Source organism: Mesitornis unicolor, unplaced genomic scaffold (genome assembly GCF_000695765.1).
Source record: "Mesitornis unicolor isolate BGI_N332 unplaced genomic scaffold, ASM69576v1 scaffold12023, whole genome shotgun sequence".
Taxonomy (NCBI): domain Eukaryota; kingdom Metazoa; phylum Chordata; class Aves; order Mesitornithiformes; family Mesitornithidae; genus Mesitornis; species Mesitornis unicolor.
This window is the reverse complement of record NW_010172629.1, coordinates 18,970-80,000: the sequence shown is the minus strand read 5'-3', so window position 1 is coordinate 80,000 and position 61,031 is coordinate 18,970. Positions and strand designations below refer to the sequence as shown.

The following is a 61,031-nucleotide window of genomic DNA, read 5'->3' as shown; positions in this document are numbered from 1 at the left end:
TATTTATATTTATATTTATATTTATATTTAGCAAGTAATTTATGTTACAATTTGTTTTTAAAGTGAAGTTCAAAATTCAAATTTTGTTGCATTTAATAAACATTCACTCTCTTTAACTAGTGTCCTGCTGTAGTTGTCTGCAGTATGCTAGCGCTCAACCTGCTCTGTGCTGTGATTCCCATGTAGGAACAGAATAAATATTCATAACTTCTCCTCCTCCCTATAATGTGCCATAGGGAAATATCAACTATGATGCACTGTGGTCCCACACGATGTCATGAGAACCTGTCTCAGAGGGTCCAAATCTAAAATGGAATTGACCACAAGGTCTTAGGGGTTACTTAATGAAGTGATTAATGTAATTACAAATGCATAAAGACATAAAGATTTTTCAATATTTAGCCCCAAAACAACTTTGACCGATTTAGTTTTCCTTCTGCAATTAGGATGAAATAATCTGAGTAAATATTATTTTAAGACATAAAAGAAATGGGAAGTGCTAACCTTATAACTATGTCAAAGGATTGTAGGATGAGATTTATAAAATCCTTCCTGTATTAATAATTAGAAAACATACTCAGTAGAAAGTTAAATTATTCATTATAATCTATATCTTGTAGACTTCGTAGTATTTGCAGATCTTCTAACAAAATTTTTTAAAGTGCAGAAGACATTGTTGTGTTAGTTGTCCAGGAAAGGTATTTTTACTACCTTGTATTTTATGAGTTTCATATGTCTCATATAAAGCTACTTCTTGTTTTTTTTCTGTAAAGGATGAAACAGAAAGCTGTGGCATATGAAATCTTCTATTCATAGTAACCAATTTTACTAATGCTGGAGGGTTCTTTAATAATTCCCTTCTATTTTAAGTATCCCCAGTTGGAGAATCCAATAGAAAGAAATTGGTTTCTCCAGAGGTGGCAGGCAGGTTGAGATGACTACTGCCTCTCCAATATGAGTTCCAACCTGCTGATGGTGACAGGCTCTGTTTCAATGGAAAAACTCTTGTTGATGAAGTGAAAACTCAGTCTAGCCACAAATAATGATGTTGTTTGGACTTCGTATCTTTTGTCTGCTGAGGGCACTAAGTGCCAAAGTGGATGCTTTGCTAGGGACTGTGCTGAGGGATGCAGACAGACTTCTATTGACTTGTCATTTACAGCATTTAATGGATTTGAACTATTTTCCAGCTTTTAAAATGCTGTTTAGGAAATCCCAGTAGCTCTGCATTGTCATTTGACAGACAATTTCAATTTAAATTTTAATTTATCCTCTAAAATAAGTTTTTCTCCATTTAGTAACAGTATCTTATAAATATGAAAGATGACTTTCCCTAGATCTCAATATTTATTTTCACACTCCTATTAAATGGACAGGGTAAATGTTATTGATCTCTCTGACTTTCCTCACCATGCAGTCAGTCATCCTCCCTCTCTACCCTCTAGCTAGTCGTCAGCTAAAGAACAGTCCACCATTTGCAATGTATTTCAGCTGGATTATAAACAGCCTCCACCTAAATACCATGCACACACTGTGCAAAGAAGGCAGACATCTGGAGAAAGGAGCTGCAGGGGAGCCGCTGAGCTCACCCTCCTGTGTTCATCACACATCTTTTCAATCACACTGTGCCCTCAAGAGTTATTCCTACAAGAATCTCAGGAGAAAAGCAGAGCTCAGGATTCAGTTAAGAACTTGTCCTAGTTGTTTTTCAGCAGAAACATTGATTCTTGATTTCACAATATTATTAATATCCATTTCTCTTCGGGGTTTTTTCTGTTTGTTTGTTTATAAAAATGGAACGGGCGAAGTCCTGGATGTTACTGTGAATTGCCGGGCTGTGGCTCAGGGAAGTTTGATTTCCTTATGCTCCTGTTCTCCTTGGAGGGCTAAACTTCTTCCTAGTGTGTTTCACAGCATGAAGCTGCAATAATGTGCTGCATCCTCTCAACAAGAGGAACGACTGAGACTATGGTTTATCACAGATGTTACTGTTTGGCCCATACGTTCTAGTCTAGCCTAAGGAGTAGAATGAAAGTACGAGGAAAATTGTTTACAACTTCCCTGGGGCTCTGCAGGGGCACTTCCGAAAACAAGTATCAAGCAATGGAGAAAAAAAATTATTTTACCACCATTTATACTACAATAACCATATCATCTGGTTTCCAACCTTTTTGACCCATTTCCCTGTGCAGAGAAGCCAGTGAGATATTTGAGGACGAAAGCAATATTCTGCAGAACTACTGTGGTAAACATTGCCTTCTTCCCAATCCTGACACCTTCCTGATGGAGAGTGCCTGGACTCTGTTTCAGAAGACCAGTGTGGTCAAAGTCAAATTATCTTGTTATTTACAGGTTCTTGCTGTACAACCAGAAGGTAAACAATTCTAACATGTGTAAATGATAGCTTCTCTATGGAAGAAGTGTTGATGAAGTATGAACTGAGTATATATTGTCCTTGTTTTCCATCTGAAAATAATGCTTACCTGAGATCTTCTTCTAAGTCCACACAGAAGATTGTAGCCAAATCCTAAATTCTACCTAATTAGTTCAGAGTCCTCCCTACAGCAGATGTGATTAAGTGCTGCCTTTTGAAATTGTATTTCTGGCTAGAAGCAGGAACACCATGTTGTCTGATCCCCTTCTCCCAGCTTGTTGCCACAGTTCAGATTCTGCTCCATATCCTGTCTTTGAGTGTTTCCAGATTCACAGCACAACTGTCGAGCTTTGCTTTGAAAGAAGAACAGGGGTGTGCAGTGATAGCTAGGAAGCACTAACTAGTATTCACTTAATATGTTTTGGGTTTATTCAGAGAACTAATTTTGCAGTCATTTCCAGCGTGGCTAAGCATACATCCGAAGCAGCACTGAATTAACACAAAGCAATCTGCAACAACAAATCTGCAACAACAAGCTGAAAGTCATGTTTAAAAAGAAAACCTGGATGCACCTGGAATTTGAAGCTGACAGCCCCTTAATTACTGCACTTGTGTCAGACATAAGAACACAATGGAAGCCTTTCTTTTCATGCCTGTTTCTAACAATTAATTTTCTAGAAATGCGCTCATCTCCGACTGGCTTGCCAGACAGAGCCGAAGCCCTACTACATGAGCAAGCTATGGTGGTGTGGGATTACACTCCTGGGGCTCGGAGAGGTGGGCAATTTTGCAGCCTATGGACTTGCCCCCATTGCCATTATCGCTCCACTGGGATCTGTATCTGTCATAGGTGAGATGGTTTGCTTTCATTCTTGCTTGGGTACATACTTTAATTGAATGCTTGCTTGTGACTAGAGGAACAGAGTACCACAGAAACTGCAGCAGGAACACAAGTGGAAAAAGTTAATGTTGTGGTTTGAAAATAATTCATATAATCACATGAGCTGACAGTTTAACACAAATCCTCTACTTAACACAGAGAACTCTTCTAATATCTCTTTTTCTACAGTTTTGTCTTTCGTGTCACTCTACTCTGCTAGTTCCTGCCAGTTGGTCATCCAGGGCTGTACCAGTGTGTATCCGTGCCGGATCTGCGAGCCCCTGAAGCAGGGGGCTGGTGTCCTGCGGACTGCACAGAGCTGTGGTCTGATCCTGGGTACCTACAGCACGTTTTCTATGTCATCATAACACCAAGCAGTTTCTGCTGCCTATTCCCTGCCCATCACCATGCTTCATGTAGATGTGGGCAAACTTGCTTGACTCTCTGCAGTGTGTGACAAAAAGGGCCTAGGAATTTCCTGAAATGTTTAGTTTCCTCATGGACATTGTCAAAGTTGTTAATTTGTTCCTTTGTATGCAGATTAATTGGACTTTGGCAGAAATCCTATCCTTAGGACTCATTTGATACGAGCTTACTCCTTAGTTCACGTGGGTTTTTTTGTAATTAAGATATTTAGAAGACTAGCTAAGGTAGAGATGTCTGTTTCTTTGGTAAAGAAACTTACATTATAAAATATGTTATCATGTTGTGCTAACGCAAAGCAGAGTGGACAGACTGGTATTGTACAAAGGCTGTGAAAACAGGAGTCCAGGGTGCAGCTGTATCTTAATTGAGTTGCTTCATATCACAGCTGAAACATCCTGGGCTGAGATATGACTGCAATTCTGCATACGCTGGAGCTCATTCACTTGCTATTGACAAGTGGTAACATTTCATGGCCTGTCTCTCGCTACCAGCTTCATGCTTGGAAGTGACATTGCAATGAATGATTCTGCATGGGAAGGTAGAAAAGATGAATTGTCTTCCTGGGGAACTGCCTGGCTGTACTGGAAGGAGGCAGCCAACCATATGTGGGTGCAATTTAGCAAAGAGATACTGGGGGAAGGAAACTGCTGGGAATTTACTGTAACCTTCAATGTTAAACTATTGCAGAATTTTGGAGAATGAGATATAAAGCCACTGTACTTCACCATCATAGGAAAGAAGTTCTCAAAGAAAGGAATGAGATATTACCTGAGATGGAAATGTAAATTAACATGACATATCCTAGTGTGATTTTGGTGGCAGTAGTTATATTCTTAACAATTGTAGACATTTCCAGATGTCTCTGAGTGTAAAGGGACACTGAGCAATCTAATTTGTGGTCCAAACTGAATAAAATGCAAATACAGAAAACCAGAAAGAAGAAACAAAAGGCAGTGGGAAGGGAAAAAAAATCCATTGGTTATTAAGCTGCTACAAAGAAGGGGTTACATTTAGGATCCATTTTTATCTCGGCAGATTCCTTCTTCTTTGCCTTTGCAATATGCAAAGAAATGTTGTATCTATGTCCTACGTTCTCCATTTCCCTTTACTTATAACAAATACCAAGCAATCATTTTCCTAACTGTTGTATCTTATCAAAATTCTCATACAGGTTAGGTTATTTTAAACTGACCCAAAATGCTTATCCTGGAAGACCCCAGAAAGCACTTTAATATCTTATATTCCATTCCCATATATCAGCTGACATTATCCATTTCATAGCCCAAACAATAGAGATATCTGAAATTTTATTTAGTCTAGCAAACATTCCCTTAAGGAAGGGAAACTAAAAATGATGTAGGCAGCCAACTACAACAATAAATTCCCAGTAACACTTCCTACCACTAGATACTTTCCTGTCTTCAGAAATTAGAGCCGGAGAGAGAGCGCATCCTTTTAATTTTAGAACAGTTCATCATTTAAGGCAATGACAGACTGACCAACATGCACATCATCTGCTAACAACTGGGCAAAAGATAGTTTAGGCAGCAGGTCTTCCAATTTAAAAGATGAGTTATTTTTATTGTTGTGACCTCTTTCAAGTGGTGGAGGGTGGATATTGCACATTCTGGTTGGCAGTTGTTTTGAGGTATTGTTGGATGTGTGTCTTTCGTAAGTCAACAAACAAACAAAGTCCAAATGTGTATCCAAACCCCAAGTCCACCCTTCTGACAGGCATTTTTTTCCGAATTTGGAGTCAATACATCCAACATGGTAGGACCTGACTCTCACTGACATTAGGCACTCAGTACTTATGGTGCACTGAGGGGATACGTGCTTTGTGATATGCCCAGACATATAGGGGCCTCTCTGGAGATCCCCATCACCCTTGGTCTGCACAGAAAGTTTCCTTTGCTTGGGAACCGGGGTTTTGGAGGAGGCTAAGGCAGACTACAGTCTCTGCCTAGAATGGATTTGGGCTGTACTCATATCTCCAAACCTCTGAGACGGGAAGCATTCTGGGTCTTAAAATAGATGGAGCCAACATCTATTATGCTCTGCTACCACATTTAACTGTATCCAAATGAATTTTACACTTAACCCGGTATCAATTAAATAGTAAAAAGTTTGTGCCTTATTCTATTGAGCTGGCTGGTTCTGATGGCTGTTTTAGAAAAAATCCAGCACCACAGACCATGAATTGGCATTACACCAGTAGATTTTTTTTTCATAGAATTAAGCTACAAAGACTAATTTTCTTCTTTCTTCAGTGGAAGTATTTCTGTGTGTGGTTGCAATGATGCAAGCTCTACATCTGTTCAGGGTTTTTAATAGTTTGAGAAGACAGCAGTTGTTTTCTTCAAGAGGAGAAATTGGTAAATTTTTAATTTAAAATGGAGGAGTAATACATGTTTGATGTGATCATTAAAAAGCTTTTTATACTTAAAAATTAAAAATAATGTTTTACATGTAGCATGTGTAATTTTAGGCTGCTGTGGTTTTTAGCTCATTGTCTTGCTTTTGCCTACAGAATTAACTTGGGGGGATGGAGGTGGGTGAGGAGAGGTCAGTGGTATCAGAGATCATTTCTTCTGCAGTTTTCATCATTCTGTAGAGAGTTGTTTTACACTTAACTCACTTAGACTGACATTGCTGAGATCCCTTTACATTTTTATATGCTCCTTCTAAATAGCTGTGGGGCAAGAAATTGCTTTAGACTTTGAAAATTGATATCCCTGGAAGTACTTTAGGAAAAAGATTCTCAGATATTCTCATCGAAATGGATTTCTCCCACTCACTGTAATGAGACATCTTTGCAGCCCAAGAACTTGGGATTTTGAGAACTCTGTTACTAATGGGAACTGGGAAATATTCACCAGACTATTCTTTAAAATACTTTATTCGTACTTGTTTAGAAGATGCAACAAAAGGATTTTCAGGGTTCTTCCTTCTCCCTGCAGTGTGTATGTCCTGTAATCCAGTTTCCAGAATTATGGTCACCTTAATGGTTTGGTTTTTTTAACAATCTCTGACATTTGGCTTATTTGGTTATTAGGATATTGTCATTAAGGATGGGCAAAATTTTTTCTTATACTATTCCAGTACTACTATTTAATCACATTAGAAATGCTCCAAGTTCAGGGTTCAGAATAGTTAATACAAGGTCATACATCAACTAACTAAATTCTGTAATATCTTCCTTTGTATTTAGTGCACCATTAATACCTATCGTATAAACTAAAAATAGGTTTGAGTAGTTAATTAGCTGTGATTAATATCTTCCCAGATGTCTTGCACAGAGCTAGCTTTCTGTGTAACTCTGACTATGCATAAAGGTATTCTTTAATTTTCTCCAAATTAGTGTTAATCCTCCTTAACACAGAGCTCTTGCCTTGAAGAAGACCCAGGTCCCACCAGGTGTAAATACTCGATCCTCCTCATACCCGAATCCTCTCCCCTTTCTACCCCAAAATGACCCACATTAAGTCAGTAGAATGTTTTTCCTAAGACTCCTGCTCTCCCCATAAGCAAGCCAGTACATCTGAGATGCAGGCAGGGTAAGAGGAAGGAAGTTTTAAGATAATAGTCTCAGGGCAGGTTGATTCTCAGGCATGAGTTGTCGATATGCAGACTCCACTATGGAGATGGTGCTACAGGTACTCAAAGACAGCTGTGATTTATCTATCAGTGCCTGCAGAGTGCCCATGGACCAGCCTGTCTTGTGCTTTGTGCATGGGCATTAGAGGCAGTCTGTGCTTTCTGTCCTTCTGTTCCTTTCAATAGCCCTTTGCATGAGAAGGAGATACTTTAGCCTGTTTCAAGGCTGTGAGCACTGCTTCTTTCTCCAAACCAACTCCTTTCCTTCTGAATATGCTTCATAAAAGTGTTTGAGCACTGGATCTTATTATTTATTTCAGACCATCCTTCTTCAGCTAAACCACATTTCTCTCATGACTGGCAACCTCATTATTTCAGCGTTTTTTCTTGTCCACTCTTAATGTGCAGCCTCCAGACTTCCTGTGGAAATGTTGGTACTTGCCCAGAAAGAGCTGCTCCTAATTCTCTCTCTGCCCCCTTAGCCTCCTGTCCATTTGGACTGCAGTAATCAAATGTACTCACCTGCTCATCTTCTCTCCAGATCTTTCTGACTGCATGGCAGGCTACAGCAGCTCGGGTTTGGGATGAATCAAAGCATTTCCAACTGTTTTAAATTACTTTACGTGACTGATGTGATCTTAGCTTTGCTACCAATCAGCTAAAATTAACAGAACGAACATTTGAGGCAAACATTCAGTTTTTTGTCTTTATTGGAAAGCTATTGGACAACAAAAAAGCAGCAAAAGCAGCCTATGCATTTATGAGGTCAGTACTAATCTATTTGAAATGGCACATAAAGCTAATCTAAGACTTGGAAAGAGGAAAAGGAAGGATATATTAATATTTAGAGTTAGGAACACATATGAAAGAAATTATTTAGAGTATGGTCCAACAATAAAAATAAAGGTAAAAAGCTGAGATTCATAAATGGCCTCAGGGCCAGGAAAAAAATTAATAATTAAATGTACTTATTTGTGAAATAGTTTTGGGTAGGAAAAATAAGTTGTGGACACTCTTCCATTTGAGTCTTTCATGTCTGGATTGGATAAAATGTGGAAAATACACTCCGCAGATCAGTATGAATTGGATTGGCCAAAAAGTAATTGCGATTTTTTAATAGATGTACATACATGTCTTGAAATGTAACTAACTTCATTTTAAACTGCAAATTCATTATGTAACTTGATAGCTGACAGTTTAAGCTTGTTTTAGAAAAAGAAAGTGCATGACTTCTTTAACAATTATTTTTTTGGCATTGATTTAAAAATGGAAAATCAGAAGGAACACTTTTGTCATACATTGCTGTATTACTTTCGAAAAGGAAAAAACACTGTGCAAGCTCATCAAAAATTATGTAATTTATATGCCGAAGATGCCTTAAAACTACAGCAGTGTCAGAATTGCTTTGCTAAATTTTGGTCTGGATTTTGATGTTAAAGATGCACCATGCTCAGGAAGGCAAATCAAAGTTGATGACAACAAAATAAAGGCATTGATCAAATGCATGCGGTGTTTTTTTGCCAGACCCGGCACCACCAGACTGCTATTTTTTTCATTCTTTACAAAATGCCTTGAATGGTAAAACCTTCACTGCTGATGAGGATATCAAATTGTTCTTGGAGTTGTTTTATTGCTGAAAACGATAAGACCTTTTTTGAGTGCAGCATCATGAAGTTGCCTGAAAGATGGCAAAAAGTATTGAAAAAAATGGTCAATTTATTGTTTAATACATTTTTTGTTTGTTTCCAATGAAAAATGCCTTTCATTTACTCAGAAAAACATGCAATTATTTTGTGGCCAACCCAATATTTTCTGTCTTTAACTTCCCTTGTTTTGTATTATCTCTTTCTTAAAGAAACAAACAAGAAACAATCCTAACTGCAGCTTTCATGTCTAGGAGGCAGAGGAGTTGTTTTGTGAGCTGGGTTCTCACTATTCAGTGTCTGCTAGTGACAGAACCCACATACCACTCTACTCTATTTCTGTTTGTGCTGGAGAAAACCTACATATGGAGATAATTGCACACTATCACTCTCCTAGGAGAATGAGTGTCTGACTAAGCTGTGTGTAGCACCATTACAGCCCTCCCTTAAGGCACTTAATTGCATATCATGCAGAAAATAGACATTTTCTACCATTTTTTTCTATTTTAATTGAAAATCACGTGCTTCAGTGAATATATATTCATTCAATAATGAATACAAACCAGCCTGTTTTATGCTGATGTATGAGAAGACAAGATTGTTTCAACATAACACTTAAGCTCCTGAACAAACACTTTTTCCTCATTTTCTATCCAATAGTTTTTATTTATCCTGATTTTGATGTAATGCCAAGTCATATTTTTCATTTGTAATACTAATTCTGTAGTTCCAGATTGAAGTTTCATGAGCTTTCAGAAAGGCTCTGTCATATAGATACAGATATTTTAGAGCACCTATTTACTTCTCAGTATATATATGTTAATATAAGCATGATGTAATCAAGGCATGAAGTGAACTCAAGGATTTCGTTAGGATATGTTGGTTCTGTAGTGCTCAATCCTTGACAGACAATCTCCTGGATTTTCTGCCCTTCTCTAGCAGGCTCTCTGCCACTGCTCTCCATGGGAGTAGGATCTGTGCCTATTTTTTAAAGTCTTACAAGTTAGTTAAAAAGCTAAAAATGTTCTGATTCACCCCCAAGTATACAAGTCTTCTCAGACAACCAGGGGTGCAGTCTTTGCTTCAATGACTTACAGGCTGACAATTTGGACTTGGAGTTGTGTATGTGCCCTGTTGCTAAAACCAGTGGTTCAAAACCAATGAGGCTTCAGAACAATGATAAATAGCTTGTTTTGCTGCCAAGCTGTTGCCAGTTTACACTTTAACACAATTTTTTGTCTGCATTTCTGTATTGTTGTATTCTATTGCTGACCAATTAAAACAAAATCAGAGACTACTCCTTCCTGCTGGCACAGATATCAATCTCTATAACTGCCTATAGCTCTAAAAAAACCCCGACAAACAAATGAACAGTTGCAAAGACATTAATAATTCATCCATAGAGTTGAATATAATGTTCAGTGATTTATTTCCCATATCAGTATAATGATGTAGGAGGAGGAGGCACAGAGCTTCTGTCACAGAGGGGGAACAAGAGGACCCTGGCGTGGGAAAGGGAAAATTTGGGCTGGGTGATAAGAAGTTATACTCATGCTGCGGTGATGGGGGGAAATCATGGTGGAAGGGAAGCTGGTTATGAGGAAAGTGTGAAGGTGTAACATCACTGGTGTTGAGGAAGAGAAGTGGGAAGACAGGAGACACCTCGCCTGCAGTGTGAGAGATGGTGGGGAACAAGTGAAGTACAGTGGTTTTGACAGGACTACTTTTAGAAGCTGAATCTGGGACGCAGTAAGAGCTTTAACTCATGTATCTGGTGGGCTTAGCTGTGGCCTCTGGATGCCCACTTACTCTTCTGTCAACAGTTCACAGGGTCCTAGGATAACTCAGATTGGAAGGGACCTCAGGAGGTCCCTAACAAAACCTCCTGCTCACAGCAAGATCAGCTTGGAGGCCACCAGGCAGGGAAGAGATGGTGGGGGGAATGTGTTGGCCATCTAGCATATTGACTTAAACTGCATTTTCTGGAAGAGTTAATGTCTTAGGTGGCTAAATGCTCCTGAGGCTGCAAGTCGGAGTGATCTCTCCCAAAGGAGCTGAGGAAGAAGAGCATAGTAGCTGTGAGGGTTGCACGTTTCTCACTGGGCTCCTGGGGTGCAATTTGGTGCCTGCCATTTGTCTTGCCAGCCAGGGACAGCTGCAAAGCCAGCAGAAGGCAAAGTAAGTAAAGGCCAGCCTGTGCTCCTGGGGCTCACAGGATCCCTCCATACCCCTCCTCCTCTGGCACATCATTTCTAGAAAGCCACTGTCTGTGTTGAGACAATCTGCCCTGGGTTTCTTTGATTTAACCTGGTTCAAACCCACCCCACAAATTGATGAACATAAAAGACTAGAAGTCAAACTTATGGAGCTTAAACCCCAGAAAATTAACAAAATAAAAATAAAATTAAAATTGTGTTAGGCGATGTTTAATAACAAGGTGCTCTTTTGGCTGTGCTATCACAACTTGTTTAGAATTCACCCCTGAAGGTAATAGCCAGAGTTTACTGGGCTGCTGATCAGTCCTGTGTGTCCTCTAGCATCTCATCAGTTCTGTTTCTTCGCTTAGATTTACCCCATTAACTTTTCTTCTTTAGTTGAATGCATAGAAAGTGTTGGTGGCTTATCCACAGGGACAGTTGTCTTCTGTGTTCAAAGCCTCTCCTGGGTCTCACTCTCCTCACCTTTGTGTTGCACCTCTCCTCCTACTTCAGTTTTTTCCTTCAATCCCAGGTGGCTTAATATACGTTCTTAAAACCTCTCCTATTTTTAGATTCCTCTACATATAACACATCATAAAGAGCATTAATTATACATACATACATTCTGCTAAACTCATGATTTCTTGTGCATTACCAGCTATCTCTTGAGAAAGAGCTGGCCACGTTAGAATGCACTATTAATGTGGCTGACAGGCTGAGTGACAAGTTTCTTCATCTGGATGCATTCCAGTGTCCTCTGAGCCCCCTGCCAGCATCAGAGACTGCGCTCCCCCAAGTTGCCATTCATCATCTCCAGAGAATGAGGCCGTGGAATGTTGGGCATAACTCATCTCACTCCAAATTAGATGCCAACACTGGATTCAAACCCTAAATTGCTTTTACTAGATCTCCAGTAAATGCAGAGAGCCCAAACAAAGGGGGTGCTCAAAAAAGAAAAAGCAGTTGCTGAGGCATCAGTTCATTAAGCACCAAGTCTGTGCTGTGACAGTGACTGCCTAGGTGGGTGGGTGAGGTGGGCTTTGGGAGAGCTATGACAGCAGGGAGACAGAGCAGTAATTAATTCCTGCACTATCTTGGGTTGCTGCTGCTGCTTTCCTGGGTTTTGTCCTCTTTCTTTTCTAAACTTAGGTAGCTCTGTTATTACCAGTGTTGCCTGGATACCAGTGTCTTTTCTCCAGCAAAGTTGTCACTGAAATATAGAATAAAGAAAACATGTCAGGCAGCTTACTTTCAGTGAACAGTTTCAGTTGAAGATTATTTTCTTGCACTTACTAGTTTTCATAGATGTCCATCACTCTATTTTAAACAGTTTAAATTTATGACTTTTGCCATATCTGATTTTCTGTTGACTGGATAACACAGACATGATGCTTAATTCCAGTTCCCTGATTACCTCTCGGTATGAATCTCTCTCGATTTATCTAGAGTACATCTACTAGCTAACCACAAATTAAATTTTCTATCAGAACAATAGAGATAATGAGGCAAAGGTGGTTGCAAAAACTGTTATTTCAAGAGGAAGCCAAGAATTTCCCGCTGTAGGCAGGAACAGAGCTCTTGTAACAGCATAATTTTGTTTCGGTGTGTCCCTTCACTGTCCCTCCTGGGCAGAGTCTTTATTTGAGGTTTCTGAATGAATCTAATGTTACCAATGCAGCTCTCCCAAAGGCCTTTCCTCATCTCTTTTACATAAGAGCTATTCAGCCTCTTTTGCTCCCCTTAGAGGTAGATGCTTTAATGTTGTGTGCTGGAACAGAGCCATCTCTCCCAGGTGGCCAACAGTTTTATCCCTCTTAAGTCCAAACGCCTTCTTCCTTCTCTAGCACATGCCTGCACTGAGCTGCCTACCAAAACTCCTGGCCTGACCGCTACTGCTACCCAGCCCAAAGAGGCAGGGCTAGGAGCTGGCAGAGGGGAGATTTGGGACCTGAGCAAGGAAAAGAGTTGCCCAGGGAACAGGAGCTCATTTCCATGGCTAGAAGATGGGTCTAGAAGACTGTGGGCAGTGTTCCTGGATAATACATATGTTTGTTCTCCCATCTGCTTGTTTGCAGACATCATGACCACTCTATTAGTTCATGCTAAATACCATGCTTCTGTAGTGGCTTTCTTCCTCTCGACTGGGGTTGAACTAGATGATCCCTAAGATTCTATCCTATGATGGTACTGCTACTATTTTACTTGTAAGCCTCTAATACACTGAAGTCTAAAGAAGCAGAATTTTCTCCCTCTCTGAGGCAATTTGCCTTGAGCAAGTACATATAATGAGTTGGTAGCAAAATGTGGAGTGAAATGGTAAGGCTGATCGGTGCCCAGCTTTCCTGACACTTCCACATGAGACTGAATCAGAGCAGTTTAAGCAGTGTCTGCGTGGGAGATGGGAAGAGTATTGCATCTTTTCAACCACATAAGAGGCTTATGTTTAAAATCTTACAAAAACTGAGGGTTGGTTTGTTGCCAAAATGGACTCCTGGCTGGTTATATCATGGTATGGTGCAGTAACAACAGCCATAAGGAATATTTAAACTTGGCCCAGGGCAGCTTTTTGCTATAGCACTTGATATTCTAACAAATACATAAAATGTCTTTATATTTCTGTTCTAGGTAGTGCATTTATCTCTGTCTCATTCCTAAAGAAGACCATGAGGGCTGCAGATATATTGGGTAAGCTAACGTTTGCTAATACGGACATGTGTGTCACCATATGCTTAGCAAGATGTAACTCTCGCGCAGCCCCCCACCTTCACACTCCCACTTTCCCAAGCAAGTGTTTCAAGGCAGATACTTTCAAAATTTGGAAGAAGTGACAAAAAGAGAAAGAATCTTCAATGCATGTGGAAAAGACTGCACTCCCAAATCCTCTGCTCTTGTAACTCATTCCTTATGTGTCCTTATTGCTTAAATTTATTTTCATTGTCTATTTTTTGCCTCTGAGGTTGTATTTAGTATTATCTTTATGAGTACAACACAACTTTAATAAAAACAATGAATTTATTCATTCAAATATAGGATTTTTTTTCTTCTTACTGCATAGACATTGCACAAGAATTCAAGCTCAATCAAAAGTGACAACTTCCTTTTTGGTATTATCACTTCAAAGAACAAATAATCATGTTGTCAATGTTCTGTTGGGAAACACAATCTTCACTGTAAAAGCATGTCAATTTTTTGTCTGTATCCAAGATTTTTTTGTATGTCAAAACTGCCCAGCTTGAACACAGTGATAGTGAGAGACAAGCACATTTCAGGGTTTGGGCTTTCCACCAAGCCATCTCAGCTGCGACAGTGCACCTGATGTTGCTACAGGGCACCTGATATTTCAGTGGGGATCCTAGCATCTAGGCTTGATTGCTCACACTATAACGAGGACATCCCACTGTTCTCATGAAAGTTTTGGAGAGATCTGCTCAGCATTGTTCCAGGAATATTTACTTAGGTTTAGGATCCAAGTTTGCCAGCTCAGCTGCTACATTCAAGCCCCCTCCTCCCTTGACTGATCATGTTTCCTTTATGGTCTTATACATTGTGTGTTGCTTTAACTAGTGTTCAAACGCTGATTTATTTTATTTCTGTGAGTTTGACTTTGCAAGAAGGATTTAACAATGTTGCTACATTCCATAGGAATGAGCTGTATGATGGGAAATATGGTGATGTTTTTGCAAGCACATAAATATAGAACAGTTCTGTTCTTCTAAAGGAACTATGTGCAATAGCAGTGCCAGCAAAGTCCTCTGGATGTGCTTTGTTTTGTATTCCTGGGCCTTATATTACACACAGATTTATAGATTTGCCAAGAATGTTAAAGATTACTTGAAAAAAAAATTGATTAGTTAATATCTTCCTTAATCCAATACAGCTTATGAGCTCAGGATCGGCTCACTCCTATCTCAATACCTCAATGAACATCTGTGTTTGTCAGCTGGATGTCCATAAGGCAGAACTTCCAAATTTTTATTAAAAGTACAGTAATGCAAGTTCAACCTTGAAAAGGAGGCCCTGGCAATCGAATGGCTGAACAGTCTTTTGCGAATTGACCTTTTATAAAACAATTCATAGGTCTGCAAATACAACAAGGAGCAGCTAAAATTTTGGCTTCATGACAGCTTCACATGAGCATTGGACTGGAACATGTCTGTTGTGCTTGATATTTCCAGGGCAGGTCCATAGGCTGGTGCAGATCTCTGTGGCCACACTGATTTTGGGAGAGCTGTGTTTATTTACAGTGGTTTGCATAGCTGTCTGCCGCAGTAAACAACTTGTCTTTTCATTTTAGGGTAAGTTTGTGTGACCTGCTTTGTGCCGGTGAGAAATACAAAGGATGGATTCTCCTTTGTTATGCACTTGGTATTAGAACAGAGACTATTTGAAAATGCATTGCTGAGTTGGAATGCTAATTCATGAGGCTTTACTTACAGCTTTTTTCATATTTCCAGAATCCTTTGAATCTTTAATAAAAATTACACTAGATAGGACCACAATTGCAGGGCAACTCAAGTACCTAAGACCAGGTCTGATTAAATGGTCTTAAATTTTCTTCTAGAAACTGTTTCCAAATCAGCTGGAGAACAAGGATGGCCATGATTAGCAAATATTGTATTACCAAAATAATGTGTCCTTTTCTTTAAAGGAGGAACACTGACAGTAACAGGGACATACTTGTTGGTGACATTCGCTCCAAATGTACCCCAGGAGCTCACAGCAAGACAAGTACAGAATTACTTAGTGAGCTGGTCTTTTTTGGTGTATTCGGTGAGTATCTGGATCATACTACTCGCTAAACCAAAAAAACTGGGGTTCACTGGCTTTTTGCAGCATTATGAATTAGTGGCAGAAAAACTGCTCCTGAAGACAAATTGTGTGATTTTCATAGGAGAGACAGCAAGTTTCTGGTTCATCACGTCAGTCCCCAGGCTTAAAATATGCTGAACCAAAAGGTGTCTTTCGAACTGCATGCCAGGGGAAGTCACAGTTGTTTAGGAAGGTTTAAGTTCAGTTTTTTAGTTTAGTTGTTTAGCAGGTTTAAGAAGAATGGAAAGATTTTGGGTTTTGGTGGGCTTGAGGGAAAACCTAAATATTGGCACTGCTTATATTTCCTATATATGTGTTTGTGCCACACTGTGTGCATGTACCTCTAAGTTACAGTGCTTTTCTGGAATGTGATGGACGTACGCTTTTAAAACTCAGTCTATGTATGCTCTTGGTCCTGCTTTTTTCTTTCCTATCACTCTGTTTTAACCCCATGTTGCTAAGCCTGTCTGAAAGGAGCTTTGTATGGAGTTGAGATGTGGAGAGGCAGCCTGCTTCACTACCACTCAGGTTAATCTGAACCTGAGTTTGAATTCAAATACAAAAATACCATTTTGATTAAAGTATCTGTATACAAGCTTCAAATACCACATGTTTTCTTTGATGTATTTAATTAGCATCAGGAACAAGAACAGAGTGAGTAGGAGGAATTTCTCTCTCTTTTCCTCTGGAATGCTGAGAATTTGTTCCACCAGCTGAATGCAAAAGATGCAATGTAGGAGCTTCAGAAGCAGTTACTTTTTCCCCAGTGAAGTGACTCACCTGGGTTAGATTATTAGTGCCCAGGCTTTGCTCAGCAAGCAAGCTCAGTTAGAAAGCCATTAAGTAGACAATTTAAGGACCTTAATCTTTTAGCTAACCTGCAGGCTTTAAATACATCTTAACTACCCATGAGACTACTGGTTAAGCACAAAGTATATGATAACACACACAAAAAATCTTGATCCTCTTGCTCAATTTTTGTGCATTTTAAAAGCTCCAGAAAGATGGCGATACTGTTCAGTGGAAGAAATTAATGATCATGCTACATAAATCATAATGTGCACTTCCAGTCAGGCAGTAGAGAGGTTTTGAAGGCAATGCCCAGGAGTTTTGAGGTACTCAGTAAGAGTAGCTTCAGTCTCAGCAGGAGCTTCAGCAAATCTGTGTAATCAGTGTAGGGAGTGGGACTTCTTTAGAATGAGGTTCAGAACAAGGGGCTTGGTGCTCACTAGAGGACTCTCTCTTTTCTACTGGTTATCCCTTGTACTGTGCAGTTCCACCTATAGATACTGAAACAGCCTGGCAATTTAGGCACTGATTTTAAACTGCTGACTCACTCATTTGAACTCTCTGGAGCGTGTCCAGAGAAGGGCAAAGAAACTGGTGAAGGGTCTGGTGTACAAGTCTTAGGAGGACTGGCTGAGGGAACTGGGATTCTTTAGTCTGGAGAAGAGGAGATTGAAGAGACACCTTATTGCTCTCTACAGCTACATTAAAGGAGGTTGTATTGAGGTGGGTATTGGTCTCTCCTCTCAAGTAACTAGCAATAGGACGAGAGGAAATGGCTTCAAGTTCTGCCAAGTAGGAAAAATTTCTTTAATGAAAGAGTGGTCAAGCATTACAAGCCAGAGTGGCTCAGGGAAGTGATGGAGTCACCACCCCTAGAGGTATTCAAAAAATGCATAGTTGTGGCACTTCAGGACGTGCTTTAGTGGACATGGTGGTGTTGGGTCGACAGTTGGACTTGATAATCTTAGAGGGCTTTTCCAACCTTAATAATTCTATGATTTATGAAGAGGTGGTGGAGGGAGAAAACTTCCCATCCACATCCAGTGGATCCACACCAGAAATTTCTGTGACATAGGCTGTTCGCATTTTCTTAATACCAACAGGTTCCTGGAAAAGGGCTTTTCCCCACCTGAGGACTTTTTTGACTTTGTTTCAGGAAAAGTTAATATAAACACACCTGAATGCCTAGGAAGACTGTGCTGTATTCTTCTTAGGAAATATTATGAAAGGGTGGTAGGTAAGCCTTGGACTTCCTTTCTCCTCTTCTCTCTCTTCCTTGACTCAGCCAGCATCTAATTCTACATGCACAGCATGGATTGCAGGAAAGGATGGAGCAAGTACACAGCAAATCTTGTTGACTCAACAACTTATCAAGCTTTATCTGTTCCTTCTTCTCCCTGGATTTATTTGTTTTGAGCTTCCTCTGTCCAAAGAAGAGGGAGGAGATAAAGGCTACACAAGAGACTGAGATACCAGCCTGATTATCCTGGTGTGCTGCTGGAAGTTCAAGCAAACCCTGCTATAAGCATTCTCTTTGGGCAGGGATCTAACTCTCCATAATTGTTTGTAAAATGCCTAGCACAGGTTGGCTGCCGAGATATGAAAAAGTGCAGCAGAAGTTGCAGAGTTTCCAGTACAAATATATAACAAGCAGACAGTACAGCAGTATAACACAGTCCAACAGCCTTTCTAAAAGTAGCCCTGAAGTGTGGTCTGCTGAGAAATACAAAGCCCCAGTGGTACAAAATGTTCTGTGTGGGTGATAAACCATCCCCGTGTGGCACTGCACTGGCATCAGAGGAGCTCTGCAGAAATAGCCTCTAGTTCCCACATGAGACAACTTTGAGTCACCTCCTGAGACTTTGCAGTAGCATAATCATGTCTGAGCAAGAACAACTATCCTGGCTTGGTTTTTTTTCTCTTTTGCTTATGTGCACTTTGAGTCACTACAGAAGACATCAATAATAGATGAATCTCTTAGGTTTCCCCAAACAGAAGCACAGCGAGTATTGCATTTTTAATATTTAATCTCTGTAAAGTCAGGTTCATTTATGCTTTTCCTTCAAAGTGCCTGGAAGACCCTTCTGGTTCATTGGTCCCTATGTTGCTGTATATCCCAGAAAAACAGTTGAGGCAGACAATGTGATATTTTGTTCTGGTGCCCTCTGGTAATGCTTAGAAACATGGAAAACATCATGATTATAAAAAAAAAAATTGACAAAATGTGGCCTTTAGGAGACTTCAGTGGAGATTAGTTATAATAGCAAAAATTATTGTAAGCAGGTCAAGTTCCTCCAATTCCTCTAAGGAGAATATGTGAAGCTGATACAATCTATGCATGTCCCACTCCTGGACTTCGTATTTCACACTACCACAGCTATGAACTATGAGAGCAAGCACTATTTTAGGTAATTTTGAGGAGACAATCATAGGCAACAGCCTGGGCACCCCAGGAGGGTCCCTGTCTGTGTAAGGTCCTGTTAGGAGCCAAGCGCTTTGCTTGCAGTGTGACTCAATGTGGTGGCCTCTCCCTTGTCTTGTAATTAAAAGTGACCTGCTGGTGGGTCACCAAGCAGCAAAGTACCATGGAAGAGTAGGTTGGCTGCTGGGCAGGAAAAGGTGAGGACAAATTGTTTGAATTTCATGCTTAGTGTGCGAGACTTAACAGAGCTGAGTAAACTTAAATCACAGTCCTGAAAAACAAGCATCAGCTTTCTCCCCAGGCTCGGGCACAGGACTGCCATCTCTGGCCCCACAGCACTGCTGCTCTTGGGGGTTTCCCAGGAGGCAGAAGCAGCCAAGCTCTCAGACCTGTGCGTCCCTTCCAGAGCTGCCATCAGGGATCCTTTTATGTCCTTTTGATGGTTTTGCTGGTCTCTTTCCTTTCAGAAGTGAGTCTTCTTGGTGGGTTTGTTTGCTTTTAAACAGGAGGAGGTCACAGTGGAACTTTATGGCAGCTTTAGCAAGAGAAGAGCTGATAACAGGCTGAGGACTGACAGAGGTCTGATGGACAGAGCCAGCAACAGTGACTTGGCTCAGTCGAGGTCAGTGGTGCTCGGCACTACCTGCTACTCTGGGGGTCGGAGTGAGGTGGAAGAGGGAGTGGCGCACCAGAGCTGATGTGATGGAGCAGTTAGAGCCAGCAAATAATGGTTCTTCCCTCTGTTGGCATTGTGATTAAAGTTGTCTAGGCGATATAAAATAAATCAATAGTTGAGGTGTAGCTGGCTGCCTACAGTAGGGCCGTCTCATGGGTTTTTGCACTCCTTCTGGCAATCAGTCCTAGGGGCTGGGAGAGGTGATGGGTGCTCAGGTTTGCACTGGAGGGAAGCAGATCTCACAGCACTGAGTCACCTGGTGCCCCGGCCCCATCCCAGTCACACCATCCTGTGTGCCAGTCCTGAAATGGCACATCATGGAAGAGGATACCTGGGACATCTCTGGAACTTCTTTCTTGGCCTCAGTACCATTCCATGTGAGGAATATTTATTTAGCGCAGCTTTCTTTGATTCCATTAGCAATTGTTCACTGTCAAAATAGCAACTGAAGCTATTTGTTGGCTGTTGTAGCTCCAGCCTGATAATGTGATATTCACCTCTGGCCCCAGAATGTGTTTGCTAGTGGCATGAAGAGCGAAGCTGCTACCTTTATTGCTCCTCTCAAGCTCCCAGTTGTAGTTTTTCACAGGAAGGCCAAGATGAACTCATGTGTCTGAAGATCTTAACATGACTTCTGCCTTGGTTCCTGATTTAGACATGCTCAGTTACATGGCTGAGCAAAGTTGGGGAAGATGGCCAAGTTACTGTGTGACTGAGGGAAAGGCCTCTGCTCTACCCTCTAGTGGCCCAGCATCCACCTCTAGGTGCAAGCCTGGCAGGAAGGGATGTTACTTTGGAGGGAGATGAGACCAGCACTCCACGAGACATTGCAAAGACTATTAAGCGAGGATTAGTCTAGGGATGTGTTTTCTTAACCAACAGCAAAATGCTGTTTTTTCCATTCCACACGTTATTCTATTCCATACATTTTACAATTAAAAAAAACCCAAACACTTTGATTTTTTAAAAAACTCTTGTGATAAATATTAGATATTTTTTAAAAGAAAGGTGGTATAAACTCCAAATTTGTGTTTTTAATGTTCTGAGATGTAATTGTCTCTTGGTTGCCTTTGAGAGCAAGGGATCAACATGAAAGTAAATAAAAAAGTTAATTAAAGCATAATTATGTTCTGTTCATATTTTTGAACACTACTAAACTGGGGGAGGTGTGAGTGTGGTAGAGAATTTTAGTGTATCTTAATGTAGCTGATGACTGCTTTCCTGCTGCAGTCGCTCTCCAAAATAGGACATTGACTATGTTGAGTTATATAACCACTGCTAGTAACTCTTCAGTGGCTTCTTTAGAAACTTCATCAGCACAATGCCCTGGTCTTTTCGAGTCGAGTGCTGCCTTATGGTGACTGTTGGTTTAAGAGAAGAGTGGCATTATAAAACAAAATAGTATGTTGGTGACGAAACCAAGGAGATAGACATGAGATTTTTCTATGAATTGTTTTGTTGGTTAAAATGGCAATAACCAGATTCTGTAATGATGACAATCTCATTTTCTGTCTTATTTCCCCTATTTGATTACTTTCCAACACGCACAAGTGAACTTTTCTTTCTCTGTGGAGTCTCTAAGGCTACCAGGCTTCTGAGCACCTGTCAGTGCTGAGGTCCATGATATTTGTTTTCATAAATCCTCTGGGTTTCACAGAAGCTTTTTGGCTCTTGCACTTGCTATTTTCTTTAAGCATGGAGGGGTATTTTGGCAACTGCCTTACACCATGGGAAGGAGGGAGGATACTCATGCTTTTGAGATGCTGCAGATGTGGAAGCTGTTACTCCCTGAAGCCATTTCACCTGCCTGGCTCTCCAGCACAGAGTAAAGCTGAGCAGTGATTTGGGTGGCAGAGAGCTTCTGCTGAGCTGATGATGCAGAAAAGGCAAGACTTACTGAGGGAATCTGCAAAGAGACACATTAACAGCAAGACAATAAATTTAACTGTCTGTCATTTAGCTGTCGGATGTTATTGAAGGAGCAAGTTTGGACTGCACACAGTTGCTTCAGCAACTGCAGATGTCCTGCAGTGTGGTCTGTTAGTGTGTCACTGAGCCTTCCAAGGTACCTGATAGGTACCTGTGATTTGAGAACCACCACACAAAATAAATGTTTTCCTCCTTATGATGTATGGCAGAAGGTTTGAACAGGAAGACAGCATTTGAGAGGATTTTATTCAGTAGGACTGGAGGGAAGGGCAAAGAGGATAGCAAAAGTAAACTTGCATGCCACAAAGAGAGACATTAGAAATACTATGGCTAGAAGAGACTGCTGTTCCTCCAGGTAAGTGTGTTATTCCATAGAAATTATAAACAGAGTTTCTGTAAGAATTATTACCAATAAGCATGGGTATATTTGCTGTCACATTAAAAAGAGTCTTCTCAATGCTACCAGTGATAAAATATAGCTAGAAGTGCAAAAAGAAAAGCTAAAAAAATAAGAAATGCTCAAAGTTTAACTTTTGCTATAATAGGAAGGATAAATGACGACAGTTGTTTGATAACTCTGTCAACTGGCAATAAGGTTAGTTTTTAGCAGAAGGTGCTTAATAAAGTAATTCTTTGAACTGTTTGAGTGGAGAAAAGGAATGTGACATCTCAAAGACTTTGAATGAAGCCTTTATTACATAGTTTCACAGCTCTAACTTTCTTCCCTTTTATTTTCAGATGTTAGAAATTATAATATTCTGCATTCTCCTCTATTTTTACAAAAGAAAGGCTGTGAAGCACATCGTGGTTTTGTTAATGATGGTGGCACTACTGGGTAAGAACATATTATTCACTTTAATGTTCCTGTCAGTTACTTGAGAATTTCTTGTCACTCAGCATCCCCAGCTAATTTAGATCAGGGTCATTTTAAAGCAGTGTGCTGAAGGACAATCACTGAAACATTTCACCAGATTTTTACTGTGGTCTCTTTTTGAAGAGAAAAGCTGATTATGAAACATAGTTTCTATGCTTATTGCTGGGACTATCTCTTTTTACAGATTTTCTGAAATTAGTATGCTGTGTGCAATGGAATTCTGTAGGCTTGGGTTGTGGTTTTTTTTTAAAAACACTTTAGCTTTAGATCCTGGGAAAGGGGATTGTTTGAAAACTTGTTTTGGAGAGCTGGCTACCTGTGAGAATAAGTTTCTTAAAACAGAGCAGTTTCAGACTTTGTAAGCACTCTGTAAGCAAATGAAGTGATTTCTGTGACAGAAAAAGTATGGAAACTTTTATTTGAGTTAGCTATGCCTGTTTGAATATGCAACATTTCATACTTTACCACCTTTTCAAAGCATAGCAAGAACTCAGAGGGCCACTGAAGTTCGTTTCCTGATTAACGTTGCCACAATCAGTACCCAGGGAAACAAAGGTGCTCATTTTGTCAGGCAGCTTTCAACAAAGTTAAACTTGAATCAGTTCTGGAAAATGTCAGAAGGCTATCTCTAAAGCTCTACTGCTTGCAGGTGTACATTAAGAATTTGTCACTACCTTGTGTCTTCTCCATGAAAACCTGACAGGACACCACATTTCTTTGGTTGAAGTGAAAGGTGCTTGAACTGTGCCATTGAAGTTATATTTTCACTGAGTTCAGTGCATGCATGTATCAGTCTGCAAAGACTTATAAAGCAGATTTCTAATGGAACTGGTCACAAGGGTTTTGATAAAGCAGAATTTCACTAATGTTTGCCAGTTACACAATTTGGAGTTAAATGAATGTGAAAAACGCTCACAGATTTATTAACTGTTTTCCTTCAGATCCCTGCCTGGTTTCTCACCCACCAGAAAAGCTCAGACTTCCAGATCAGCTTTTTGGGGACAGTCTTCCCATTTAAATTTCCCAGTACTAGGAACATTCAGATCTGTAGCTCTGCAGAAGCCTTGAAGGATTTCCATGCTCGCTGCACAAGGCAGAGATAAAGCCCCAAAAGTCTTAGGCCTAACTGTTCCACTGCTCTTGTTTTGGAGGGGTGAAGTGTGAGTCCTAGCATGGAGCCTGAGACCTTTGGTAGAGCTTGCCTGAGCTGCTCTGCAGCTTCCACCCCTGCCATGAGGAGCATGAAGCACTGTGCACTCCTGAGCAATGAGCGGGTCCAGCCTCCTTTTCCTGTAGCTGGAAGCCTGAAGATCCCCAGATGGACTTCAGGACTTGACTGCTGCAGTTCTGAGCAGACCCACCATGATGGCTGTCCCAAGCAAGGTCAACACATGGCTTGGAGAGGCCTTGGCTCTTGGGCTGTGTAGCCCTCCATGGTTGTTTTGCCATGGAACTTGCCAGCCCTGATGCCACCAGTGCCCAAGGGATACATGGAGATGCTGAACATATGCCCCAGCAGGCACTGACTGCAGCTCGGTGGTTAGGCTCCAATGAACCAAAAATAACAATTTCAGCTGGTGGCTGCTGAGGTTTTAGTGAGCATATGCAGCTTCAGGAAAAATGTGTCATTATTTCTGCTATATTAAAAAAAACACAAACAAACAAATCCTGCTTCATGGGAACTTTTGAAATACTGACATTTCCCTCAAGCAGGAAACCCAGAACTGGGGCTGGCTTTGGTTCCTCCAGCCATTCTGGTGCCTGGCAGTCCCCACAAAGCTACACTTGGAGCCGTCTGCTTGTTCTCCAACCTTTCTGCTGAGCAAAGTGACAGGGAGCTGAGAGAGGGCCCAAAAGCTCTTCTTCCAGCCCTCTGATACGGGCACTGCCCTTGGAGGACCCTGCCTGCGGAAAGGGTGGACAAGGCTTAGAGTCTTGGCGGAAGCTCATGGAAGAGGATTTCTACCCTTTCTCATGTCTGCACAGATACAGTTCTGGTGGAGGGTTCGTACAGATGTAAATGAAATGTAGAAAGGTTTCTTTAGAGAGAGAACAGCCTGTGTGTTTCACTGGATATGAGAGCTAATTCCATTATGAAGAAAATACAGAGGTGAACGTAAAATCTGCAAACATTTTGCTTAGTACAGCTCTGCAAGTTCATTTGGTGAGAATTATCTTACCTCACGTATATACTGGGAGTTATAAGTTTTGAGGGAAATATTTCAGATTAAAGTGGGATTTCTGAGTTTCCTGCCCTAACAGCTGGAAAGTGACATCATTTGTCATGCTAGCCTTGGTGGAGGTCATTCTAGAAGAGATAGGAAAACCATTTCCTATGTTTTGAAATTTATTCCAGGGCTACTTTAATTAAATGATCATTCAACTTTAAAAAAAATAACAAAGCAAAGCAAAAAAACCCCTTATGTTTTCCATTCTGGTTTGTTAAAATCATAAGGGACAGAAGCTGCTCTTTCATCATAAAGAGTTTTTTGGCAATCTTTACCCTCATCTGGACAATTTAAACTACTAATTTTTACCTTTAAGTGTTGTTTTAAAATTACAATTCCCCCATGTTAGAATGCAAGTCTCAGTTTTTATGTAGGCTGCTTGTTGGGGTTTGAGTACATTATTTGGCTTTTTATCATACCATTAGCACCACTGCAGGCCAGGATTTGACCTCCTCTGCTGACTTCTACTGCTGCTTGTTAAACCGCTCCACCTATTTCGATTACAGAGCTAGAAGTGAAGTACTTATTGGTTATCGTTATAACAGTGAATTTCATGATGTTGAACAGGATCATCACAAGATGTATGCAACGCTTAAACTCCCCCTGAACTTTTAGACTTGCTATAAGAAAAATGTTTGCAATCAAAACTACAGACCTGAACCCATTCTTCTTCCCCCACCTTTTTTCTCCCAAACCCTTGGCTTGAAGATTCTGCACAGCGTAGCTCTCCCTGCCAATCTGAATTTTGCAGTGATGGGAGAATGAATCAGACCACTGAAATCCAACATTTCTCAGCTCTGGAAATGCTGGAGCCCAGCGAGGGGACGGTGCTCCTGACGATTAATTGCTTTTCTTCAAAGGTCATCTCCACACCCTGACTCTCATAATTTTTAGTTCTGTTTGAATTTGTTGCATTTTACTTGCAGCAATCACAGCCTACTTGGGTTAGCTTCAACAAACTGAGCACACTCCGAAAGGAAATCTAAAATAACTTTTAGATAAACTGTCAGCCTCTTTTCTAAAAGATGTGTATTGCAAGACTTCTTCAAACTGGAGATGTGTATTAAAACCATTGCCTGCTGTCTGAGATTTGTTTGTGGTGATGCAATGACTAAATGGATGGAAAACACACTCCTGAAGTATTCTATTTTCCGAGCTAAATCCTGTAAACGGTCTTAAGAACCTGACCCCCAAAATGAAATGCTGTGTTGGTTGTCTGCTCTCCGTACATAACCCATAGGGGGAGTTAGGTGCTTTGCGATGCGATCCCAGAAGTCAGCTTTGTCCAACATCGACCAGCTCCTGTCTCAGCAGAGAAATCCTGAGCAAGAGGATTTATTTTAGGTTGCCGGTGTGACATGCAGGCTGCTATTAGGTGTCCCAGCTGCTCTGAACGGTTAACGAGACCTCTCCTCAATAATGCAACATGGGCTCCAAATTAGCAGCTGGAGCTAAATAAAGTATGTCTGGAAGATGTGGAGGCTGTTGTAAAACCTCCAACTGGTAGTCCAGTGCTTAGGACGTGTGCCTAGCAGTGGTAAATGGGTCCAGTTCTTTTTTGTTTTATGAGGCTCTAACCTCACCTACTCTGGTGAAAATGGGGAAACTTTGGATAGATGCAGGGTTGCAGACCTCAGTGCTACAAGAAGGAAAACAAAGGGAAAACAAAAGGAAAACACGAAGTACACATGGAGTTAAGGCCACTCTGAGTTTAGGCAGTAGTTTAGTGAGTGTTTATAAAATTGCACAATTGGTTTTAGGTGCCCAAATCCTACCTCAGTGTCTTTTTAGGTGATCAGTCCTGTGACTGACCTAGCACCTTGTCCTCCCTCACTGATGCTCTGAGGTCCCTCCTGTGTATCTTGCCCTGCTAATCTCTCTCTTTCCCTTTCAGCATCGCTGACTGTCATTGCTGTAAAGGCCGTGGCCAGCATGGTAACACTCTCTGCAAAGGGGAAAATGCAGCTAACTTACCCTGTTTTCTACATAATGATTATTTTAATGGCAACATCTTGTGCTTTCCAAGTCAAGTGAGTGAGTTTCTACTTATCTCCTAACCCTTGCACCCATTAATTTGTTGGTTTTGTTCAGTACTGATATTGACTTCAGATCCAAGGTGCACTTAAAAGAACAAACTCCTGTCAGAGCCTTGACAGATGCATGAATTGCCTGCACCTGATTGTACTGTTTATTTAGGCTTTATTTCTCAGTTTATAGTTGATTAATTACATGTATACCACCTCATCACCTTATACAAGGTCTTCCCAGATTTAGTTCTAGTTTTGGCACAGGTTTTGAACCTATGAAATGAAATATATGTTTGGGTTTTTTTTGTTACTTTTAGCAACCTTAATTGCTGAATAATCAAATGCCCATATATACCCTCATTATGCATCTCTTCTCCCTACCTTATGTCCCTCATCAGATTAAAGAAGAGAGTTTACCCTGCCTCTGTTAAATCTGCATGATGCACTTTGCTGCCCTGTATGTCTGTACCTTTTTAGGAAACAGTTAACTTTTGGTGAGCAGAGGACGTCCAAGTTTTCCCTGCTGGCCTCTGGCCTGCTAAGTGATTGTTTTATGCTGCCTTTGCAGATTGCTGGGGGTGGCAGCATGGTAAAATATGACTTGCAGCTGAGCTGAGAGTCCATTCCCTTTATGCCGGTCCCTCTGCTTCAGGTGCTGATAGCATCATTCAGTAATCTCATCTAGACTGCTCCAGTGCGAGTCTGAGTGTTTACTCGCATGATTATTTTCCCGTAGAAGAGCCAACCCAGCGTTCTCGTGGCAGAACATACCATTCCCATGTGGAAGCAGAAAGTCCATGCGTTATTATGCAGTGACTCTCCATGGCTGACTCAGGAACTCCCCTGCAACAGATTATAGAGTGATTTACATCCAGCTTGTCTTTGCTGGGAGAACAGCTCAGGGCATTTAAAAATAGGAAATAAAAGCTTGGTAAATAGGGAACTGCTGAATTAACCTCTCCCTCTTGCCAGTTTTTTCTTCCTTTCATTTGCTGGGTCAAAATTAAAACAGAAGTGAAATGTGCCCATTTCATTCCCTGGGCTCTGTGTCTCTTTCTCTCTTCTTTATTGGACACATTTTCTAATGGAGACAGTGCTGTCAGTCTAAATTATTCCTTTTATTTGTTTCCTCTCTTATTTTATTTGACTGACGAGTGTTAGCTCAGAACAGCCTGTGCTGCAACATCCTCTTGGATTCAATGCTGGGCCTTGGTATCACTGTTTTAGTCCCTGTGACCAAGTTTGTTGCAAATAGGAGAAAATAATGAGGTGTTTTCAATGACTTCAAAATCCTGACTATCCTGTGGATATGTAGGATTTCTTTATTTTTAAAGCACCATGGAGACTGTTCAACAGTTGCTAAAATAACCATGCAATTACTTTAATGGCTAAAACAGATCCAAGCTTGGACTTTTACTGTGCACATATATTGTACTAGTGAAACATTTAAGTGTGGTTCTTTTTATAGGATTTGAGTACACTCTGCAGCCTCCTGATTTTTCACTTTTGGTCTGAAATGCACCATTCACATAACAGAGTATCTGTCAGTGCATCTGAGAGTTCACACTCATGATTCATCACCCTATGGGTAAATGTTGATAGCGGTCGTCTCCATACAAGTGGGTTAATTGCTTCGCCTTTTTCAGCCGCTGATGAAGACAGTGCAGGCTGCTCTATGTCAATACTCAATGTCGCAGTTCTGCAGGTTTGTGTGCAGTGTACACTCATGTGGTCCTGCACACTCTTGCTCATTATTCTGGTGAGGGTTTGTGTTGCCTTTCTGAGGAGCACAGCGGAGAGTTTTCATCCCAAGGAGCACAGGCTTGGAGCCACCTTCCTGGACCTTCCTGGCAGGACAGAGCATGTCTGGGATATGATTGTATGGATAAACATGCAAATACATGTTTTAGCCAAATTGGATCATGCAGTAGCAGTAATGTGGCTTCAGCAAAGTGAAACAGTTCCTGTGAGGACTTGCATGTTCATGTCCATGCTGGAAATACACCCTTACACAACCTGTTTAAATTAGAGCAACTTGTTCCTGGCTGCTCACAGGCAGCAGTGCTTCCAAGAACTGATGCAGATCATAGGCAGTAATACCCTAGTATTCCTGCTTTATCTGTGGCAGACAAAGTTTTTCCAACAGTGCTTCAAAGAACTCTCCAGTAACAGCCTATGGCCAGAAGAATCCACACCACCCTTCTTGCTTTCACCTATTTGTTTGTAATCTGCAGAGTCAAAACCAGAAGGTAAATTCAATACATGTATGCATCTGTCCAGGGCTACTTGCTATTATGGTATGAAATGGTCACACTTATTGTTAAAACTGGCATAAAGTGGCTTAACCTGACTTAAAGTGCAATGAAGCTTTTGTAGGCATGAGGTGCAATAATGCTTGTTTTCCAGGTTCTTGAATCAAGCAATGCATCTGTATGAAGCAACAGCAGTTGTGCCTGTAAATTTTGTGTTCTTCACCACCAGTGCCACCATTTCAGGTTTGTTTCTGGCCTTCTGCCTCTACAGAGTAATTTTCTAAACATCAGGTTTTCAAGAATGACTGCCTGTGAACAGGAACACAAGTCAGTCATGTTTGTCTTCACAGAAAGAAGTTTTTCCGAAGTGACAGGTGTTTAAGTTCTGAAAAATGAATAGGTTCACAACTTTTGAAGCAAAATGAAAATAAGCAAATTCTAGCATTTCCAGAATTGATGTGTACTATTTACTGTGCTTTGATGGCTCACTAGAAGTACCTTCATTTATCCTAGCCTCCTCTTGACATCCAGTAAATGCGTTTACCATGTGCACACCAGCCTCTCCATATCCGAACTGGTAGAGTAATTTTAACAGCCTGGCAAACTTCTCAAATGACAGCCAGCTGTGTTTCATAGTAGTTAGTGTATATTCTGTTTCAGAAGGTGGAATTCTAGGTTAAGTTAAGGAAATAAAATTACTCCAAAGACCTTTTAAGCATTTAACGTTTTATTCTGGGTGAGAACTTTGAACTCAGCATTGTTAAAGAGGGACTGCAAATCTTGGAAATGGTGCACAGCGTAAGAACATGAGCAGGGAGGATGACTAAGATGCTGTATCAGCAATGAGCCAAAATGATCATGTTGTTAAAACGTTTATGACTCATTTTAACACACACTGGGGGCTTTCCTGTCATTGCTGTGCAGGAGTTTCTCATGCCGAGCTGCCATTAATGAGAAGGGGAGTTAGCTGCACGCACAGATTGCCTCAGCACCTGTGTTAGAAGAGATCTACACTCTGTGACTGAGAGGAGGCTTGTGCCAAAAAGGGGTTGCGTTCTTGTGACCATATGGGGAATTTGGCCTTGTGCCTCCTTAAGAGATCAAGTACCTATTCAGGAATGGCTTAATAGCTTTGAGACTGGATACACATGCATTTGCACCAGGTTAGTTAAACCAGCATAGGGCTTAGTAGAACAACCTTTGTCGAATCTTGCTGGGTGCTCATGGAAGAAGCCTCACCTCATGATTCCCTCATCCCAAGTTACAGTCTTCAAAGATAAGTCACACTTCAGCTGCACCAGTTCACACTCTGGTGTTTCTAAGCACAACTATGCTCATCAAAGGTTTAAATCTAATATACTTGGCCTTGAATTTGGGCAGCTGAGATCCAGATACACATCTGGTTCTGTCACCTCCACTGCAGAGGTGCTAATTCCTGGAAAAGGGGTGACCAGAAAGAGCTGGTGATCCCTTCAGCCAGAAAGATTTGGCAACCTTGGCTGCTGGAGCCCTTAACTTAGTGTAAACATCAGGAACACAGCTAGTAATTGAAAACCTGTTCCCAATTTGAGTTGAGATGTCCGCATGGTCTATTGGGGTGGCTTAACTAAATCCATGAAGAACCTGTTAGCTACATTGATATGACTGCTTGTGAATAAGACCTTGAGTTTGACTTGCATAAAAACTGTTGCTGACAATGCAAAAAATACCTGCATCTGTGCAGTCACTAACATGGAATATGCTCCAACCTGAGAGACTAAATCTTCTCCGGTCCCATGCAGTGTCTTGAGAAAGCCAGGATAATGGAATATGGGCACATAAAGTGAACCCATCATGATGTGTGTATTAATACCTTGTTTGGGATTTTTTTGCTCTGTTTGAGCATGACACTGCTCCTGACCCTCCCAGCTGTAATTCATATCACTTGGAAGCCAGTCAAGATCTGCAATTCTTGTTTCTGTCACATTCCAGGGGTCATATTTTATCGGGAATTCCAAAGAGCAGCTTTGCTGAGCGTGTTCATGTTTCTGTTTGGGTAAGTATATTGGCCTAAAATCTGCACTAACGTTTGTACTGAAACAGCATTGCCTTGTGGAATCCCTTCTTTTCTCAGTAAGAAGAAACCCATCTTGTTATTAAAGTATTATGGAATACCCATTATAGTAGGATAAAAAAACATTAAAGGAAAGATTGATGTCTGTGCTTTGGGAGTTTTGAGGCCTGGTTTTGTATCCAAATATATAAAATTGTGAGATACTTATGAACTACTAATCTCACGATGGAATGAAAAACCAGCTGCATGCGTTCCTCCAGCAGGAGGAAGAAATCAATGCTTTCCACCGAAGATCATGCTATAGGGGGTGCTTTTACAACTGCGAGAAACTTCCTCCTGTGTCACTTTCCACTTGCGTGTCTGGCTGCTCTTTGCTGCCATTAGGCATGGGCAATTACATAAGCTGCTTGCCTACAAGGCAGCACTGTAATATCTCTCCCCAGTCTTCCTGTTCCAAGAAAGACACAGCATGCCTGCAGAAAAGTTCAAGAGCATGCTAAGAAGGTGCTAACAGTAAATGTTTGAAGAAGGGCCTAAGCGTTGTGAGAGCAGGTATCTTCTGCTGGCTACCAACACTGTAACAACTCCAGAGACTGGTGGCAGTTAGACTAGTTAGTTAGACTGGTGGCATTATCAGTCACCTGATAATGGGTGTGAGATGGCGGTGTGGTTTATACAGATGTTCTGTCACCTGATGACTCCTCCCTACCTGGGCAGGCGAATCAAGAAAAGGAAAGGAGATCTGAGGGTTGAAATAGAAATAGATTTAATAATAATAACAACAACAATAGTATTAATACAAAGTACATAGAGTTATACTCAGCCAATATAGTAGGGGAGTAGGCTGCAGGGGTAGGATGGTAGACAAGTCCCTCTTGAGACGACAGCCATGGAAGAAGGAGGAAGGGCCATCCCAAGAAAACTCTCCATTTTATAGTGAACATGAAGGTTATGGTATAGAATAATACTGATTGGTCAGTTTGGGGACAGCATGGGGTCAACTACCCTGGACTTCCTCTTTCCCCAGCCTCTGCATCTGTTCATCTCAAGATGAAGGCCTTGATCATCACATACCAGTGCCAGCCAAAACCTATAACGAAGTGTCTTATCACTTTGTTCCCCTGAAATAGTGTGTTGTAGTCCTTACAGAATTGCAGTTCTCCTCCTGAACAGAAAACAGACTTTAAAATTCAGTCCCAGTAAACCAGGACAGATGGTTAAAAGCATCTCCCAGAACTGCTGTAGGTGTCTTGACACAGTGCTGTCAAATAAATGAGGCTGATAGCTACAGACGTCTTCTCTGCAGTTGAACTGGAGTAGGTGCGCTGTCTTGTTTGACTGCAGGAAAAGTGGCAGAAAATGGAGATGAGCAAATGCAACCCATGTATTTGGCAGGCAGGAATTATGGCTGTGTGTCTAGCACAGAGCAGATAAAAGATTTATCCAAGCATAGCAGTTTCTCAATGCTCCTGGCTTAGAGCTTGCCCCGAGACACAGTCAGATGAGAAAAACAACAGAGATGTTGATTGTCTGCAGCTAGACGTAGTTGTTAATGAAACTGCAAATGTTAGAATGCCAGCTTAGATACTCTGTGAAGATTTGCTCAGGGATTCACATGTTGTGGTCTCAGATTCACAGGCATTTCATTAGGTATTTATTGCTCAAAGTGTAATTTTGCCTGCAGAGCCTTTGGAACTGATAAAGCTTCAGGAAGCAAAAACTAGACTGAAAGGGAGCCCGAGATGAATTTATAGAGCTGCCAGGAAGAAAAGTTTCTTTATAAACTGAGCAGCTTGGGTTTGGAAGTCCTTGCAAAAGAAACTTGGAAAGAAATTCTCATCTCAGATGCAGTGAACTGTTTCTAATGATACTATGCCACTGTTATTTTGCAGGTGTCTCCTGTCTTTCCTTGGTGTATTTGTAATTGCAATAAATAAAAAGAAGGAGCATTTACAAATTCCTTTTATTGACTGTGGACATATTCCTGGTAAGTAGGGCTTTTTTCATCTCTGTCTTTAAAAATGAGATATTAGATAATAGGATGACTTAGGAGAGTTGAGTCACAAATGTGCTCTAGTCATATTTAATAAATATACTGTTCCTTTATTTTCTATTTCTGTTCCCAACAGATTTTTCAAAGAATTTTTCAGAGATTTTCCAAGCTATTGTTACAGCCAGTCAAATGAAAACAATGATTACTGGAGCAAAGAATGTTTAAATGATGGATTGGTGCGGGATTTGTTCTATTAAAATTCTTCACAGAGTTGTTGTTTTTCCCTTCTCTCACCCCATTTTCTTAGGACAAAAATTGACAAGCAAAATACAACCAGATTCTCACAGTTCACGCTATGGCACTTTGAATGATGAAGACAACTTGGTGAAAAGTCAAAGCTGACAGAAGAAAGCACCTTACATGCCAATTGACAAGACGAACACCACTGGAACAAAGATCAGCAGCACCTTTTTGTTGGACATATTCAAGTATATGTTGAACTCTTGTATGTTGATGAGTCATGGTATTATTTAATCCTACTTATTTTATCCCATGCATGTCCCAGATGTGTTCTAAAGATAAAGGAAGCCTTAAGAAAAACTAAATAACCATTAATGAAATAGAACATTCTTCTAGTATCAATGCCTCTTGGGGCTATTTTTAGAGTCTTAATTTCCTTAAAATGCAAATAAGCACAGAACAGGATTACAAAAATTCCCCTTTGAAACTGCTCAGATGCTTAAAGACAAAAGTGGGAAATTAGGCGAGTTATAATGAGTGACTTCAAAGTATTTTGCTATATGTATAATACTTCAAAAGATCTGACTCTTCCTGCTCAGGAGTCAAAACTGTGGGTATATATACAGTATACACACACATTTTATATTATGTGTAGAGGTAAAATCCTGATTACCTTCTGATACCAGATTAATTCTCTTACCTTCCAAGGAAATAAACACTTACTTGAGGAGTGGTAAGGAAGAGAAGATTTGCCATAAACACAGACACATGTGCACATGCTCATATTCAAGGTGTCCGGCCAAGGCAAAGCTAAGAAACCATGCTTGACATCTTACATCCTCCTGGGAGATTTCTGTGCACTGGTCTGGACTGTACTATCTGTTAGTACAGTCTAGCCTAAGGTTCAGCCTCTGTTTTCAGTAAAACAAGGTTTTAGTGAAAAAAGTATGAAGTTCTCCAAAAGGAATGGGGTAGCCAGGCTCCTCTCCTTGATGTGTCTTGTTAAAATACTCCTAAAAACAAAAAGTAGGGCAACTTCTGCCTTCTTCCTAAACTGCTGGCAATCCTACATAAGGAAAGGTTGTGAGAAACAGGATCACAAATTGTCACAGTCACAGTATAATTTTCCTTCATTAAATGGTATTGTCTCCAGACTGATCTGAAGAGCCAGCAGCGATGGGAACCATGGCAATACAGGTTCCATGTTCAGCTCTGGGAGGTCTCGGTGTCTCTCAGTCCCAGCAAGAAAGCTTCTTCTGGGCGTTCATTGTGAGTCCACTTACCTCTGCCTGATGGCACTGATCTACCTCAGCCAGCACAGGGAGGGTCACACATCTCCTCTGCAGGAACAAGTGAAAGTGCTCTTGAAAAGAGAGCACTTCATGTCTTGAATAAGATACTTGTTTTAGATTTGAATTAATCTGCAGTAATGGATAGGGGCTGTGTGTATTTTGTTTCAGTGGGATATGACGAAATGAGGTCTCTGTTTTTTTCCCAATTTTTTTATTTAATTTTAAAATAGGTACAGCTGAAGATCCATAAGGCAGTTTCATTTCAAACCTTACCAAGTGCACACAGAGCTGCAGTTTTTCCTATGCAGCAAAGTGCCAGGAGCCAGGGTGCAGGTCGGAGGGTTGTGAAGTTGTTTTCCAATGCGGATCTTTTCCAGCTGGCACAAGACAAGACCGTGTATTTGCACCTCACTTGTACCAGCTGCCTGGCCATGGCCTTCCTTTCCTCTCTTACAGCTTGTGATCAAGTTTTTAAATCTTTAAAAAAAAAGGACATTCTTTTCATTTGCTTTCTCCAGGGAGTAAAGGCATGCCTCTATCAAGTCAAATTTAAGCTGCTTTCTAAGTCTCAAGTGAGAGTGTGTGCTAAACATGGAAATAGGAGGCCTACAGGTTTTCATTCTGTGACCCAGGAAACAAATGGGTGAAAGGATTTGCTTTTGTCTCTTTTTTAAATGATTGGCCTTGGGCATCTTTCAAAAATCTCTTTCCACACTCAGGACGGCTGGAGGAAGTAATAAGGGTTACCAGCTATAGGATTTTCTCTTTAAAGCAAGAAATCAAATGTTAAAATCTGTGGTAAATGTTATTATTTATTTTGAAGTACTTTATTTCTTCTTGAACAACACTTTTTTTCTTCTTATGGGTTTATACAAAAATTATAAGGGTTAAAATATTTCTTCTAAACTCGAGTGTAATTGAAATTAATCTATGGAGCAAAATGCTGGTAGGAATTATGTGAATTAAAAGCTGTGATTTGACATGATTTTTGAGATGTGAGCATGCTCTGACTAAATAATGTATTACAAGATAGTAAAAACTCAGTGATGAGAATTCATTACTGCTCTACCAAGAAAAGGACATGATTTGTTTCAAGAATCAGTTTCTAATCAATGTCATTTTCAGATTCTGCTTGTGATATTTAGGTTGCAAACACCCCAGACAAACGCCTGCTAGAAGAAAAGTTTTTCTCTGGAATACAAAACAGTCTCCGGAGCTGTTCTCTTTAATAATCTGTTATTTTCTTGCAATGTTTTTCCTGACATCAAAAATGTGGGCCAGATATAAGCCGCAAAACTTGCACCTGCAGACTGAACTGTCTTGAACAGATCCTTCACGAGATCTGAGGAAATCAGACCACAGAAATGCATGGTGGGCAGGCGGCAGCTCACATGATCCCCAAGGCTCCAGCTCGGGATTTTGGACAAACCAGAACCAGCAGGACTCATTTCGCGCTTGTTCCACTCCTGGTCACGCTGCGGTAAGGGATGAAGTATTAACTGGCCATGGGCCTGGAAATGGGAGTTCTGGATGGAGCAGGACTGTTTAATTTTTGCCATAAAGTTTCAGGATGTATTTACCAAACAGTGTCAGCTGGCAAAAAATAAATGAACTTTGAACTGGATTTGTGTTTCTGCACATGGTAGGGGCCTGGCATTCATTTGGCAGGCTTATTGCCTGCTCCTTGCTACAGCTCAGCTTTTGGTGGCCTCATGTTTTGTGTGCAAGGGCACTGGTCGCCTACAACCAAAAGAGAGAGGTTGGACATTATAAGAGCTTGAGCTTCTGTGCTTTGAAGCTGTGGCTTTGTGCACCTGGCAAGCTGCTCGAATGGTTCAGTGCTGCTAAAAGCCTCACCCTCTTCTTCCCAGCTGTGAGGTCCTGCATGGCCTGTGGCTCTCTGTGAGCCTGCTCAGCTCACTCACCCCACAGAAACCATCTGCTCTCTTCTCGGTGCTGCGCTGGCTTTCTGAGCTGAGACAGCCAGGCTGACTGAAGTGCTTGGTGGGAAGCAGGGGAAAAGGAGGAGAGGGAGCGAGGTGACTCTTCTTTAGGGGGAAGTATTACATCAGTTCTCTCCTTCTGAAGAGCTTCGTCATACAGCAAGCATCCTGCTAAGCCCACTCCTTATGTGTCACCATGTTCCAAGGGCAGCAGTTATGAGCTTCTTGAAGCACTTTTAAGTGTCTGACTCCTGAAGCAAAACCATGAGCCAGACTCACTGGGCTGTGCATAGTGGGCATTGAGTGGCTCCACATGAAGCTGAGATAGGCATCTTGTAGCACGAGGAGTGTCCTGAGGTCAGCTAGAAGCCCGGACATGTGTCTGACTATACAACTTGTTCTAAGGACTGATTTTTTTTTCTTTCCACTGACTGTTTGCTATAGGGTGCATAAACAGTGCTGGAAGGATGGACTGGGATCAAAAGCCTTCTGAACTCAAAATGGTCTCACCTTGCGGTCTCTCTTTCCAACCCAGTGTATGCAGGATCATTGGTTACTGCAGAGGAGAATGCTGACTCTGAGAACATTGAGGTGCAGGTGATTAGACTGAGCTGTCTTTCAGTTTGCACTTTTGTTACTGTCCTCTGAGGCTTGGCCTTATTCTTGTTTAAATTTGTTTGTTTATTCCTTTTGTAGAAATCAGCTGGACTGTGTTACTAACTAGCCCAAAGGAGAGAGAGGCTAATTACCATAATTATTATTTGAGGGCCATGCTGGAAGATTTGCAACTGAGGCCACTGCAGGAGAAAAAGAGAAATGTTTAGTGCTCTGGATTCTCAGGAGCTCAAGAAATTCTGTGTTTGAAATATTTCTGGGAGAGAATTAGGGAGATCAGTGACTATATAGTGATTCCATAAATTTTTGCATGTGGTTTTAGTTTGATTTTTTTTTTCCCCTGATTTGGAAGTGAAGGATGACTATTCTCTGCCTAGAGAAGCAGAGAGGAAGTAAGACATTCTCGTGGCAGCTGGGAGCCTTCTGAAGCTGGGAGAACTGTAGAGGCACCTTCCAAGCACCCTGATTGAAGTAACCATTGAGTTATATAAGGAGGCACCACTGGCCAATACATCACTACGTATTTACCACCCATGACCATTTAGAAAGGATCTTTGTCCTTTTGTAATGTGTTAAATCTTCAGAACACATGCAGCTGATCTGGCCCACCATCTCTGATGTCTGGGCTCCTTGAGCTTCCTATCGATACTTCTTTGGCATGTACTGTCTCCCATGCAGAGCTCTTGGCAGGTTCTCCCTGTGTGGGCATTTCCCTTGACCTGGGAAGTGTTTATAGATACAAGGAAGTTGCACAAACCTACAGCCTTAGATTATGTTCCATTTACTTTGTGATTCCCACTGGAGTAAGCAAGGGCAATTTTGGGTATCCACAGAATCAGAATTATTGGCACCTCAGGAACTTCCAAGCACAACAGATGAACCCTAAATAAAGAGTTAGGTAGCTGCTGAGTAAGTTTCTTATTTAATCTAAAGCCCAGTTTTGTAGTTAGGGCCCTAAAGTTTGTCCAAGCCTTTGAGGGAGAAAGTGTATTCAATAGCATAAATCTGCAGTAGCGTTTTGAATGCTACTGGTCTCAGGCATTGGTGCTAGGGGAATTTGGGTCAGTTCACAAGGTAACCATGAGGGGGATGGTGCTCGACAGCAAAATCAGAAATGTATCATGGTGGTAGGAGAGTTTTGCATGAAGACAGAGGAATGACTCCAGGGGACCACTAGTACACTGGTCTCCTGGACTCCTTGTTGCCAGTGTGAACAAGGCATTTGTTGACAGTTTTCAAAGCTAAGCTATCATAAAGGAATGACTAAACAGGTGGTTCTAACACTGACTGTTTTATGTGAAGTCAATATATCACTGTAGCCCATGGCACTTATGCCTTAAACATGAAAAGTGGCCTATGGCCATTGATGAAGGAGCTAATTTCTGTACTTTGTTAGATTACATTGGGAAAAATAGAAATTATTGATTTAAGCCTCCAGCACAAATATGCACTTGCCAGGAATCCAGTTGGAGATTTCCACTCTTGGAATAGGCATTGCCTTGCCTAGATGAAATATTTGGAGTCTGCTGCCAGGTCTTTTGCCAAAACCATTAAACAGTTTGAAAGAACAGCACTGTCATTTATCTTCTGTTTGAGAGCTGGTAGGCTTAAATCCAGAGCAGCATGAGCATAAGATCAGGAGTTTTCATTTGAGGAAAAAATCAAATGTTTTTCTTGAGTTTCAGTAGGATGTGTACCAGGCCCAGAGCTTTATGCTGTCTAATGTGCTGTAATGCCCTCAGCCAAGAGTAAGAAAGCAAGCTTGTATGGCACAGAGGCTGCTAATTAGGCAGTTCTCACCTGTCACTGTAGGTTACTGCTGGTAACACATTGCATGGCAATAGGGTACAAAACCAAAGCACTGGAGCTTCTATTCAGTTTTCCAAGAACAGCTGTTCTGTGTTTTACAAGGGAAAGGAGTTGAGGAATATGATTTACTATAACTAAGCATCACAGGTACCCAGGTGTTTATTTTTTCCAGACAAGATTTAACAGTTAACTAACAGGGATGTCCTGACAATACTGACGGGATGCTGGGTGCACGGATGCGCTGCAGGATTCGATGCAGCAGTGTGAGCAGCGGCAGATTGCTGGTATGAGAAGGCAGCTTTATGTCATCTGGCCTGGCCTCCCGCACAGCTCCAGTCACACAACCTCCTCCAAGCACTTCTGTGTGAACCCTTTGGCCCACCTACAGAAGAAGGCACCCCATCCTCTCCTGCTATCCTCCTCTAAAATAGAGGATCCACCAAACCCATTAGTAATTTGTACTAGCAATGAGTCATTGTTTGCTTTTGAACTGTGCCTTATGTCTATTTTAACTTGTCTGGATTTAGCTTGCAGCTATTTGTCTTTTGTTAGTAATTTAAAGCACTCGGTAAGTCCCTTTAGTAAAATACAGTAAAATTACTTGGGCTTTTCTCTTAGCATAACAGGCAGACCTTTTCCGTGTCTCATCATCAGACATTTCTGTCAGCCCTCAGATTGTTTTCTGTGGTTGTTTTCTGCTCTTGCTCCATTTTTCCAGTGTCTGCAATTGGCCAAATACAGAATAAAATCAGATCCTAGGAGCACTGAATAGCAGCACAGAACTGAACCAGACCCAATATGTCATGATTGGGTGCCTGGCTTCCCCTCTTCCCACAGATGCAGCCCTGCACACGGCTCAGCTGCTGCCTCTCCCCAGAGATGCCTATGCTTTCTGGTTTTATGCTAATTTAAAGGCGGATGTCTAATTGCATGCCCAGAGACGTAGCAGCCTCAATTATTTTCAGAGATTTGACATCTGACTCATTGCTGAGTTCAGTGATGGCCCAAAGAGAAGGTGCCCCTGGTCAGAGGTCCCCAGGAGGCCCAGCACAGCAGGAGACCCTGAAACCCTCTGGTCGAGGTGGTGGCACCTGGTTGTGGTAGTAGGCAATCTCACTGAGCTGGCTTTTCTCCAGCAACCAAATGATTTGAGAGCTCAGCCCATGTTTAAGAGAAGGGTGACTCATTCAGTGACTGTTTAAGGTGCAGTAAGTAAATAGGCTCTGGGAAGGGTGCCTGGATGTGGGAAGACCCTGCCCAAGTCAGTTGGTCTCTCCTGAAGGATGGTGATCATTCAACAGATAGAAAAAATTCCGATATTTGTCATATAAGACAGAAAGTCTTCTACTCCCTCTGCCCCTTGCTGCTCACAGCCTCATGGCGAGAATGTGTTTTGAAAGCAGCGGTTTGGGTATCTTGCCTCCAAGCGGACACAAGCATCTGCTAACGCTGAACGTGGCATCGAATGCCAAAAAGTGCATGACAGCCCTGGCCCCTTTGGCTCATTCAGGTAATGTGCCATTTGCTCGGGCTGTGGATGTCCCCACCCTGGGGTGCCCAGGGCTCCCCACAAAGTCCTGCTTCTGGGCTGACTCTCTGTTCTGGTCCCATTTCTTGTCCCTGCACAGGGACAAGTGTCCCTGAGCCCTTTTGGGGATCTAGGTTTTGAGATGCTTTTGTGTTGGAGAGAACATTTTGGTGCGTTTACAGGCCAAGGTCCCATGTTACACCACAGGGCAGGCACAGCTATTTTGCTGGTACCATTGCGCTGTGAACAGTTTGAATTCAGTGCTTTGAGGTGTTCAGGGTGTTTTTTCATAGTAATTTCAAATTAACAGATCAGTAATGACACCTCAATTAGCCTGAGGTTATTTATGGCAGAATTCTTAATTTAAAAAAAGAGCTGCTTTTAATAGTGAAGTCTTTGCAAATAAAAGACCATGCTGGAGCACTTTGAATGTGATTACAGTGACTCACATTTTAATGGCTTTTTTAATCTCAAAAATGGCTTCTTTCCAAACAAACTCCTACAAGGCCTCATATAACAAACAAGGGTTACTGCTCTTTTCCACACATAACATGAAAAATATCCTTGAGCAGAGCAAACTGCAGCCCATCTGCTGTAGCTTGGCCCAGTGCGCAGCACAGCTCCCTGACCATTACACATGGCTCTTGGTAAAGCAAACCACCTGCTTCCTGCACGAGGTCCTGCCTTGAGCCTCCCCAGCGCTGCTCCAAGGAGGAAAGCCATCCAAACCGCTGATGGGGAATGACAACCTTGGCATTCCCTTTCGCTGCATTTGCTCTTTATGCCATTTGTTGTTTGCTCAAGTGCTCTGTGGACCTTCGTCTTCTTTTCCATCCAGACTAGAAAAAGGCAGGCTGTGCCAGAGATAAATAGATTCTTACTTTCCTGTTTATTGCATTCCGTTGTTCTCCAGCTGCAGTTGGCAAAGCCTTCATTTGGGAATCCAAAAGGGCATCCTTGAAAGGGAAGGAAAAGGAGAGAGGCACGTTTTGGGACAATTTTGCCAATGAGTGATCTGAATGTCCTCCTCCTCCCTGATTCAGGGTCTGATGCTGCAGACACTTAACTTGGCTGAGCCTTTCAAGAATCCCATTTATGTCAAACAAGTATTCACATGAATTCCAGAAGTATCCCAGATGTGTACTTTCCAGACACTTTACCTAGATACCTATAGCGCAGACAAACCATAATTCTGCCAGCTGAACAGACCCCAGCCAACACCACTACACAGTGTGTGCTGAGCTTCCTCGTGTTGCCTCCAGTGTCAATGAAGGGAGACCTCTGCTAATCTCACTGGCACTGCTTGGAGCAGATTAGGGACCATTCTCATAATCCCATCCACCAGCTACACTGGAGGGTGCCCCACAGCCCTGGGCTGGGGAGGTGGGCATTGCTTCAAAGGACGTAATGCTTTACAAAACAAATGGATTCTTATGGTCTAAGCAAGTTCAGAACATGCCCAGAGTTCTGCCACTCCAGAGTACCTCTGAGTGGTCAAAACATTAATGTGAAGATTAAAAGTCTGAGATTAAATCCTTGCACAATTTGAACTGGAGACCACTAGCTACATCTTCAGAAACTGGAAGAACTGGGCTGTTGAGGGATGAGGGCTTCTGCTCGGCTGTGACCCTGCTGCTGCAGTCTGGAGGGTACTGTGGTGGCACTTCACGCAGCTGTCAGGACAAGACGCTCCTTTCCTTCTACATTAAAAAACAAAAGATATCCAGTGCTGTTGTTTTACTAAGAAAGAAACAGTTTTCACTCCCTTTTTCTCTGAAGAAGTTAAACCATATTGTTAAATTGATTGATTACAAATAACTATCAGCGGCACTCTGAGGTCAATGTCTCATATGAAAAATTTCTGTTCAGATGGTAGAAATTTGGCAGAGTTTTATGATTAGCTCAAAATGAGATCTTACAGCAGAGAAGGAAGCAGTGCTGCCAGCTGTGCCTGAGACTGGGACATTTGCCTTCTTTAAACAGTGTTACTTGAAGGAAAAAGTGTTTGTGGATGTGTCTGGTTAACTGGGTACTTGTGTGGCATAGATTAATGTCTCACCAGTACCAGCCCTGTCCTGTGTTCGTTAGCATGCAGCATGCTGTGCCACTCGGTGCTCAGAGTGCACCTTTGTGTATTACTTTCCTAGAGACTGAAGTTGTGCAATATGCAGAAAATATCATTAGAACTGGAAAAAATACTTATTTGCTATGCATAAATGAGTCTTCTAATGCAAAATAAAATCATAGCTTTAAAACGTGTCATCATTAACTGTTGGCCAAAACAAAATCATAGCTTAAAAATGTGTCATGTCTGGCTGGCCAGAATTCAAGCCTACATTAATTTGTTTTGTTATGCTGAATGGTGGCTTTAAACGCACCAAGCCATGAGCAGAGCTAAGCTGCAGCTGGGGCTGTATGAAACAGGGTAAAATCTGCAACACACTGCAATGAAGCATTGGTTCAGATGATCTCAACAGCAAACTACAAGAATACGGTTGTACTTGCGTTGATACTGTGCTTACAACAGACCATGTCCCAGCACAGGCAGGAGACAATCCTAAATTCCTGTGTGCTCATGGATATGGAAATATTTTGGTTCCTTTCTTCAAATAATCAAATTCAGGTAAAGTAGGTACAGCTGTAAAACCTAGCCTCCTCTCTGGAGCAACTGCTGCTGTTGACGCTCCCCCACTCCCTCCATTTGCCTTTCACAGCAGGACTTTCGGGTATTTCTGCTCCCTGTGATGGAAGAGGCACCAGAGCTGTCAGCAGTCAGAACACCAGTTTGACTCCTCTGCACACAATTGTGGCTTGCATCTTTTGATTACAGTCTCATCCTGGATCCTTTTGGGTCAGCTCTGCTTGCAGCGTTTGTTGGGTTCTCAGCAGCAGCAGGATAGGGCCCATGGGTGTGATTGCAGTACAAATAATTCATGAAGATAAAAGGCAGCATGAATAGAAGAATAAATAGGCTTACATGTACCATGAAAATGTGTCTGATATTACAAAGTTTCCAGCAAACTCTGGTAGATATAAACTCTGGAACAAGGCTTCAACAAGCTTTCCAGTAGAAACAGCAGGAGCAAGAAACCTAACTTGTCTTAAGATGGAGCCTGCAAAATGTATGACCTCTTTGTCCTCAATAGTACAGAAGCCTCTGATATGGAGGTTGTTCCCCATGTGATGCTCCACGATCTGATGTAGCTGTTACATTCACTCCTGGCTTCCTGCAGCTGTACAGCTGCAATATGAACTTCTGTGCACAGCAGAGAGCACCTCCTCTCCATACAGCAAAGCTGTGAGGAAGGGAAAGCCTTGCATTTGCGCTGAGACTGTGCAGTAGCCGAGATATTGCAGGAGCAATGTTTATCCTGGAAAAGCCAACCCAGTCTACTGTAACAGCAGCAGTAAGGTCTCCAGCAGCATCTGAAGTGGTGTCCAGGAGACACAGGGAGTAGAGAAAGACAATAAAAAAAGCTGCCGCTTCTTATTACTAGCACTGTTGCATTTAATATGCTTCATGCACAAGTGTTAAGCACCTGGTGGAAAAAGGAAGCCTGATGCAGCAGTCTGTCATTGGCTCTAAAGAGTACCGACAACACATGAGGCAGATATTTTGTGTCTTCCCAAACAAGAAATACAGTGGACACCCTTCTCCAAAGCAGTGGTTCTCCATGCTTCTTAATCCAAAGATCCCCAAACTCTCTGTAGGACTAAGTTGCAGGCTGCTTGAGCACTCTTAGTGCAGTGGTCTTCATGAATAATCAACCAAAAACGAGGCCGCCTTTTGTTAAGTTGTGACAGCATGTGCATGTGGCTTTGGGCAGCTTGGGAGTGGGGGAAGGCAGTGGGGAGAATTGCTTTGGTTTAGAGTGGTCTCACAAACCATCCTTTAAAGTCTTTCAGACCACAAGTGGTTCCCAGAGCACAGGTTGAGAAATAGTGACCTATGGACACAGTAACAACTGAGAGCAGAGCTGCGTCATTCCCCAAAGCTGTCGAGTTCATGAGGGATTGCTCAGAGACCAGAGGGTGGTCAGACCTCTTCACAGTTATTCACAGGTCTGACTTACAGTGAAACAGAAAATATCGCTCCAGTTGTTGTCATAGCGAAGGAAATGTTTAAACCCCACTGGAAATGTAACCCATGCTGTTCTTCTGCAGGCATGTGTGGAAAGCCTGAGATGTAAGATCTCCTGGGTACTCCCATGAAATAAAATCAGAGCTGATACATTCAGCACCTTGTACAGTCTAACTGATGCCAGTGATGATCAAAACATGCAAGAACTGAGAGGGAGTACAGTTTTTAAGAAAAGTTGCATGAGCAGTCACAAGCATAAGATCATCCCAAAGAAGAAAAGTAGGTGGACTCTAGAAGATATAGATAGTAAATGCACGGACTCCTGTAAAGAGCCACATTTCCTAATGGGTTTCTTTAATTTTCTGTGTTGAGTAGTCTTCTAAGAGCCTGGAAACATTTTCTCAGTGAATCAGAGGTGCCTTAGAGATGAGATCATAGAATCATAGAACAATTTAGTTTGAAGCTACCTTAAAGATCGGGTTGCTTCCCTGGGCAACCTGTTCCATTATCTCACTACTCTCACAAAATTTCTTCCTAATATCTAATCTAAATGTACCCTCTTTCAGTTTGAAACCATTACCCCTTATCCTATCACTATCTGCCCTTTTAAAAAGTCCCTCCTCAGCTTGTAGGACCCCTTCAGGTACTGGAAGACTGCAATAAGGTCCCTCTGGAGCCTTTTCTTCTCATGGCTGAACAGCCCCAACTGTCTCAGCCTGTCTTAGTAGTAGAGGTGCTCCAGCCTTCAGATCATCTTCGTGGCTCTCCTCTGGACTCCAACAGGTCCATGTCCTTATGTAAAAGGATAATCTGATTAGAAACAGTACTCCCCCTTGTCCTCCCACCAAGTTTCCTTTGAAATTGTAATAAAAATAGAAATATTGAGGAGTCTCCTTTAGTATTTCAATAGTCTTGCTTTTCTGTTGCTTTTGAGAGGAGCACTTAAGAAAGATACCTCTTTTCCCTTTGTCAGTAGGAAAGCATTGAAATTACAGTCATCTGAAAAATACTGGCACCAGCCCTGAAGAGGCATAATGCAGATGTCAAAGAAAAACAAGAAAAATTAAGTTTTTGTTATAGTCTGTTTAAGATAACTGAATTCCTCCGAGTAGCACATTTATCATCATTAATGTCAACCTTTCCAAAGGTAACCTTTGTTAAATCTCTTGAAAAGTCAACCAGTAACGCCCACGTGGTTTAGAGTCTGCACAGCAAAACTAGTAATAAAACCAGTAGGTGTAATAATCGCTGCTGTTCTCTCTTCCCACCGCTTGCTTTCTTTATATGAGTGAGTGTGAGTGTAAGAGTGTGTGTGTGTGGAGTGTGTGTGTGTAAAATATACAGAAATCCAGCAAAGAGCAGGACTTGCTTGTCTGGGCATCATGCATTGATGACTCAAAAATACATCATTCTGAAAAATAAAACTTATCTTCAGTACTGCAATCATATCCCCACAGGTAAAACTTTCCTTTCCCTCCCTAAATCATCACTTAAAACATTTTAGGAATAAAATATGTCTAAAACTAAACATTTTTATTTAGAGCAAGCATTTTCCAGAAGCTTTGGGTGGTCATCTGTAGAGAGCATTTGGCTTTTATGAAATTATTTGCAGAGAAAATAAAAGGTTGTTATAAGTGATTTCAATTCTTTTTCAAAGATTACTTTCTTGATAATGTTATACAATAAACCTCTAATAGCTGGTTTATAGGCCAGCTCCACAAGACAAACAGAAAAGGGAAACAGTGAACAAATTGGCCTGGTCAAAGAAAGCTTCCCTAAGATAATTATAAACACCTCGTGCCTGTGCTGTGAGAAAGAAGACAGCTTTCAAAATGTTTATCTTACAGCTAAAATACAGGTCCCAAGCCTGAGTTTGAAAAGCAGCTGAAAAAGTTGGCCCCAGCAAGGAGCTGATGTGCAGCCTGGGGTAGGTGGGCCAGGCTGTGAGCATCACACAGGCGGGACCAGGGCCAGCGGGTCAGCCAGGAGGGTCCCAGGAGGGGGTGGGCAGGGACCTCCTTCCTCTTATTTTTGTTCAGCTTCTCATCTCAGAGAGGCATGTCTGCCAGATCTCAGAGGCGCATCCTTCTGTCTCACAGTCCCTCCTCACATGAGGCTTCCCAGTAAGCCGCACCAGTACTTCAGCCTTGTCTGACCAGTTTGTCTCTCCCTTTTGGTCCCTCCATCCTTCTGCACCTGCCAACTACCACAGAGCACCATCCCATGGCTCCTCTGCCTCTCCTGTATCTTCTCCAGACTGCTCCACCATTGGAGTACCCAATATGATAGAATCATAGCATGGTTTGGGTTGGAAGGCACCTTAAAGATCATTCAGTTCCAACCCCCCCCACCATGGGTTATGGCAACATTATATAAGGCAGAAGACACCTCCCACCAGCCCAGGTTGCCCAAAGCCCTGTCCAACCTGGCCTTGAACACCTCCAGGGAAGGGACATCCCCAACTTCCCTGGGCAACCTGTGCCAGTGTCTCACCACCCTGACAATAAAGAATTTCTTCCTAATATCTAGTCTAAATCTACCCCCTTCCAGTTTAAAGCTATTACCCCTTGCCCTATCACTACATGTTCTTGAAAAATGATCTTTTTTTGCCAACACATTATTCTCCTTCTCTTGCTTAGAGAAGGCTTAGTGTAAGTTGTTGGCTTAGTGTAAGTTATTCTGGCAACAGTTTGTATGAAAAACTAGGGTGAGAACAGAGGTCAACATAGTAAAAAGGCTTTGGTTGTAAACTCAGTTTCAGTCTCTAACTTTAGGAAACTGCTGCCTCCCAATTCCAGGTTTCCCAGCATCGTGGCTGCTTGCAACTAGGTAGTTTTGTTTATATTGGAACTTTTCCTTCTCAAGAAGAAAGGAATCAAAGTTCAGCCATTATTGTGTGAGCGGGAAGTGAAAACAAAAATCCTCTCCTCATTATAAAAATATACTCAGACCTTTTTGCTGCCTTCCCCCACCCTCCAAGCAAGACTTCAAAGCAAAAGGCCGTTTCAAGCAGTGACATTTTTTGTGGAAATATGTTCACAGAGTGCAGCAGAGGGCCGGGTCCCGGAAGAAATTGTTGTTGTTAACTTGACAGTTACAAGGATTTGGAAATCACCTAACGAGCACATGGAGTAGGGTGTTACTGGCTTACTCCCTCATTAAACATACACCTGGTGAGTTTCTGCGCAGCAAACAGCCATGTGCAGGACTGCCGTCTCCAGAAATAAATGGCCTGAGGAAGCCAAGGGTTTGAAGAGAAGGACAAATCCCATGCCTGGGGCAAGTTCCCGTAGACTGTAAAATTGTACAGTAGTGCTCTCTGCTGTGAGCCTCAGACCGGGGTGTTTGGCCGTCTGTTGGCTGCGGATGAGGTCTTCGCCAAAGCTTGTGGGCCAGCTCCTGTTCCCCGTGTAAGTTCTTCTGCTAGTGCTGCCTGCAGAGGCTGTGAGGCTACAAAAAGTGCAGTGTGCTCCTGAGGAAAACGCAGACAAGCTGGACATCTAGTTAGACAATACGGTCACAGTGGAATTATAGTTTTGAAGACCTGTTTCCCTGAGAACTAGAAAATAATAGGGTCCAATAAACAAGTAGGAAACTGGCCACTATTACTTGTCAGAGATACCTGCGGAGAAAAGTGACTTCTTCAGACAGGGATCATTTCATATTTGTGCCTCTTGATTTCTTTTAACTAAGAGTGGCATTTCTTCTTAGGAAATACCTGCATTTCGTGCTACTAAATGGATTTGTTGAGCCAGGAGGTGGCGCAGAGGCACAGAAGACCTGATCTCTTACAGAGCCTCGAAGAGCCTCATCTCATCACTTGTATCAGGAACAGCATGAAGCATCTAAGGGGCAAAGATTAAAACATGGCACTTGTGAAAAGAAAATTTCAGAAAAGGTTTCAGACCTAGCAGGAAGAGTTTCAGAGGCTGAGAACCAGATGTTGGATATCCACCAGCACTCAATGGCTACTAAACTTACAAAAGACATCAGATAACACTGGTGATGCACCCGTCCCTGGCCACAACCAGGCGGAGCCAGACCAGAGGGCAGAAATGCCTATATCTGGTAATTGCATGTCGGGTGAAAGTGTTGATGGTCTCCTTGTCAAGAGTCAAGGCTTCTACAAACATATTCTAGGATGAACACAGCATTGCCTCATTGAAACAACAACAAAAAAAAGAGGGGAGGATATGCCACCAAATTGTAAGAATTTTAAGGGTAAACACCAGGTCAATGTCTCCACATAATAATCCATTAAAGACAGATTTAAGCCTTGAAGACACTTGATGCATAAATAACCTTGCACACATCTGAAGGTAGGAGGCCACCTTGTTTGTTGTGTGATTAGCAGCTAAGGCTTAGGCAGATTTGCTACAGCTACAGCAGGTCTGCAGCACCCTTGCACAGAGTGACACACAAATACAAAGCTGATAATTTCAGCCGTTTGTTAGAGGTCTGTAGCAATACAGGAAAGGACCAAAGTAGATAGTGGGGAAAAGGTCATGAGAAAAAAATGAGGGAAGTAAATTGAATTAGCAGAAAACAGGGTATGACCCTACCATTTGGCAAATTTACAGAAACCTTAACCTTTGGAAATGCTATTAGTTCATCACTGTTGGAAAGTTGGCTAGAAAGACAACACTCAGGTCTGACTCAGTTCTAGGGTTTCTGCTGCGGTAAGCACAGTAACACATGAACACACCTCCCCTCTCGGAGCCATGCTCGTAAGGAACAGTCACTAAATACTCTGTTATTCCTAATATTTTGCTACCCTAGGCAACCAACCACTGACTCCGCTCGGCATGACGCAGCCTGGAAGAACTATAGAGTCTAGAATCAATTTGCTACTCCAGTTGAGTTTGATTTTATGATCTTAACACTTGTCATTTTGGGAAGGAACAAAACATTCACTGTTCCCAGGGTATGTAATGCTACTGGGAAGCCATAAATTTTAATTCAGCGCTTTATTTCCCTCGTGATGAGATGTTGTTCATATGTGCTGTCACAGCTGGGGGTTTCTCTTCTTTTTTTTCCTTTTGGTTGCTTGTCCCTTCATTAAGTTGGAAGGGCTCAGAAGAGTGACAGCTTTTGTTTCTATCGATGATGGATGGTGTAGTGAGAGTTTTGGTCTGATTTCATTGGACCAGGAATTGTTTCACATTTTTGTACTGGATGAGCTGGCGCTTTTCGATCCTCCTGGCTCCCTCTCCAAGCTCTGCCAATCACTATTTTTCTTTTGAAGTGGCAGGAAATGGAGATTGATGGTTTTATTCTGTAGAGGAAAGGAATCAATTCAGAGTGCATGCTAGTGCCCAAAAGAGACTTAGGGAAGAGAAGTGCCCTTTAAGTTTATCCAAGGGTATTTCAGGGTTTGAAAATAGAACCAGAAAATTTATTAAAAATACTTTAATTTTTTATTTAAATTAATCTCCTAATTTATTGGAAAACCATACTCCTATAGAGGTTTCTGTAAGGTATATTACTTCATATTTGGGAAAAAAATACCTGGATGGCTAAAGACTCAGAGAAAACACCTGCTTTTCATTCTTATCCCTTGTACTTTCCACTTGAAAAAAAAATTCCCACAACCAAACCTGAAGGTACATATACAAAAACTTCCAGTTAATTGAAGGGTGCCTACTGCAGTCTATGGAAGAACATAGGTGATATCCTAAGAAAATAAATTTTAATCATACCAATCAAAGTTCACAGGGGAATCTTTTCAGGGTTTTCTATAATTTTATGTTATGTGATAAAAGTATTTTCTGTCTGTAAGGTCAAAAGCCTTGTTTAGCTCCTGTTTGAGAAGGAATCTCAAACTTCAGTCAGGAGGCTGGCTGAAGCTTTGCATATTTCTCAGTACTCAGTGCTCTTAACATTTTGAGGGCTGAAAAGGATTACTGCAACTGGTATATTTTTCCCCAAGTCTAGGTCCCCACAGACTGATTTATATTCTCGAAAATATGTAAATTAATTTTACAAATGGATCTGGATAAGAGTCAATTTTTAATGGTCATCAATTTAATGACCTTTCATATAGAAGAGGTCAGCTCTCTTGCTTCTCAGTAAACTCTGAAATCCAGCTCACATGTGGCGTTCACTGTTTTCAGTGGTGAAAGGGAAGTTACTCTTTTTGGTGGGGTTTTTTGTTCCCATCCCTGAAGACCCCATGAAACCTGGCTACTATCCTGGGACTTGCAGTTCAAGTTATTGTCTTTGTAGTCCCTGGAGTTAACCTAATAGCCTGGGATCTTGTCTGTAGAAAACATTTGGAGAAAAATTAATTTATGTTGTACTTCCTGCATATTTTTGAGGGCTGCTTGGCCAGACTAACAGCATCCCTCCTTGTACTGTGGGACAGTAATCTTTCAGCTTTTGATGGCCTTTTACAGAAGGAAATTTGAAAAAAAATACACAGTATTTTAAAATGAAGGCCAAAATTTACTCAGAATAGGACCAAAGTAGAATTTAAAACACAGATACAGCATAAACATGGCCTTTCCCTCTTCCACTTCAACAGGAAAGTTGTCAAAACCCAAACCATACTGCACCAAATGGCGAGGGCACTGAGTATGAACTCATGGGGGAACTCAGCAGAGGACCTTGTGGAAGGAGAATCAGATTGGGGCTGCAGGCCCAGCCCCTCCATGGGCTGAGATCCCCTTTGGGGTGCTGCCCAGCCACATGCTGCTGGGTTGAAATACTTAGCTCTTAAAAACAAGCATTTTAACTACTGAAGGAGATCTATTACATGAGACACACGCTAATGCTGTGGACTTACACCTAACTCTTCAGTTGATATTTTAATGTACACATTGAAGTGAATACTATAGTGTGTGTGCTATAGAGAATAACTCCAAAGCTACAGCATTACAATTAAAAAAACTAAAGTACTCTAAAAGCTTAAGAAATAAAATAGAAAAAAAACCAAAACAGCAAATGGATGCCTGCTACTGTGTACACAGGAGACTCCAAGAATTGGGCTTAATGCCCATCCAGAGATGTGGCCAAAAGCTTCTGTCGCTGGTGGCACATGTATCAGTTTCCTCGCTGTCCTGTATGAGCACAGCTCTTGGAAAAAATTCCAGGTGGGAACTGGATCCACCTTTCCAGCCCTGGAAGGGACAGATGCCTGAGGCTCTGCAGGCAGGCCAGAAGATGGTACTTGGTGCATGCTTCTGCCTTGCTCAAAAATCAGAATGACAGAACATCTTCCCCAAACATTATCTTGCTGCAATATGCTTTTATGGGCTGTGATACAGAAAGACCTTTCCCAGGATTTCCATTTTCCTGATGGGATCTATTTTACTGCATCTGCAACATAATTTCAACAGGCTGCAAGGACGCCTTCCGCTGAGAAAAGGGCACTGATCTTGAGGCATTTTTACAAGTTAAAATAAAGAATATTATTCAAATTACCTTTCTAAATAAAGAGAAAACTCAAGTTTCAAACCACAGTCCTTTTACTAGAAGAGATTAAAAACATCTCTGTCTTCAGAAGTTTGGATTTTAAAGCTGTGTTAAAGTTCTTTGTCTCCTCAGGGAATCACAGAAAATTATTTGCTCCAAAGGAAAAAGCAATTTAAATGCACGTTCATTAGGAAGCCTCTTACCATGTGCGTCACGTATGGTTGCCCATGTGCAAGCACTTGCACAGGAACATTTTGTAATGTTGGTGAGCTCCAGCTTTACTTCAACGTGTTGTACAACAAAAAGGGGCTGACCGAATGTGAAATGAGAAAATAGCCTTCAGGCAGGGAATGGCTATTTTCTGGATATTTCTGGTTCTGTTGGACAACTTAAAGCAGAGTAAAATTAGCCTTTTGCACATCTATGAACCTAAAAACCACCAAGTTAAAGGTTTGGTTTTTGTTTTTTTGCAAATAAACCCAGAATGCCTGGATGGGGATCTCTGAGCCACTTGTTAGACTCACCTTTCCCTCTCCACCATCACAGGTCTCCAGAGCTTTGCTGTTAGCAGGGGCAGGATGGGCTTCCTCACCTTTCCACTGCTGTCACCTTGCTCCAGGAGCAGTTTCTGCAAAGCTTGCATTCTCATGCTTCAGCACCTGTCTTACCTGTCAGCTGCTGGACGTGCACACCCAGGTTTGGGGACGCTTTAGAGGGCTACAGAAATCTGTAGCTTTGGGGTGCCATTTCAGAAGTTGTGCCACAGTGTGCTACCTATAGGTATAAAAGTTCTTAAAGACACTAATAGAAATTACAGCTGATTTTTAAAAAAATAACTTCATGGTTACAAATCATTAATGGAAAAGTCTTAAAAGGACTAATAGAATAATTAATTATCTTTTGAGACTTTCTCTGGACTACTATTTTTTTGAGGCACTAATGGCTATTTTCATGTGCTTCTCTTTGAAAAGAGGTTTTTAGCCAACTTCATACAGTTTTGTGATTTCATTTGGAACCCCCTTGATATATTTGCCAACTAATTTACAAGAATTATTGCATTGTAAAAATATTCAGAGAACCTGGATGCAATTGATTCTTTTGTCCTGTAAGACAAAATGTCTTACAGGAAAATAAATTATCTATCATTAACTCTTCAATCCCTGCTGGCCTGTACCAAAACCACTTCCACATGCATCTTAAAAAATAAACCAACAAATTAAAAAACACTGTCTTAAGCAACTGCCAACCTGGAAAGTGTATTTTTAATTGCAGATTAACAGTGTGTTCCTGTGTGCACATACTCTGGATTTTTTGGAGTGCTAAGGAAAACAGACTCACATGTGCGGTCCCTTTTTCTCACCCAGTTCAACCCATTCTAAGCCACTGCGTTTGCCTGTGGGTGAAGCTGCCTTGAGTCCAAGCCAGGTAAGATTTTTCAGAGTACACGTGTGATATAATGAAGGTGATCTCTCTTCCTGTGCAGAAGATGTGTATTTAACATTAATTACAACTCTAGACACATAGGATGTGTCATTAAAGCCAAAGTTATAAATAACTGGGTACTCTCAAGTGGGGAGGAGAAGGTGGTTTATTGCTGAGGTGGCATTTAAGTTCATTTTTTGAGTGACAAAAGTTTTAAATAACTCGGGATTTGCCTGCCTGAGTTTGCTTTCACCTCATCTTTTTGCTAAAAAATATCCCAAGGCAAAAAATCTTTCCAATATTACCCAGTGTGACAAATGAAAAACAAAAAAACCTCAGAAATTAACAGCAGTGATGTGTGAACAATCCCTGATGGGCAAGCAGACTTAGGAATGCATGAGCTCTCCTATCTGTCACAACCATTGTATTCTTTGTAAAATTAAAAAAAAAAAAAGGCTAAGAAACAGGATGCTGAGGGAATGACTGAGCTGAAACAGTCAGTCTTTCTCATCCTCCTTATTTATTTGATCTTCAGATGAAACAACATATTGAATTGCACCATCCTTTCTAGAAATTACAGCAAATCCTCACGTATTTGGATCATGAAATTTGAGCTGCTCTCTTCCTTCAGACTGCTTTTCAATTCTCTGCTTTGTTCTTGCTGTGTCCTGGATGTCTTTTTGATTTCTGTTTCCTAAGAATCAGGCATAGGTGTGCAAGGCTGTCGGCTTAGCAGCACTGCTGTAAGCCCATGACCAAAAGACAGCCAAAATGTGTCAAGCAAGCTGATGCTGGTGGATGTTATGCACATTTTGGCGTGTCTAAAAAAACGGTTTTCTAAAAAAAAAATAAAATAATTCTGTGTAGGCATTTTTCCTACTAAAGAAGAAACTGTATTTCCTTAAGAGACCCAATACGAGACCCAAATGAAAGCTGTGTTTTGTCTATTCTGGTCTTTTGTCACCCCACCTACTTTGCAAACTACCTTGAACTCATCAATTTTATTTTGTCCAGGGACAAGCAGGCTCTTTCAAAGCTGCCACAAAATGGTTTCAGCCCATCTCCTCTGTCCCTTTTCAGAGTTCTCATTATTCAGTACAAGTTTACATCCTCTTGCAGGGATTTGATGACATCACTCTCATCTGTTCAATTGGTCTGATCTGCTTGATCTGATCTGTGAAGAATCAATCAGTAAAGAATTGTAGTACAGCTGAGTTGAATTTGCAAGAGGCAAACTGTGGGTGCTATTTAGAGTTGACTTCTGGGAAGAACATTTAGAAGCATGGTACTTAGGGGGCTTTGGGTTTGAGTTTTTCTGCATGTTGTATTTTTGGAAAATAAAACAACACTATTGCTTTTCTGCTTTTCTCAGTCTTAGTGCTTCAGAAACCTGCCTTTGGCAGTTTACTCCCCTGAGCTCTGTTCCCAGTACCTACCTCACATGGACATGTGAATGGATCAGGTTTGACATATCTGCCTCTTCCAGATTTAGAGCACTGAAAGAGAACTGTCACGCTGCATTTGGCGTGTGTCACGATCCCCCAAGGCTTCCACCTCCATCAAGCAGTCTGTCACCTTGACAATTAGTTTCCCAGATTTGTTTCAGCAACCCCAGCTGCCTTTCTGCCAGGTAACTTCTTCCATTACATATGAGCTGCCAAACCAACCAATTGTCCTGAACGTCTTGAACAAACACACAACAATATGACCATAGTCCCACCTCACCTCATTCCAAAAGGTAATCACCACTCTTCTGCAACCTCATTTTCTGGATTTGCGATGATAAAGAATGCACATCTTGGAGCCACAAGCCCCTCAGCCTGGTATGTTTATTCGTCACTGTGCTTGTCTTAACATTGCAGGTAACCGGCACTGAGTCACAGTTCAGGCTGGGAAAAGACCCTCACCAGGTGAGTGCCAAGTGCAGCTCTGAGGGAGCTGCAGGTAGAGCTACAGGAGCAGCACGGTAGCATTCGAGCTCTTCGCAGCACTACAGATAATGCCAAAATTGCCCTCTGTGCTTCATGTCAACTTCCGAAAGCTCTTGCCAAACAAGGAATGAGAGCTAAGGGTTCGTGCTGGCACCCATTTTGAGAAAGTTATCTGGAGAACAGCATGGGAGCTGGAGAGCTTGTGAAAGCATTTTTCACTGAGTGAGAGCTTCCTGGGTTCCCAAAAATGCTCATGTATCAGAGTCCACAGGAGCTGATCCAGATGCTCTGGGGTAGTTAACCAATGGGCAGTAACTGCTGTAACATACAGCCCAAGAACAGATGTGTGCTGCAAACTACACCTGATTCAACATGATGAACACAGACATACTGTCCAGCTGATGCACAGATAACACAGGTTTAGTTATCCACAGCTTGATTATCTGGTGTTGACACAGTTTTTATGACTAACTCACCCTTGAGACACTCAGAATCTGGAAATCCCAACCACAGATAAAAATTTCCTTGCAGCTACATCAAGTCACAGTATTTTTCTGGCAAACTTTGGCTGAGAGTTTTGAGCATTTTTAACTTATTGGGCTTGCAGTATATTTTACAAGGAGACTGAAGTCATAAGGCATAAATCATTGACTTAAAGGAAAACAACTGTGTAACAATATTACAAGATATACAGACCAGGATGCACTTGGACTCGTTTCCGTTCATTGGCTCACCAGAGAGAAGGATCATAAATCAGAAATAGAGAATGGAAATCAAAGAAAAATAACAGGAAGTGTCAAAATGAAAACCTGGCAGAAATTACCAATAGGAGGAAAAGAAAAAAGACTCCAGATGTGTTTTTAAAAAAGTAAAAATCTGGGAAAGATTCAGTGAACAAAAGGTCTACAAGCAGAAAAGAAAAAATGACAGTTTGGGTGGGGGGCTTCTCCTCTTTATTTCTCACATACAAGCCAGGTTTAGTGAGGCAAGAAAATCTGTATCTGCTAAGAAGATGGGGAGGAAGGGGGGAAAAGCCATATAAACATCACCTCCCCTTCTTTCTTCCCATGAAGCACAGCTCTGGAAACTCTGATCCTAGAAATATTTCAGTTAGGCTCACAATTCAAAAGGTTCATTAAATCCAGGATTATTACCACAAGAGAACTCGATCAAAGAGCCAGGCTGTAGTGTTTCAGGGCCTCCTTATTCACACAGACCTGCAGGCTGCAGTGCTCAGCTGCAGGGTGAGGAGTGTGTGAACCCCAGCCCTGCGCATCACCAAGCTTTTTCCTCTGGGGCCATCTGCCGGCTTTTGCGCAGATGCTTCTCAGACCTTTTTGGGATGATGATTGCTTTATCAGGTGCCCCGAAGGTGAGTGATGCAGAGCCATTAGAATGGTTTCTCATGGAGCTGCAGTCCAAGCTATGCTGGAGGCTGCATCCTTCTGTCCCTCATGCCACTGTAACGCCAACCGGCGCACAATTCTTCAGCTGGTCTTCTGAAGACTTAAAAAAATAAAAAAATCCAGCTCCACTTCCCATGCTTCCCTTGCAAGCAGAGATATCCTCTCTCCTTCCCCATGTGCCATATTTAATCTAACAATGGCCCTACATTTTAATAATTGTGGGGGAAAGGTACTCTAAATCCTTTCTCCAACAAACAACTCCAGCCAACATTAACCTATTTGCCTGATTGTCAAACAAAACTGTGAATGAGGGAATTAATTTGCAGACTGATACTTAGAAAGACAAAGACATTAACTGATCCATATTTAATTTCTTAAAGAATCAAGCTTAGTCAGTGGACTCCTGAATCAAGTATAGATTACATTTTTATTTGCACATGATCATTTCAGGGTAATTTTACCAACTAGCATATATTTGTATCATGCTGGTACTAAACTGCAGTGTATTATTGTAAACCTCTTTTCAAGCTGCTTAACTTGCCTCGAGGCTTAAGGCTATCATTAAAAAAACCCAACAAACCACCAAAACCAACCAACCTACCCTGCCCCAGTCAAAAGGCCTTTCCCCCCTCACTCCTCCAGGATACTTCACATGTTCTAGGACTGTTTGAGCAACATTCATAAACCATGCTGTAACATGAAGACACTTTAAATCCTAGCACATTCCATACAAAAATAATCTCATGTTTTAAGGAACCAAAATATTTCCTATTATTAACAGAAAATGTATGCTGATCCACCAACAGCAACTTGCATCTGAAAGGGTTATTACTTTTAAAAAATAGTGTCTTCTCGATCAGACTAGAGAGACACTGAAATGCTTTCCAATTTTAGAGTTCCAGTTTCTATAATTCAAGATTATATACCCAGGCTATATTTTATTTGCATTTAAGCATAGAGCTTTTACCCTTCTGCTTTCTGTGCTAGGTTTGTCAGCTTAGCTCTGTTTCACTGCAGCCACCTGTATTCAGACACAAGGAACTGGGAAAAGCCACTTGCTATATATACTCTGGTCCAGATTGCATGCAGTTATGTGTGAAAGTGCACTGCAAGTCACGATCCATCTGACCAAAATATTTCTAAAAGGAAAATAATGATTTTCTGTATATTGTTATAGCATCCACTGCTCTGAGGTGAAAAAATGAACAATATGCTTATTTAGAGGTAAAGCAGATGATGATAATGGATGTGTTACTGTTAGAAATCCTTAGCAATGCTGACTTCTAAAGTAATACTAGGCCTGTTTATGCATAAGTTATTTTCATGAATAATTCTACAAAGCTTTTTAATTATTTCATAATCCTTGAGATGTTGTTTGGGCTCAGAATAACCTCAAATTTGAGACATATCAGAAAGGCCACAGAAGACAAAACAAGACATTCTTTGGTACTTTTGGCATTCTACTGCATTGCAATGATACCTAAACCTCAATATTAAGCCTTGCAAATCTGTACTGTAAAGATGCTGGAGTCCTTAACAAAACAAGCCCTTTTTTATCTGCTGGCTGGTTGTGCAACATGTAAATTAACCCCGTCACACTAACAAAACCCAGTGCTTCTCCACAGCCTGCAGCCAATGAAAAATCCCCTCGGGTGACATATCCCAAGAGAGTTCTGGAGCAGTGGGAAGTGACATCTGGGAGACTGTCTGACCAAAGACCAAGAATGAGGTCTTCATGCTCCGCAGTTGTTTCTTTATCCAGACCACTTGTAGGGTCACTTTCTAAAGCCTTGATGTTATGCTTTTTCTTCTTCTTCTTCTCCTCTTTCAGTTTCTGTATCTTGTGCTTGAATATGTCACGATGTTTGGGTTCTTGAGGACCACAGAAGAGTCTGTCTTTGCCCAGATGCAGCAAGTCATCTTCTGTTGGGATGCAAATCATGGCATGTAATTCAGGGTTCCCCTTTCTCAAGAGAGACAAGTTGACCCATACGAGAGCCCTTGGATAGCTCTTCAAGATTGGCATAAAGACATCTTCAGTCATTTCCTTCTGTCCCAGCCGAGAAATAAGGCGGATTCGCCGATCTTTTCCAGCAGTGGGATAGCACCAGGCTGATAACTGCATTAGGAGTTTCTCACTCCTATTAAAAAATTTAAAAAACAAACATCAAGGATAGTTATTAGCAAGTAGTACAACAGAAATCCAGCGCCCCACATATTTGCAAAAGCATGATTACAAAAAGCACTGGGGCTTTCTGTAACCTTCCAAAGCTGGTATCTGTGTCACTCTGAGCACAGAAAGAACACAGATGAGCAGAATTAATCTGTGAGGCTATTTCATCAGAAAGAGACATTACTTCTTAAAATTCCCAAAACTTGTTAAATCACAAATAGTCTAAAACCTTCAGTGTTTTAATGTAGTTAAACTGACAATGTTTGCTTCCCCTGATAACTACACAAAAATAAAAGACCTGTATTCAGGCATGCTCCACACACTGTTGCTGCCCTCATGTGTTGCACTGGAATGCAGGAGATTCACTATTTTCTTTACAGACCTTATTAAGTAGCACAAGAACCACCTGTGATTATGCATTAGGAAAGAGAATACAAACTGATTTACACAGCAAGTTTTAAAATCACAAATACGAACCTCTATATATCCACCTGGGAGCACACAGAATATGCCAACTTCAAGAACACACTAAACTCAACAGTGTTAAAGTTAGGGTAATTTAAGAAATTTACTTCATCTAGTCACCAAGTTTGCTGGGGAAATGCAGAAGGACTTCCATTCAAAATTAAATTCTGATGCACGACAGAACTATTTAATCTCCTCACTGTACCAGCTCAAATAATTCTCTCATCTTAATAATAAAGGTTGAGTTCTTCCTTTCCCCAATTCAATAATTCCCAATAAAGAAATAACACCTCACATGCATGTATCATTTTGACATACCTGAGAACAATAAAGTCACTTCTTGTCATAGTTTCTTCTCTCTCACCAAAGTCTTGGGTGCCTGTAACATCCTTTGTCTTTAATACACCTTCAGAGCTTGTTATTTCCATTGTCTCCTCTACCTCACCAGTCTCAGGGGAAGCTTCTTTGACCACTTCTGCTTTGGGGTCACAAAAGCTATGCCCTTCAGTTGCGCAGTGCTCATGGTGTGGGGAAGAAGGATGTACAAATTCTCCTGAAGCTTTCGTTCTTCCTTCCCAGTTCTTTGTCAGCTGCCCCCAAGGGCAGACGAAAGGAGACAGAGTGCCCAGCTTGACATAATTTACCCTTTTTGCAGGTGGACGTCTAAATGATAAATCAAGTAGGTAAGAATATTTGTTTCCTGGACCCTTACTCAGTCCCTAGCACTTGAAAAGACTGTCTGCTTTGTTCTGCTGGTCTCATAATGTTTTCTATTTTCAAAACCTAGTATTTAGAACAGCAAGTTAACTGTGCATTTCCTTAGTAATCTCATTGAGCAAGAATTTTAAAATTATACTTCTAGAAAACACTTTTCTGACCACCACAACCTTTCAGTCATGCTGGACATTTCTGTCTACTGTGACTGATACCACCGCATTTTCCTCTAAATTTCTCCTACTGCCCTCTCCTAGCCGGAAGGGGAACCAACATCAGCCAGTGCAGAGGACACTTCTGGCTGCCTCATACTCACGGTTAAGAGTTCTCCGTTTACTGTAGTGAAAATGAAGGCAAACTTGAGAATACCTGGTATTTTAAAAGTGGACACTGAAATATACCTGTTCATTCACTTTACTATTTAACACTTAGTATGCACTTCGATATTCTGACTTTGCCTTCTCCTACCTCCTTCCTCATTAGCTGCTAAGGGAATTTGAAATAGCTTTGTTTATCTTATTGTTATGCAGCCTTGTTACAGCCTTGTAACACCACAGCTCTGGGAATAGAAGGTTTTAGTTAATTTATAGGCCCTGTTTAACAGAGCTTTTCTGTTCAATACATCCAAGATTACTTTTTTTATAATATTAGGATTTAAAATGCTAGTGAAAAATCTCAGTGAAGTCCAAGTCTAGAAGAACACAACAACAGATAATGAAAGGGAATTATTTTAAGCAGTATTACTTTCTGATCATTCTTGCAATCAATTTCAAAGTTAATATTACCGTTTGAATTTTTCAAGAAGACTGGTTTCCAGTTCTTTGGCATT

General features: G+C 41.4%; 2 protein-coding genes across 2 annotated transcripts in view; one reads left to right on the top strand and one right to left on the bottom strand.

The window, feature by feature from the left end:
- Nucleotides 1-3,052: 3,052 nt before the first annotated feature.
- Nucleotides 3,053-33,572, top strand: NIPAL2 (NIPA-like domain containing 2; the record flags this gene model as incomplete). Its single annotated transcript, XM_010180456.1, has 9 exons — nt 3,053-3,224; nt 13,744-13,803; nt 15,767-15,888; nt 22,482-22,578; nt 26,740-26,875; nt 29,279-29,367; nt 31,096-31,159; nt 33,070-33,164; nt 33,478-33,572. Coding segments are annotated over 9 exons (930 nt in total), but the record flags the coding sequence as incomplete, so codon positions are not given.
- Nucleotides 33,573-58,316: 24,744 nt separating this feature from the next.
- Nucleotides 58,317-61,031, bottom strand: part of POP1 (processing of precursor 1, ribonuclease P/MRP subunit (S. cerevisiae)) — a gene marked incomplete at its 5' end in the record, with an annotated part of 19,128 nt that continues 16,413 nt past the window's right edge. The window contains 3 exons of the mRNA XM_010180455.1: nt 58,317-58,991; nt 59,807-60,151; nt 60,988-61,031. The exon at nt 60,988-61,031 is cut by the window's right edge and continues 135 nt beyond it. Of these exons, the coding sequence (XP_010178757.1) occupies nt 58,331-58,991; nt 59,807-60,151; nt 60,988-61,031 (1,050 nt within the window). The remainder of the gene's footprint in view (nt 58,992-59,806; nt 60,152-60,987) is intronic.